At 45.8% G+C, this 72,089-nt stretch overlaps 1 long non-coding RNA gene across 1 annotated transcript; it reads left to right on the forward strand.

The window, feature by feature from the left end:
* The first annotated feature begins 13,175 nt into the window (after window positions 1-13,175).
* On the forward strand, window positions 13,176-52,707 carry LOC134943493 (uncharacterized). The gene is made up of 4 exons (XR_010181569.1): window positions 13,176-13,773; window positions 17,203-17,259; window positions 49,907-50,002; window positions 50,762-52,707. It is a non-coding gene; the product is annotated as an uncharacterized LOC134943493 (long non-coding RNA).
* The last annotated feature ends 19,382 nt before the right edge of the window (window positions 52,708-72,089 follow it).

The raw sequence follows: 72,089 nt of genomic DNA on the forward strand, positions 1-72,089 counted from the left end.
GGGCCTAATTCAGCAAGGATCGCAAAGCAGCAAAAATCGCAGAAAATGCAAAAATACGTAAAATCTGAGACAAAAAATACAACTTCTGAGACATAGAAAAAACTGCGTATGCACTACGAAAAGTTGGTGTGTAGGGGGCGTACTAAATGGCTGGTCTCGCAAAAACTACGAGCAGGGGCGTATTGTGGGCGTATGCTGATGATCGGTAGGCGGTGCATACGCAATTTTTGCAACTGAGCGCACATTTATGGTGTGCAGTTTCTGAGTGACTACAGGTCTACCTTAAAATCTGCACAAGCTGACCTCAGTTTTAGAATGTTGTATGTATACTGCAATCATTGCTTCATTACCCCCAGCTGATATACCGCACACTGCTGACCACAATTCAGTTTATTCAGCTGCATTGAAACTTAACAACATGTAAGGGAGGTTTAAACTATTTAACACATGTATTACTCTAAAATATATGTTAGTAGTAACCTAATAATTCTTTAAATTAATAACAATGCAGGTTTGTCAAGAACACACTTGTTTTCCTATAAATATGTACAATAACATTTACAAGCAAGTTTTTTTGTTTTTGTTTTATTTGTCTGGTTAATGGCTTTTTGTTTAAAAGCTGAGTTTTTTTCTGATTTAAAGCAACAAACAATTATTATCTTCAAAAATCATACCCACATACATGTGTAAGGATTTTTTATTTTATTTTTCCCCTTGACAAAGAAACATATGTTTAATAACATCACCACAATAATTGTGATTTTGTGGACATTTTAATTATGCACCACTATTTTTTAAATAAATACTTTCACATTAAACAATAACATAAGTAATGTTAATAATAACAAAGAAACATTGATATGTCATGTATGTAAACTTTCAACATAAAAAAACTACTACTTTTTTTTCCTTTTTCCGCCTGCGTTTGTGGATTCACCAGCGGAAGTAGCTCGTCTTGTTGTTCGACGCATCCTGTCAGTAGGCATGGTTGGCTCAATGTTATGTGTGGCTGATGTTAAATTGTGACATCAGAAACCTTTATGCAAAAAATGCGACTAAGTGTAAGTTTTTTTAGCAAAAAATGAGACTAAGTGTAAGTTTTTTAGCAAAAAATTTGGTATTTTAAATCTCATTGAAAAATTTGCAAATCTGACAAGTCCACCTTTTTTTGTAACATTAAATTAGTGTTGCAGATTTTCCGTTTGGGCGTGCTTTCTCAATTTTGCGATTGGTCGCAGTTTTTGCTAATTTGTACTTTTTACGATCCTTACTGAATTAGCCCCATACTGTACACCATGACGGACATTTTATATGTTCACAATAGAACAACCCAAGTGACTCGGCTGATATTTGTTTTGCTGGCTGTTTTGTTAAATACACTTTGATAACAGATGTTAACGACGTCATATGTTTTCATACCAAAACATGATTAATTAATTAATTAATTTAGTTTATAAGAGACACCAATGTTTTCAACCACAAACATCAAAGCTTCAGAGCTAAAACATCAGTGTTCTGTAGCCAATGTTTACCATCAATGACCATGTGTCGGTGACAACATTGACGGTAACATCAACGTTTTGGGCTTCAATGTGCCATCCTTATCTAAGCTTTTTGACAAATTAGAAATAATAAAAGCGATGAGAACATCAGTTAGAACAAGAGTTGCTCAAGTCCTGTTCTTACCCATAACACTTTCACTGAGAGGTTCTCAGTAGTGTCCTCCAGTGTCCGGTGTCCATCTCTTACTGGTTCTAGGCACGTGGGCCCCTGAGGGTGTGTTTCCTGGTAGCGTGGAACACAAGTGAACCTCAGTTATTCAATACTTGTCACAACAAGCCATGACCCCACAAGCTTGGGTTATTACTCTGATATTATGTACTGCCTCCAAATGGCCAGTGAAATACACTTCTGAAATCATGAATAAGGAGTTTCCACTTACGGGCTGTATTCATTTGTAGCCGTTTTCTTCGGCTAGCCTAAAAAACTGCACTGAGTTGACGTAAGTGTATTCAATTGCGGTCGTTTTCACCCATTATTGAGTAACTTTTCGCCCATGCCTTTTCGTTTTAGTTTTTTTTGTGGACGAATCGACATGGGTGAAAATGGTCCAAAAAATGGGCGAAAACAACTACGGATTCAACAAAACACGTGGATTGATGGTGAATTCGCCAATCCACGTCGTTTTCGCCCGTGCCGTTTTTTTCAACCAGTCGAAAAAACGTCATGGCCATTGAATAAGTAAATTCGAGCCTATAAACAGCCAAAAAGTGCTGTTTTTGGCCTGGACGGAAAAAACGGCACTAAATTAATACTGCCTAGGGGCGGCACTTGCTGGGGGGCGGCACACCAGGCTGATAAAGGCCAGGTGAATCTTTTTTTCCATCTTTATAATTTATTGAGCAAATGATGGGGGTGGGACAATGGGCAGCAAATTGTGGTCCAGGAGTTGGTAGTAGTGAGGCTGGGGCTGCTTTTATGGTCTTGAGGCATCCGGTCTGGCACCTGAAATGAAGGGGGCAATGACGTTATTTGGGGGGGGGGGGGGCAATAATGTGCCTAGGGGCAGCCTGACCCCTAAATCCGCCCCTGCCTATGGCTGTTAGATGTTGACTCTAATTTCCTCTGGTTTGTTTGAGATATAGGTCCTGGCTTGTAACTCTCCTGAACTTATTCCACCTATTCTCTTACAGCGGTTCCTCACCAGTAAATAGAGAGAGACTGTGAAGATTCTGGCTGACATGTATCAAGTTAGTTTGAAAAAACGATCTGAGGTCTCACATCCCCCTACGATCACTATTCACTATAACTGATTGTGACAGGCAGTCAAGACCGCTCTTACATTTTTTGCTTTGTTGAATCAATATTGCTGCACTCTGTACAATGGCCCTCATTCCGAGTTGTTCGCTCGGTAAAAATCTTCGCATCGCAGCGATTTTCCGCTTAATGCGCATGCGCAATGTTCGCACTGCGACTGCGCCAAGTAAATTTGCTATGCACTTAGTAATTTTACTCACGGCTTTTTCATCGGTCTGGCGATCGTAATGTGATTGACAGGAAATGAGTGTTACTGGGCGGAAACAGGCCGTTTTATGGGCGTGTGGGAAAAAACGCTACCGTTTCCGGAAAAAACGCAGGAGTGGCCGGAGAAACGGAGGAGTGTCTGGGCGAACGCTGGGTGTGTTTGTGACGTCAAACCAGGAACGACAAGCACTGAACTGATCGCAGATGCCGAGTAAGTGTGGAGCTACTCAGAAACTGCTACGAGGTGTGTAATCGCAATATTGCGAATACATCGTTCGCAATTTTAAGATGCTAAGATTCACTCCCAGTAGGCGGCGGCTTAGCGTGTGCAAAGCTGCTAAAATTCACTTGCGAGCGAACAACTCGGAATGAGGGCCAATGTTTGATGCCAGTTTGACTCAGTAGGTCTTGCACTTACTTGTATGAATGGCACATTCACGCAAAAAATAAAAAAAACGTTATTATGTCACAGCAGAAGGCTTTGGGGTAGTAATTTGCTGCAGGCCTGCATTTGTGTACCTTTGTATATTACCTTTTCTCTATGTAGAGAACTACTGTTTCATGGATTATAAATATATTTCTCATACGTCCTAGAGGATGCTGGGGATGCTTCAAGAACCATGGGGTATAGACGGGATCCGCAGGAGACATGGGCACACTAAAAGACTTTGAATGGGTGTGAACTGGCTCCTCCCTCTATGCCCCTCCTCCAGACTCCAGTTAGATTCTGTGCCCAGTGAGACTGGATGCACAATGAGGAGCTCTCCAGAGTTTCTCAAAAAAATACTTTATTTAGGTTTGTTATTTTCAGGGAGACCTGCTGGCTACAGGCTCCCTGCATCGTGGGAGTGAGGGGAGAGAAGAAGACCTACTTCTTAAGAGTTCAAGGGCTCTGCTTCTTAGGCTGCTGGACACCATTAGCTCCAGAGGGTTCGATCACTACGGTACGCCTAGCTGCTTGTTCCCGGAGCCGCGCCGTCGCCCCCTCACAAAGCCGGAAGATAGAAGACGGGTGAGTTTGTGAAGAACAGAAGACTTCAGTGACGGCAGAAGAGGTACCGTGCTAGCCCACACATATCACAGCACTGCAGGGCGCAGGGGGGGGCGCCCCGGGCAACATGAGACCTCAAATCAAACTGGCATGAGTGGTAACAGTGCTTCGGGCGCGCTAGTTAAGGGACCTCCGCCAGTATAAAACATAAATTTGAGCGGGACTGAAGCGCGCCATGTAGTGGGCGGGGCTTAGCCGCACAGCTCTGACCAGCGCCATTTTTCTCTCCTCAGAAGCTGCAGAGACGCTGACCCTGTCCTCCACACTGCTGTCCTGTTACGGGTGAAAAACGGGGGGGGGGGGGGGGGCACAAGTAATTTGGTGCTGGTTGATTTATATAAAAAGCGCTAACAGGTCTGGGCAGTCACTTTACTGGCCTCAGTACCGGGATAGGCGCTGGGTGTGAGCTGGCAGAACTCTCTCTGTGTCCCTCTTGCAGGCTTTATTGTGGGTCTGTCTCCTATAGCCCCAGTGTGGTTGTGGGTGTCGGTACGTGTGTCTCGACATGTCTGAGGCTGAATGCTCTTCCCAGGAGGAGGCTGGAGTGGGGACAGAAAAGGCTGTGAGAGTGTCCGTGTCGGCATCGTCGACGGATGATTGGGTGAATATGTTGAGTGTTTTAAATGCAAACGTGACTAAGTTGACTAAGAGATTTGATAAATCTGAGTTTAAGAACCAAACATGGAGGAAATCCATGGAAGATGCTTTGTCACAGACTCGGACCCCTTCGGGGTCACAGAAACGTGCATTTGCCCAGATAGTAGATACAGATACCGACACGGACTCTGATTACAGTGTCGACTATAGTGATGCCAGATTACATCCAAAGCTGGCTAAGAGTATTCAGTACATGATTGTGGCGATAAAAGACGTATTACATATCACTGAGGACCCTGCTGTTCCTGATACTAGGGTCTGTATGTTTAAAGGAAAGAAACCTGAGGTAACGTTTCCTCCCTCTCATGAACTGAACGCGCTTTTTGAAAAGGCTTGGGAAAATTCTGACAAAAAGATACAGGTTCCCAAAAGAATTCCAGTGGCATATCCGTTCCCCTCTGGGGACAGGGAAAGGTGGGAGTCAATCCCCACGGTAGACAAAGCTTTATCGCGTCTATCCAAAAAGGTGGCGCTTCTGTCTCCTGACACGGAAGCCCTAAAGGATCCTGCGGATCGTAAGCAGGAAAATACACTAAAATCCATTTATGTCACTACAGGGTCACTACTCAGGCCTGCCGTTGCTGCGGCATGGGTGAGTAGCGCTATTGAAAGGTGGGCAGATAACTTGTGATCTGAGGTAGATACCCTAAACAGGGATAGTGTGCTTTTGACTCTGGGTCACATCAGGGATGCTGCAGCATATTTAAAAGAAGCTGTAAGGGATATTGGCCTTTTGGGTTCAAGGGCCAATGCCATGGCGGTCTCAGCAAGGAGAGCGTTGTGGATACATCAATGGAATGCTGATGCTGACTCTAAGAAGGCGATGGAATCTCTTCCGTTTAACGGTAGGGTCTTGTTGGCTACGGCCTCACTGACCTGGTGTCTACGGCTACCGCGGGTAAGTCTTCATTTTTACCTTATGTCCCTGCACAGCAGAAGAAATCGCCACACTATCAGATGCAGTCCTTTCGGCCCAATAAATTCAAAAAAGGATGTGGGTCCTCCTTTCTTGCTGCGAGGGGGAGAGGACGGGGAAAAAGGTCACAGGCTGTGGCAAGTTCCCAGGAGCAGAAGTCCTCTCTGGCTTCTACCAAATCCACCGCATGACGCTGGGGCTCCATTGCGGGAGTCTGCACCAGTGGGGGCACGTCTCAAACTCTTCAGTCAGGTCTGGGTGCACTCGGACCTTTGTTTCTTAGATAGTAGACATAGTAACCCAGGGGTACAAGTTAAAGTTTCAAGACGTGCCCCCTCACCGATTTTTCAAATCGGCCTTGCCAGCTTCTCTTCCAGAAAGGGAGATTGTAAGCGCTGCGATACTAAAGTTGTGTCAAAATCAAGTGATTGTCACGGTACCCCCATCTCAACAGGGGAAAGAGTTTTATTCGAACCTGTTCGTGGTCCCGAAGCCGCATGGCTCAGTCAGACCGATTCTAAACCTAAAATCCCCCAATTTCTTTCTGAAAAAATTCAAGTTCAAGATGGAGTCTCTACGAGTAGTGATCTCCAGTCTGGAGGAGGGAGATTTTATGGTGTCGGTCCACATAAAAGATGCCTACTTGCATGTCCCCATATACCCTCCACATCAGGCTTACCTGAGATTTGCTGTGCAGGATTGTCATTACCAATTTCAGACGTTGCCGTTTGGTCTGTCCGCGGCTCCGGGGATTTTCACCAAAGTAATAGCGGAAATGATGGTTCTCCTGCGCAAACAGGTAATCACAATTATCCCATACTTGGACGATCTCCTCAGAAAGGCGAGGTCCAAGGAGCAATTGTTGAAAAATGTTGCCCTTTCACTGACGATTCTGCAACAACATGGTTGGCTCCTAAATTTGCCAAAACCACAGTTGGATCCAACGACACGGCTGTCGTTCCTGGGTATGATTCTGGATACAGAATTGCAAAGAGTTTTTCTTCCAGTGGAAAAAGCTCTGGAAATACAGAACATGGTAAGACAGATTCTGAAACCGGCAAGGTGTCAGTTCTTCACTGCACTCGGTTGCTGGGGAAGATGGTGGCGGCCTACGAGGTCATTCCGTATGGCAGGTTCCATGCCAGGGTGTTTCAGTGGAACCTGCTGGACCAGTGGTCCGGGTTTCACCTGGACATGCACCGGAAAATAATTCTATCTCCCAGGACCAGAATTTCCCTTCTGTGGTGCTGCACAGTTCTCACCTTCTGGAGGGACGCAGGTTCGGGATTCAGGATTGGATCCTGGTGACCACAGATGCAAGCCTTCGAGGCTGGGGAGCAGTCACACAGGGAAGAAACTTTCAGGGAAAGTGGTCAAGCCAGGAAGCTTGTCTACACATAAACATTCTGGAATTAAGAGCCATCTACAACGGCATACGGCAAGCAGAACATCTTCTTCGAGGTCTGCCGATCTTGATTCAGTCTGCTGCATCATCAGAGGCGCGTCCTTGCAGTGCCGTCATCCGGGAGCGACCACCGCCCACAGCCTATCAGATAGACACAGCGTCACGTCCCGGTAACCGGACGGCAACAATAACAAAGCAAAATAACATGTGCTAATAAAAACATGATAAAAAGAAATCCTGCTGGAGTTATTGGCAGATCTACCAGCCATTACTGCTAATAGCTATTGCTAGCAATATACTATAAATGCCTGATGCTTAGTAAACTAAGCATCAGGCATTTATAGTATATTGCTAGCAATAGCTATTAGCAGTAATGGCTGGTAGATCTGCCAATAACTCCAGCGGTGGTCGCTCTTGGATGACGGCACTGCAAGGACGCGCCTCTGATGATGCGGCAGGACTCGCAGACGCCGGAGCCCGGGGGCGAACACACAGCCGCGGCAGATCAGGTAATTATGTATTTATCCGTGAGTGTATAAATGTCTGTTATTTTGTCACACACTGTTTGTCACTCCTGATGACGGGCTGATGCCCGAAACGTCGAATTAAAGCACCATTTGCTACTTTCTTCAAGTCTCTGAGTGCCACCATCTTTGCACGCATTTTGAGACTCTGTGATAGTGTAGGACCTGCATGAAGGTGGGGTACCTTGGAGATCGGTATGCAGGCTTCCGTGCATTGGCCAATCCACTAACTAAACCCCCATCATTTATTTATTGAATTGTTGAGGATAAGTGAGCTTACTTTGGTGAGTGCTGGGTTTTTTGTTTGTATGTATATATATATATATATATATATATATATATATATATAGAGAGATTATAATATGTATATATATATATATATATATATATACACACACACACACATATACATACATACATTCATTATGTACGCCTGAAGACAGGGGTCCAGTATTCATATTTTTGGAAGTCCTGAATTACCGTGCCGTATCCATGCTACATGCTAGGACTTCACACGTCAACATTACATATCTGGCAAAGGCACTCAGACACTTGATTTTATTCAGAGAGTGACAATTTGTGGTATAATTATATATTTACAGTATATTATATAATATATATAGTATGCCAGTGCCTCAGTTACTGTTATTATATGAGCTCTCACGCAGCCAGCAGGGCTGACCCCTCACCTCACCTCAGGAGGATCAGTCAGCCTGCCAGGCCCGGGCCACCTTCATGGAGAATCCTGATGTCAATGCTGCCAGTGCTTCCTGGTGTAGTGGTGGCAAGGCGGCACATTCAGAGCCGGCCCTAACCAGTTTGATGCCCAAAGCAAGATTCTAGCTGGTGGCCCCTAGCATCACCCGCTAGTTCCGCCTCTGACCAGCACCCTTCTCCCAGCATCGCACCCATCACCCAACAGTACAGATCACAGCAGCAGCCAGCAACACCCATCACCTCTCATAAAGGGGAAGAGAGGGATAGAGAGACAGCGGGGTGAGAGAGAGAGAGAGAGAGAGAGAGAGAGGGAGTAGAGAGAAAGAGAGAGAAAGGGACACAGACAGCAGGGTAGAGAAAACAGGGTGAGAGAGAAGAGAGAGGTGAGAAGGGGAGAAAGAGAGAGGGGGAGTGAGAGAGGAGGGGCAGGGTGTAAGAGGGGAGGGAGAAGAGAACAAAAGAAAGAGAGATAGGTAGAAAGAAGGTTAGAGCGAGAGAGAGAGAGAGAGAGAGAGAGAGAGAGAGAGAAAGAAAGATAGGGAGAGAGAGACAAAGAGAGAGAGGTAAGATAGAGGGAGGGGTGAAGGGAGAGAGCAGGGGGAGAGAGAGAGAGAGAGAGAGAGAGAGAGGTGAGACAAAGGAGGGGTTGAGAGAACAGGGGAGGGAGAGATGGGAGAGGAAAGAGGTGACAGAGTGTGGGTGAGAGAGAGAGAGAGAAAGAGGAGAGAAAGGGGAGAGAAAGAGGTGAGACAGACAGCAGGGTAGAGAAAGCAGCGAGAGAGAGGCAAGAGGAGGAGAAAGAAAAAAGACAGAAAAAGACAGACAGAGGGTTGTTAGAGTGGGGGAGCAGGGTGTAAGAGAGAGTGGGGAGGGAGGGAGATGAGGGAGGGAGATGAGAGAGGGAAAAAGAGCAAAAGAAAGTAAGGGAGAGAGGGTTAGAGAGAGAGAGAAAGTATGAGGCAGAGAAAGGTGAGACAGAGAGGTAGTGTAAGAGAGAGGGTTGAGAGAGAGTGGGATGGGGTGGAGAGCAGGGGGGAGAGAGAGAGAGAAAGAGAGAGACAGGGAGGATGAGAGATACAGTTGAGTGAAACAGGGGTGGATGAATGAGGGAGAGGGTCGGAGAAGAGGGAGCAGGGTATAGAGAGAGAGAGGGGGGACAGAGAAAGTGAGAGAGAGAGAAAGAAAGAGCAAGACAGAGAAATGAGAGAAAGAAAAGAGAACGAGAGAGAGAGAGTTAAAAAGAGAGAGAGAGAGAGAGAGAGAGAAGGGGGTGACAAAAGGGGGGGTATAGAATGAAAGAAAAAGAAAGAGGGAAACAGTGGGGGTGAGAGAGACCAGGGTTGAGAGAGAGGGGAGATAGAGAAAGAGAGAAAAAGAGAGAAGTGAGACAGATGGAGGGTTGAGAGAGAGGGGGTACAGGTGGCCCTGTGTACTTCTCTCCTGTTACCCCCAGTCACCCCATCTCACACACACAGCCTGGTTCCCCCCCAGTCACACACCCCTCCCACACACACAGCATGTTACCCCCAGTCACCCCCTCTCACACACACAACCAGTTACCCCCAGTCGCCCCCTCTCACACACACACACAGCATGTTACCCCCAGTCACCCCCTCCCACACACAAACACAGCCTGTTACCCCCAGTCACCACACATACACACAGCCTGTCCCCTCCCCCCCCCCCCCCCCACACACAAACACACATGTATACTATAGCTGTCATCTCCAAGTCCCCACAGAGGAAGCAGTGAGGGGCAGGCCACACACAGACTACCGACAGGAGCCAAGCAAATTCGGGGGCGTGGCCTAACAACGGACCCCCCGTGGCCACGCCCATTTTTAATGAAGAAAACCCTAGCATGCAGCATTACAGCACCTGGCTGGAGGCGGAGCTATCCTGGACTCCGGAAAAGAGGAGGAAACACTGACTGCAGTTACGTCACTGCCTGTGCGGCGCAGAGAGGGTTAGTGACCCCTTCCACTCCGCCGCCCTGTGTATGAAGTTTGTGCGCAGCTGCCACAGGAGGAAGGGAAGTTACAGCCCACTGTCGGAGGGCAGGAGGTCGGAGGGAGGCAATTGCAGGCTGCTGTAGCAGGAAAAATGTTTCCTGTCTACAGCCGCAGCACAGTAGATGCAGTGGGCCTATTTTGATGGGGGGGGGGCCTGGAGCTGCAGCTCCATCCGCCCCATTGTTAATCCGGCCCTGCTCCCCAGCCACTGACCTCACCGCACCTCACTGAATGTCATCACTTCGTTTTGGAGAGTAGTGTCATTCCTGTAATAACATCTTAGCACATTTAACTTTGCTGCCTCACAAGGCTGGGTCCATGAATTGATTCGGACTAGGGCTCTATCTGTGTGAAGTTTTTATGTTCATCCTGTGTTTATGTGAGTTTCCTCCAGGAGCTCTAGTTTCCTCCCACAGTCTGAAAACATAGTGGTTGGTTAATTAATTGCTTGCTGACAAAACAAACCAATGGGAGAAGTTAAAATAAACAGAATTTCTCTAACGTCCTAGAGGATGCTGGGACTCCGTAAGGACCATGGGGATAGACGGGCTCCGCAGGAGACAAGGGCACTTTAAGAAAGACTTTGGATCTGGGTGTGCACTGGCTCCTCCCTCTATGCCCCTCCTACTGACCTCAGTTTGATACTGTGCCCAGAGGAGATGGGTGCATTTCAGGGAGCTCTCCTGAGTTTCCTGACAGAAAGTATATTTGTTAGGTTTTTTATTTTCAGGGAGCCTGCTGGCAACAGACTCCCTGCATCGTGGGACTGAGGAGAGAGAAGCAGCCCTACTCTCTGAGTTTCAGGGCTCTGCTTCTTAGGCTACTGGACACCATTAGCTCCAGAGGGAGTCAGAACACAGGTCTCACCCTGGAGTTTGTCCCGGAGCCGCGCCGCCGTCCTCCTCACAGAGCCGGAAGATAGAAGCCGGGTGAGAATGAGAAGAAAAAGAAGACTTCAGAGGCGGCAGAAGACTTTATGATCTTCACTGAGGTAACGCACAGCAGTGCAGCTGTGCGCCATTGCTCCCACACACCTCACACACGGCAGTCACTGTAAGGGTGCAGGGCGCAGGGGGGGGGCGCCCTGGGCAGCAATATAAACCTAATTTCTGGCAAAAGAGATATATATACTATTTAAGTCATATTTCTGCTCGTACCACAAGAGGGTGCAAGTAGAAATCCTCTAGCTGCGGCTTTAGAGCGTGGCCCGTTGAATAGCTCAGGGCACTTATTCATGGAGCTAAATAACATGGGCACTCATTCCGAGTTGATCGCTAGCTGCCGTTGTTCGCTGCGTAGTGATCATTTAAAAAAAACGGCAAAAGTACGCATGCGTATGGGCCGCAATGCGCACGCGCGGCGTACAGGTACATAGAGCATTGTTGTTTTGCATTGCTTCTAGCGACTATTCCCTCCGCACAGCCGAACGCAAGGAGATTGACAGGAAGTGGGAATTTATGGGTGTCAACTGACCGTTTTCTGGGTGTGTTTGGAAAAACACAGGCGTGTCCAGGCGTTTGCAGGGCGGGTGTCTGACGTCAATTCCGGGACCTTCGTCGCAGCCATCGTAGCACAGAATAAGTAACTACAGGGCTGGTCTTGTTTTGCACAAAATGTTTTTGTACCGCTCTGTTGCACAGGCGTTCGCACTCCTGCAAAGCGAAAATACACTCCCCCGTGGGCGGCAACTATGTGTTTGCACGGAATGAGGGCCATTGTGTTCAAATGAATTTTCCCCATTTTTTGTTAAGGAATTTAAACTGTAATCTCCACTGCAGCAGGGACTGATGATTACATATTTTCTGTAACACACTTCTCAATAAGGTGGCATTATATAAATAAATAATATAACTGTATGCATATTATGGAAAATAGTGGTATCACATGATAATCCTATAGGGGATGTGGTTATGTTGCTGGCGCCCGGGATCCCGGCGGTCAGCATACCGGCGCCGGGATCCCGAACACTCACAATGCCACCAGCCGTAATCCCGGCTAACAGGCTATACCCACTCGTGGGTGTCCACGACACCCATAGAGTGGGAATAGAACCTGTGGCGAGTGCAGTGAGCCACCGAGCCAACAGCGTGGCGAGCGCAGCTCGCTTCTCTGCCAGCATTCTGGTGGCTGGGATCCCGGTGTCGGTATGCTGATCACCGGGATCCCGGCAGCCGGTAACGTATCCCCAATGCTAATCCTAAAGCTGTGTATCAAGCTTTAGGCTTCACTCTACCTCCTCCTTCTGTCTTCTTCTAGCTGTCTCACCCAATTAGATGCTGGCTGTGGCAGGCACATTGTGCATGTTAGGTGACGTTATGTATATCAGCACTGAGAATTATTATATAGTTATGCAGACAGGATGCGGTCAAGATCAGAATGCTGATGTCAGAATCCCATCAGGGTCAGGAGTCCGACGCTGGGATACTGACAGCTGGCATCCCGACCGCAAATGTAGTGGGCGGGTTAGGGGGTGTTAGGTTTAGACACTACCCGGGGGTGTTGGTGTTATCTTGCAAGGGGGGAGGGCAGGGCCGGCGCTACCACTAGGCAGCTTTAGGCAGCTGCCTATGGGCGCCGGCACTTGAACGGCGGCGCTGAGTGGAACGCCATAAGGGATGTGACATGTGAGGAGTCCTGCTCACCCGATGTCGGATCTGCCGGCCGGGGCTGAAGCTGCATGTCATCCTGAGCCAGGCACTTCCTCTCACCCTTGGTAGTTGTTCATTTGAGTTTCCTGCTGCGGCAGTGTTGCCAATCACAGCGGCATCACAGCGGGGAGGAGATTACTGCGGGGCGATCATGCCTACAGCTCAGCTGGGAGGAGTTGAGGGCGGCCTGATTAATACATCAGCCATCGATCCACTAATGTAGTCCAGTTCACAAAGTACTAGAGGGAGGGTGGCAACATGTTTTGGGGGCGGGCTATTTCAGTGTGGGTGAGTCATATGGAATGTGCCCAGCTTAGACTCACTCGCAGCCGGACCAGTTTGTTCAGCAGCAGCTGGTGACTCCCGTCCAGCAGCGGAAGTATGGGCACTCTTATGTTCAGGCTGACGCTGGGAGGAAGGCAAGGCCATTTACAGGGAACTCCTGTCCCCGCCTCCGCCTAGCTCCTCAACTAGTGCTGCACGATATTCTTGATCTCTGCAGAGACAAACCCAGTCTCTGCCCTGCTAAGCTCTAGAGGCTGGTCCCTCCCCCAAGATCAGCCACCAGTGAGCAGCATTCTATTTTCACAGACCACCCCTACTTCTCAACCTTCTTCCTCCTTTGGGGCGCCAACCCCAAAATACCACCATTCCCAAGATGGAAAATCAGTTTATGCTGATGCTGGTCCTAACAGTGCCGCAGATCCCCTGTTCACTGGCCTCACTCAAGTTAGTGATGTGGCTGCGCTACCCGTCTCTCATTCTGTCAGCAGGACAAGGTTGAAGCCCACTCGCTGCAGGCTGACCCCAGAAGTGCAGGTGGGTGAGCAGGCTTCTCTCTTCCCTCACACTGTCCTGCATTGGCATTGTCACTGCATATCTCCCCCCTCCAAGTGCATTCCAGCACATTCATTGCTGAGGGGAAAGTTGATGCAGAATTGTAACTCCCTCTCCAGCACTGGAGCTGGAGGGAGGAGAAGAAAGGTGGGGAGGAGTGGTGCTGTTATTATGGGAGATTAATGGGGCAGTATGTCAAACTGTGAGGTGGGCAGTGAAGGGGGCATTATTTGTGTATCTATCTGCCATGTCTCTCTTTCTTTCCCCCATGTCTCTCTCCCCGTGTCTCGCTTTCCCCATGTCTCGTTCTCTCTCTTTCCCCCATGTCCCTCTCTTTCCCCCATGTCTCGCTTTCTCTCTCTTTCCCCATGTCCCTCTCTTTCCCTCATGTCTCGTTTTCTCTCTTTCCCCATGTCCCTCTCTTTCCCTCATGCCTATCTCTCTCCCTCCCCATGTCACTCTTGGCTCTGACACCTACAGTACTTACACCCTGCCATTAGTGCAGAGGGCACCTCACCTGGACCCTGCAGCTGCTCGTGGCACCTGCCTTTTGATTATCTCTATATGGTGTGTGTGTGTGTGTGGGGGGGGGGGGGGGGGGTGGCAGGAGGGCTTGGCGGTTAACTGATAGAGTAAGTGCCATCAACCCTAGTTACGCCTCTGCCGGCAGCCACTACCCCGTGCATGAGTGCATCTCCAAGGAAAACATCCACCGGCTGCCCTCCGGCTATGTTTCTATATTTATAGCCAGATCTCTCCCTAACCCTAACCCCTTTAAACCAAACTGATAGACCAACGCTAATATCCTATCCTTTATACCCTAACCCCATCCCCAAACTAACCCTAATACCCTAACCCAAATCGCTAAAACAACCCTAATACCCTATCCCTAATATCCTTGACCAAACCAGTAAACTAACCCTAATACTCTCTAGTCTAAAACCCTAAAGGACAGACTGGATGGGCCATATGGTCCCTGTGTGCCGTCAAATTGTATGTTAAGAAAATATTCTTTCGTGCAGCACTAACATTATCAGGAAGTGGCTGTGGAATTTATAGCGGTATTCAAATGATATGTCACGCCCAATATCCTTTCTAAAGTGATCCCCGTTATTGCACATATCATGCCCTTAGTAATCAGGTTTAGATGTGTACAGGGTTAGGGCGCCTCGCTACCCCAGGGGTAGCGAGCTGAAATGATGATGCCACACCCGTCAGCAGAAACAGAACGTGTGTAGAATGGGGCAGAAAAAATTGAATACCGCCCATAAGATGCAGCCTTCGCACTTTTTCACCTGATGGGCTGGGTATTGGGGGTGATTCCGAGTTGATCGCAGCAGGATTTTTGTTAGCAAATGGGCAAAACCATTTGCACTGCAGGGGAGGCAGATATAACATGTCCAGAAAGAGTTACGGTAGATTTGGGAGGGTTATTTTGTTTCTGTGCAGGGTAAATACTGGCTGCTTTATTTTTACACTGCAAATTAGATTGCAGATTGAACACACCACACCCAAATCTAACTCTCTCTGCACATGTTATATCTGCCTCCCCTGCAGTGCACATGGTTTTGCCCAATTGCTAACAAAATTGCCCAATTGCTATCAAAAATCCTGCTGCGATCAACTTGGAATTACCCCCATGTGCACTGCAGGGGAGGCAGATATAAAATGTGCAGAAAGAGTTAGATTTGGGAGGGTTATTTTGTTTCTGTGCAGGGTAAATACTGGCTGCTTTATTTTTACACTGCAAATTAGATTGCAGATTGAACACACCTCACCCAAATCTAACTCTCTCTGCACATGTTATATTTGCCTCCCCTGCAGTGCACATGGTTTTGCCCATTTGCTAACAAAATTCCTGCTGCGGTCAACTTGGAATTACCCCCATTGTGGGGAGGGGTGCACTGAAGATTTGCCTAGGGTGCTGAGAAACCTTGCACCGGCCCTGTGGGAGGGGGTTTAAGGTTAGGCACCACAGAGGGAGGGCTAGCTTCCAAACCCCATGAAAAGAAACCTTTGTTTCTGCCACATGTTGCTGTAATTTGCCATTTACTTTTAGGGCTAGTTACTATTAGTGAAAGGTTGCGGCACAGGCTCCGTAAAGAGCTCATCCTAGCCAAGGATGAAAAGTAGAGTGACTGCTTCTGTGTGCAGTATCTGCTGCCGTACCCACTTAGAGAATGACCCCCACAGGAAAAAAGCTGCAGTTCTCAAAAAATAGCCGTTTTTGAAGGATTGACAGAATTCTTTACTCTGATAAATAGGTTATGTAATGTAAAAATATACCTTAAGCAATAAAATTCTAACTCCAGGAACAAGGCAGAAACCATCTACTGTTTTGGCAGCCTCAGCGGACAGCACATGTATCTTCTCTGTTCTCCTTTTTCAGGTCCCTGCATTATACATCTAATCTTATGTTCGTCAAGTGGATGTTGTAACATAATTACATTATTTTGCATTCATGGTCCCTTAGTTTTAGCTTTCACACTTATGTGCATTCTGGTATTTACCTAAATCATTGGTAATTGTATTTACGTTCCCGTCCCGGAATGTTAACCCTGTTACAGGCACTGGTGCCTCCTGCGAGTCACTTTCCATTGACTTGGTTCATTTTTATATTGTGGTTGTAATTGCATATCTTATGGGGTTTCCAGTGTGACAGGACTCATAGCTGTTGGCATAGATTGCCTCAGCGTCTATATTCTGCAGCTGACTAATAGGTGGCCTTTGCATCTGCACCTACTGTAACTATGCCTAGTAGTCCCATTGTGCTCAGTACAGACACTGCGAGGGAGAATAAAACCAGTTCAACTCCTCTGAAACAGAAATAATGAAATGAATATGCATCAGTCATTACAGTGACTTGCCGAGGTCATCCGTTCTCTGTATAGTTCTCCTAATGCCCCACCAGCCTTTTCTCATTGGAACCCCTACAGCATCTTATACATTGTCACTCCGAACCCTCAAGCTTGTTCCACAGTCCCCTACCCCCCTCTTATTCTTAGTTACACTGCCTAGCTTTATACTGGAGTGAAGGCAGAGTTTAACCAAATCAGTGGTGGGTAACCTAATTTAATCAGAAAGCTACAGGCATATCCCTAAAGTACCCTCAAGGAGCCCATGTGTCACACCACAAAAGACAGGGTCTAATAATGTGAAAAAAGCAATATGATATTATCATCTTAGATGGAACTTGTTTACAGAAAATAATTTCATTTAAAACTACTGTATAAACTGGGGTGCAAGTGTATTATTAACACACAATCAGGGTACAAGGGTCTTCCTAGCATACAGCAATTGCTTCTTAATCCCTTTCACTGCACAGTAAGTAATTATAGTGGAAGAATGAGTTTAAATTAGCACAAAGCTTTATTGTGACATTTTAAACAAACCATATACAAATCTCCACAGGAAGAGTGTTCTCTTGGCCTGAGCTGCAGCGGAGCTTTAACAAATGCCTGGATTAAGGTATTTTAAAAGTATTATTTATTATTATTATTATTATTATTATTACTATTATTATTATTGTTATTACTATTATTATCATATATTTTTTAAATTGTCGCCATTTGTTCCTCTCCTCGGAAACCAGCTACATTTACCACATTTACCAACATGCTGACCCCATTATTTCATACTCACAGTGTAATGATCTCTCTGTTCACAAAGCCAACAAGCAATCCTGCTCTGGGAATTTATCCATTAACCCGTTATTTTTACCTGAGGATACTGTTCGGCAGCACAGCGCTCTGAGGGTAATAGCAAGGCATCTAGTCAGCCCTACCATCAACTCAGCAGTCTGACTCCGTACAGAGGGTAAATTATATATGGATGTATTAATAAAACAGAACCTGCCTGTTTTATTGCATGTAGTTATATATAATGGCTGGGACGTGAGACGACGACACATTTGCAGAGTAAGAATAAAAGCGACACATCATCTTAAATTGTCGTAAAAAGCTAGGAAGGGGTAGAAGATTGGCCAGTGTCTGTGTCTCCAGTGAAGGGCTCCTCTACTGATATACTCTGATTTCATATGTCTGTCTACTCCTTTCAAATCAATTCAACTTCTGTGGAAACATATATAATATTTAATTGTATATAAAGAAATAATCCATTGACTCACGAATACCTAAACTACATTAGTCGCACATTGAATCAGTATTCATGAGAATGCGTCCTTTCCATTTGGAAACCATGACTTCATTATCACATAAGTGAATGAATTATGGGCCTAATTCAGTAAGGATTGCAAATTCAGCTAATTAGCAGAATTTGCAATCCTTATCCTAGCATGCTGGGGTCCACCCATCGCAAGGCAAGGCTAACCAGCATGCTGACCGACGCCTCCCCTCCCCTTGATGAAGCAGTAATTGGGATCGCCTCACAATTTTTGCTTAATTGTAGAAATTAGTGAAGCTTCCTGCCACCTCAATGTTCCATCTCCTCCATGGAAATGGAGTGTTGCCCCCGCCCCGCGACCGCCTCTGATTGACAGGCAGAGGCGATCACATTTTCTGCGCCCCCCCCCCCCATCTTTTTCCCAATAATTCCGGTTGGATCGCACACTGCGGATGAATGCAGAATTTATCTTGGTCATATTAAGTCTGCGTCTTCTTACATTTAGCAGCAAAGGCGTCTGCTACATCTGCGCTGGCACAACGTATCCTTCTGGCTACGTTTTGTAAGGTAGATTTGGATTCCAAGAAAACTTTGGAAATTCTTCCCTTTACAGCTGACATCCTCTTTGGTGAAGAACCAAATAAAATTGTGACATCTTTGGTGGCGGCCAAAACTGCCTTTTTACCCCTGACTAATCCTGCTTAGCGGGTCAAAAGTACCTTTTTCGTTCCTTTCGTCCACAGGGAAAAGCGAAAGGTCAGACATTCCTTAGGCAAACACGCCCTGCAAAATCCTCTAAACCAAGGCCAAGCAATCCTGGGTAGCTTGTCAACCTACAACAAAGCCTGACAAGCCTGCTGCCTGACAGGGCGGGCCTCCCCCTGGGAGACCTCAGGGTGGGAGGCCAACTTCTGCACTTCGCGCAAGTTTGGACCATGACCATTTCAGACGCTTGGGTGCAAGAGGTAGTCTCTCACGGGTACGCCATCTCATTCAAGGGATGTCTCCCTCAACAATATTTCACCACGGGCCTACCATCAAACCCGAACAAGTCTCAAATTCTACAGACTGTGGTCAGTTCACGTCTGCCCTCAGAAGTGATAGTGACGATTCCTCTGTCCCAAAGGGGCAAAGACTACTACTCGACCCTGTTCCTAGTTCCTAAACCCAATGGGTCACACTGGCCTATTCTCAATCTCCAATCTTTAAACAAGTTTGTGAAAGTTTCCAGGTGGAGACCTTGCAATCCATAGTTCTAGCCATGGAACCTGGGGACTTCATTGTTTCCCTGGATATACAGGATGCATATCTGCATATTCCAATTGCTCTTTCACATCAGCAGTTCCTGCGTTTTGCTATTTGCAACCAACATTATCAGTTCCAGGCATTACCATTTGGCCTAGCTATGGCACCCAGGATTTTTACCAAGGTCATGGCTGTCATGGCAGCACACCTCTGTCGCCAAGGTATTCAAATTCTCCCGAACTTTGACAATCTGCTGATCCTGGCGAACTCTCATTATTTTCTCCTCAACCATCTCCAGCTGACAGTAGCCTTCCTACAACGTCATGATTGGCTGATAAATTGGCTGATATCCTCCCTTTTCCCATCGCAAAGGATGCTACATCTTGGAGCACTTCTGGAGTTGTCCAGTCAATGATTGTACCTATTACCGGGCAAGGTTTTGAAACTACAGAGCAAAATAAACCACTTTATTCACCGCGCTAGAGTATCGGTGCATTCAGCAATGCAAATTATCGGATTGATGGTGTCAGCATTCGACATGGTCGAGTTTGTTCAGTTTCACTCACGCCCTCTACAAAGTCTAATTCTCTCCAGATGTAACGGTATCTGGACTATAGATCTACATTAAAAGGTCTACGATCAATAGGTCTTCCACTAATGGTAGACATGCATTAGGTCAACAGGGTCGACATGGTCAAAAGTGTGTATCAAAAGTCTAGATCTAATAATCCACACCCGATTGAATGGCCAACCTCATCGCTCAGATCACAAATGATAACTCTGTCTTACGAGGATCGGCTGTCATTGACCTCCTCCTGTTGGACAGATGGGGTCTTTCAGACGTGGATCTCATGGCCTTATACCACAACCACAAGGTTCAGGTATTCGGATCCTGCACCAGGGATCCTCTGGCAGCGTTCGTATATGCCTTGTCAGTGGACCTTTCATCTGCCATGCATCTTCCCTCTGGTAGCCCTTTTACCTCAAGTTCTGCGGAAGTTCGAACAGGAAGGAGGAAACCTCATTCTGATGGCCTCTGCGTGGCCCAGACATCATTGGTTTTCCGATATTCAGGGCCTCTTAGCGGGGCAACCCCCTCAACTTCCTCAACGGCAGGACCTTCTTTCTCAGGGCTCATTTCTATATCCAGACCTGGCCTGTCTGTCTTTGACGGCGTTGCTCTTAAGTTATCAATCCTAAAGACAAAAGGATTTTCAAAGGCCATGATTCAAACATATGCTGCAGGCCCATAAACCTGCCTCGGCACAAATCTATTATAGAGAATGGCATACTTACTTCACATGGTGCGCTGCCAAACGTTATGACGCAACTGTCTTTCGCACCTCAAGAATTTTTGCATTTCTGCAATGTGGTTTGGATTTAAGCTTATGTCTTGCTTCTCTCAAAGTGCACATTTCTGCTTTGTCTGTTTGGTTCCAATGCAAGATTGCCTCTCTACCTGATGTATACATTTTCCTTCAGGGTGTCCTCTGCATACAACCTCCTTATGTCCCTCCAGTGGCTCCATCGGACCTGTCTGTTGTGTTAAACGCTCTTCAAGAGCCTCCCTTTGTACCTTTGGAGTCAACCGATCTCAAATGGCTGACTGCTAAAGTGCTATTTTTACTTGCTATTGTTTTGGCCAGAAGGGTGTCGGACTTGGGAGCCATCTCCTGTCGTCCCTCCTTCCTGATTTTTCATTTACACAGGGCGGTTCTCCGGACTTGGACTGGTTACCTCCCCAAAGTGGTTTCCTCATTCCATCTTAATCAGGAGATTGTGGTTCCAGCCTTTGTCTCACCAGATTTATCTATAAAAGAATGTTCCTTAGATGTAGTTTGAGCTCTATGTATATAGACGTACTAGCTCCACCAGACGTCTGATGTCCTGTTCTTTTTTTTTGGTTTTCACAAGCGTGGTAGGCCTGCTAATAAGCAGACACTGGCCAGATGGATTAGATTGGTCATTGCACATAGTTACGCTTAAGCTGACCTTCCCGTACCAGCTTCCATCTGCCCATTCTACTCGGTCTGAAGGAACCCTCATGGGCAGCGACGCAAGGCGGCTACGTAGTCCTCAGTCCACATGCTTCTTAGGTTTTATGCCCTTGATAATTTTGCCTGCCAGGATGCTTCCTTTGGACGCTGGATTCTTGTATCCTCTCAGGCGCATCCCCTCCCTTGAAGTACTGCTGTGGGACATCCCCGATGTTCCCTGTCGAACCTATGAACCCTGACGCACCTGGCCTCTCTGGGTTTTTGTGGCTTTGGCCTCTGATTCCTTTCTTCTGTCTGTGAGACTGTGTTCTTATATTCCTAACATCTTTCTTCTCTCCGCTTTCTGCTTTAAGCTGGTTAATAAAACTGATTGCCTGAGCACGGAGGCGGGGTTATAGGGGTGAGGAGCCAAGCATTCTGGGACAGCTGAAAGCTTTAACTTTTTAGTCCCCGGACTCTTATCCACCACCTACAACCCCAATGTTCCCAGTGGACCCTATCAACTTCGAAGAAAGAGCGTTAACAATTGTAAGTCTACCATAATTCTCTTATTTTCACTCTCTACTATTGGTAGTGTTACAGATGCTATTTATTTATTACATGATATCGGATGAGTTTGATACTTTGCTGGGTAAACACTATGCGATATATATCGTTCTTATAGCCAATGAACAATATATTGTCTCTCCCGTTGGCTTGTGTGTACACCCCAGTGTTCTCTTCAGGCTTTTTTTTTGTTTTTCAGGTGGTCCACCCGGCTAGAAAGCCCCTGCCGCACGGCATTCCCAACACCAATGCTCACACTCACCACCAATGCGCCCGTCCCCAGTCTCCCGGCACCCTCACCAATGTGTGCTTGTTGGATGCCGGACTGAGTTCCCAACTGGAAAATCATGTGACACGGACGAGCTGCGTCAGCATAACAGTCACATGGTGCCAGAAGACAGGGAATGCGCACATTGGTAGTGAGTGTGGCTGTGAGATCGGTGGCAGGATTGTTCCTCCCCCTGAATAAAAGCAAGGGTGCTGTCCGGACAGGAACAGTCGCCTGAGCACGTTAAAGAAAGTGGTCCTCCTGCGTCCACTCAGGGCTGGATTAAGGGCCTCAAGGGCCTGGGGCTGAAAATGTTCAAGGGTCTGTTATAACAAGCAGAGGGGGTGTGACCAGTGTTGTGTGGGCGTGGCCAGTGCCATGTAGACCCTGTACACTATCACCCCAATATCTCTCTAAATATGTAAAAGTATAAAAATTGCATAATTTTGTGTGAAAAATAAAAATGAAATTTAATGCTTATGATTTATGGCCGACCATGTGGCCAGCTGGTGGCTGGTCAGCATCATGCTGTCATGGTGATGGGCCTGTTTTCATGTGGAGGCCTGGAGCTGTAGCTCCATCTGCCCCATTGTTAATCTGACCCTGCGTCCACTCTCTGTTCTGTGTATCCTCTGGGAGTTGTAAAAATATGATTTGCATCCAAAAAGCAATTGGGCAAAATCTGGGAACTGTATAAAAACATATTATTGTGAATTCCCCCACCCGGCTACTTCTTGATGCCACCCAGTTGGAAAATATTGCTGGGGAGAACACTGCACCATACTTGCCTACTCTCCCGGAATGTGCGGGAGGCTCCTGAAAGTTGTGTCATGCTCCCGGCCCCCCGGAAAAGTTGGCAAGTCTCTGGGCCACACCCCCAATCCAGCCCCCTCTGCTGCATCAGGTTTCCCCCCTGCTCCGACCTGGTTGCTCCTCCGGGAAGGAGCAACCAGAATGTCGGTAAGTATGCACTGCGCCGATATGTCTGTGATCGACGTTCAAGACATATCACATCCAATGTGCAGCACACCAGATGCACATTTCAGATATATTCAGTGTCGGACTGGGGCTTGAAGGGCCTACCGGGGAAATGTAGTGGTAGGGGGCCATGCTATAAGGTGTGGCCAGCTACCACAGAGGTTTGGCTAATCATTAGAGAGTGCATGTAGTAAATACTGCTAGTGCATACATGAAAATGTACCACATTAATAATAGCAATGCACTATAGAAAATACACCATTGTCCTGTGCAGTATAATGTAAAATTCGGGTGTGGATAATAGGGTCTACCACACTTAGGTCGACAGTGTCTAGGTCGACCATTATTGGTCGACAGTAAGTAGGTCGACATGGTCTAGGTCAACATGTACAAGATCGACATGACAAAGTCGACATGAGTTTTTTTTTTCCTTAAATTGGACGCCGTTTTCTCCATAGAGTGAACGGGAACCCCAATTAGTGCACCGTGTCCCCTCGCATGGCTCGCGGCTTCGGGCAAGGTGCCTCACTCCGCTACTGCTGTGCTCAGCACAGGTTACCGTTCCCAATTGTAGTCCACGTGGATTGTAAAGCATGAAAAGGTTCAAGAAAAAAAGTAAAAAAACTCATGTCGACCTTCTGTCATGTCGACCTAGAAACCATATCGACCTACTTACTGTCGACCAATAGTGGTCGACTTAGACACTGTTGACCTAAGTGTGATCGACCTAGAGACCGGATACCGTAAAATTCAAGTGCAGAAGATAGAAGAGTCTGAAACCTGATCCATAGAGGAGGAGGTGGGCCCACAGGCAGTGGGGCCCACCGGGGTTTCCCCTGTTCCCGTATGGGCCAGTCTGACCCTGGATATATTGTTGCATTTGCCTGTGTATGTGGGCTACCAATCAGCCAATATGCCAGCCGCAGGAACTGGCAACAATGACGTCACTACGAGTTCCTGTGGCGGCGGATTGGTGTGTATACATGTATTGTTTGTGCAGAACACTTAACACATCGTTGGATTGGTCAGCCAATTCATTGTTCAGGTGTGTATCCATTTTCAGTATTTATTCACTTTTAAATACATAAACAAACAAACAAACAAACAAACAAACAAACAAACAAACAAACCAATAACAGATTCAATAACCTAGTCACAATCACTCTGTCATAAGACACAAAACTTTGCCAGACAAAGGGCCTAATTCTGCGGATCGTAATGCGCAGGCACAAAGCCAAACTGTGGGAGTGTCAGTAAAAACACAGGCGTTTCAGGGCGGTTGTGTGACCTCAGCTCCGGCCCAATCAGCCTGTTTCTTTCACACTGTAGGAGTAAGTCCTGGGATATGCACAGACTGCACAAACTGGAAAAAAAAAACATTCGATGGTGAGTGAGTTGCGAACGGTTTTGCAGCTGGCCGGTGTTTGCAAAACTTTTCGCACGGCGTATGCAGACTTGCATGGGGCTTTTTTTCACTCTGTCTGGGCTGCGACTATCCGATCGCAAATCTCTGCAAATTCGCAGAGGTGCGATCAGGTCTGAATTAGGCCAAAAATTTTACACACGTCTCGGTATCCAGTGTTTCTATATCTGAGGTTCTCAGACATCCGGTTCAAACATACATTACAGAGCATATACTGTAGCAGAGAGGAGAAGCCAGAGCTGTACAGTGTTAGGAAAAAGCTGCCAAGAAGGGTAATAGCTGTTTCCGTCCCGGCAGTACCAACTAGTAAACACTTGGTGGCAGTAGTGTATTCAAAGTACTGTACATCTTTCACTTAACAGAGCTATCTGATTTCTCTGCACCTGAGCCCTATGGTAACAGTAACACTGAAAAGCTGCTGGACAGTATGGGGGTATGACTAAAATGTTGCCACACGGAACTGCAGCTGGCACTCCCTGAGCGCAGCTATTAGGATTATGTTGTTCTGCAGACAGCATAGCTCTTGAGACCTGAGAGGGGCAAATGCATTACAGCTGGATTCACACACCAGTGGCTGCCACCTGTAGCTCTAATATGTCACAGCTCTGATGATTACAGCAGTCAAACACTGATCACACTGTAGACACACAAGTTCATGTGTACTTTTTATTGCAGCAAAAGTATTTGTTCTCCAAGTAGCATAAGAAAAAGGCTTTCAATTTCTTCCTTCTCACTGACTCCGCTAGACCCCGGCCTGGCACTTTCCCGTTATTATCTCATGGTGCAGCACTGAGGGGCAGATGTATTAACCTGGAGAAGGCATAAGGAAGTGATAAACCAGTGATATGTGCAAGGTGATAAAGGCAGCAGCGAATCAGATCCTAACTGTTAATTTACATATTGGAGCTGATTGGCTGCTGTCTTTATCACTTTGCACATATCACTGGTTTATCACTTCCTTATGCTTTCTCCAGGTTAATACATCTGCCCCTGAGTCTCCTACTGGGATATACACTTGAACTTATACACAGCTTGCTCAATAAATAACTCAAAACTGACGTGAGACAAGTTTTGGAAAAGCTAATCCAGACAGATAGCATACTTGAACAGGATTGCCATGTGTTTTGGAAGAACTCTCATATCTGATATAAAACCAATGATTAGTATAGTCCCATATCTGAGATGTGAGTTATATGTTTATGACAGAATAGTAATATAAAATATATATATATATATATATATATAAATATATATACATATCTCTGAGATGTATTTTGCTGAAAGTTATTCCTCTGTATTTGTAGACAAAAAATCTACAGTTTCTAAAGCTTTACCCACTAGGGGCGCTGTTTTTGTAGCCTACAGCTCATAATGAATTTTTCCCATGTAGAGCAATCTTTCAGTGATCACATACCCTTGTTAATGGATGTAACTGCAGAGAACTAAGGTTTCCTGCACTAAAGTTAAAACAAATTGTCATCGAGTAGGGATTTTCCCTTTAAATATAATTGGTCATCATTAAACCTCTGAATACAACATGGATAGAAGGAAGCATGAATCTACAAACTACTGTATAATTTGCCATTTTCTTTAGCATAGCCCAGCCAGAACACAAAAAATCTGTGTCCATGTGTCCTTGGAACTTAAAAGTTGTTGTCTTTTTTTTTTATCATTCCTTCTCTGTTCAGTACAGATGTGTCCTCTTACATCCTTGCTGCAGTCACGCTAAACAGCCCTTGAAGTCGCGCCATGCCATGGCGAGACTCTGTAGCGCCAGACGTCGTTTTTTCCGTGAATATGCGTCTTAGACACAAAGCATAGCATTTTGTATGTAAATACAGTTGCAGTCACACACAGAATATAGGCATGCTGCATATCATTTTAATCAGCAGAACCTGTCCGTGAGTCCTTTTACATTATTTTGTGTCTTATACGCATTTCCGTGGAAAAAAAAAAAAAAAGTTGGTCAGCGCTACCGAGTCACACGGCACGAACGCATTATGGGGGTAATTCCAAGTTGATCGCAGCAGGAAATCTTTTAGCAGTTGGGCAAAACCATGTGCACTGCAGGAGGGGCAGAAATAACATTTGCAGTGAGAGTTAGATTTGGGTGGGTTATTTTATTTCTGTGCAGGGTAAGTACTGGCTGCTTTATTTTTACACTGCAATTTAGATTGCAGATTGAACACACCACACCCAAATCTAACTCTCTCTGCACATGTTATATCTGCCTCACCTGCACTGCACATGGGGGGTCATTCCGAGTTGTTCGCTCGCAAGCTGCTTTTAGCAGCTTTGCACACGCTAAGCCGCCGCCTACTGGGAGTGAATCTTAGCATATCAAAATTGCGAACGAAAGATTAGCAGAATTGCGAATAGACACTTCTTAGCAGTTTCTGAGTAGCTTCAAACTTACTCGGCATCTGCGATCAGTTCAGTGCTTGTCGTTCCTGGTTTGACGTCACAAACACACCCAACGCTCGCCCAGACACTCCCCCGTTTCTCCAGCCACTCCCGTGTTTTTCCCGGAAACGGTAGCGTTTTTTCGCACACTCCCATAAAACGGCCTGTTTCCGCCCAGAAACACCCACTTCCTGTCAATCACACTCCGATCACCAGAACGAAGAAAAAACCTTGTAATGCCGTGAGTAAAATTCCTAACTGCATAGCAAATTTACTTGGCGCAGTCGCACTGCGGACATTGCGCATGCGCATTAGCGACTAATCGCTCCATTGCGAGAAAAAAATACTGAGCGAACAACTCGGAATGACCCCCATGGTTTTGCCCAACTGCTAAAAAATTTCTTGCTGCGATCAACTTGGAATTACCCCCTATGTGTAACGTGACTTGTAGCGCACGTAGCAAAGATGTAAGAGGACACATCTGTATGTACAGTTATTGAACAGGTCAATGTAGGCTGCACTTCTATCAACTGTTCTTTTGGCTGAAGGCTTCTAAACAGACTGAGGTGTGAAGACTGGCTAGAAACAATGCTCTTCCCTAACTATACAAATGTACTTGGCAAATAATACTGGGACTTATGGTTCAGCAACATTTGGAGAACCACGAATAAGCCTATAACTTTTAAAGAAAATAGCTTTTATTGTAAGAACAATTATAATAATAAATATTTTATGAGTTGATAATCTGTTTGCACTTGTCAATCTCCAGATATCACTTTGTTTAGCTCTGTACAGAAAACATACCTTTTTTTTCGAGGGAAAGAATTTACCAGTTCTTGACAGCATTGATCACTCAACACTAGTCTTCCCCCAAAAGGCACAAGCTATTAGATTTAATGCAACTCTCCGTGAAGATTGTCAGCTGTCCCACAAGTACCTGAATTTACATTTATCACGTATCACTTCACAAGTGCTCATTAGCCGTAAACGATGTTTAACATGTTTTTTTTTTTCTTACCCTGTAGCACTTTCCTTTCTTTTCTTTTAATGTTCTTGATAAAACATTTATTCCTCCTCGGGCTTTACCCTTTCACTGCTGTTGTTTCAGTACTATACATGAGGTTAGAAGGTAAGTAGTTGCATATGAACAAGCGATACAGAAATTTGGGAAGTGCACAGTCTCATATTAAATTAAAGACTTGCTAACGAGCCAGCATAGTGACTGAAGGGAAATGTGTATGCTAAAAACAATGCAAATATATCATCTGCTAAAAAGCTGTGTTTGATATGGGCTTCTATAATAGCTTTGAAGAGGCGTTAATGTGTAATGTGAGCACATCACAATTCCAGTTGCATATGGTTATAGTTATTTAACTCTGTGTTGTGTATGATTCCCATATTTTCCATATTTTCTCTACCATACGCAGGAAGACAGAGGAACCACAGCACTAGACTGTAGCTGCCTCATTCTGGACACTGATAGATAGATAGATAGATAGATAGATAGATAGATAGATAGATATTAGTGTTTCTATCATGGGTGCAATGTGTGCGGTGCCCACAGAGGGGCCCACACCCAGTAGCGGATCTTGCCACGGTCAAGCAGGACTTTTTCCCAGGCCGCCGCCTTTTGGAGGGCGCCGCACCATGGCAAGATCCGCTACTGTGCCACCCGCTGGTCCCCCGCAGTGAAGGGAACTAGACGCTACGCGTCTAGTTTCCCTTCCTGGAGAGGACCTTTGCTGTGCGGTGCGCAATGACGTCATTGCGCACCGCACAGCATTGTGGGACTGACAGACGCTAGGGGTCATATTTGACCTCTAGTTTCTGTGTATGCTGTACTATGGGAGAGACGTCATGACGTCTCTCCCATAGATCCGAGGAGAGGAGCGGCGCCGGCGGAGGTCAGCAGCGGTCAGGAGCGGGGATTATAAATATTTTGTGTGTGTGTGTGCAAGCGGTGCTACGCTACAGGGGTCACAAATGGGGGCACAACTCTACAGGGGGCGTAACTGACCACGCCCCCTGTATGAAGCAACACCCCTATTCTCCGCCCAGGGCGCCAAAATACCTAGAACCGGCCCTGCCCACACTGCACACATTGCATTCATGCTGTTTTAATACTCACCTTTCCAGAGTCCCGCGACGGGCGCAGCACCCACTGCAGTCGCGGCATAAATCTCTTAAAAAATGTCTGCTGCGCATGTGCATTTATGGCAGGCGCCATGTTTCCGGAGACCTGCACATGCGCAGTAGACTCTAGCACAATGCTGGAGCCTACTGCGCAGTGGAGAGGAGGGGGCCCATTCGGAGTCTGCACACGGGCCCCCTCCTCTCTTAAAAAGCCCCCGTAGGAAGATTTTACACTCGACTTTATTGCAGGAAGTTCATTTGAAAACAGTCCACCGCAGAGGCGGAACTACCGCCAGTGCAACCAGTGCGTTGCACTGGGGCCCGCCTCTGTCCAGGGGCCCAAAGCATGTAATGAGTCAAACTGACTCATTACATGCCGCTGTGTGCTGCGGGCAACCGCTGCCCGCAGCGCACAGCCGCCCGGAGAGGAGCAGCGGTATGGGGGAAGGAGAAGGAGGGAGGTGAAGAAGGCAGCCGCAGCAGCGCTTTGTTACTGGTTGAGGCACTGCTGCTGCTGCCCCTCTGCTTCACTATAGGCTGTCTTCCGAGAACAGCCTATAGTGAAGCAGAGGGGCAGCAGCAGCAGGAGCCAATAACACAGCGCTGCTGCGGCTCCTTCCTCCACCTCCCTCCTCCTCCTTCTCTACTGCCCGGGAATCGTCAAGCTGCACCGAGGAGGCTGAGCCAGCGGAGAGGGTAAGTATAATTCTTCTTTCTTTCTTTCTTTCTTTCTTTCTTTCTTTCTTTCTTTCTTTCTTTCTTTCTTTCTTTCTTTCTTTCTTGTCTTTGTTGGGACTGCCTGCCGCAATGTGTAAAAAGGGGGAATCTGCCTGCCGCTATGTGTAAAAATGGGGAATCTGCTTGCCGCGGCTCCCGTTCACACTACACAGCTTACTGGGTTGAACACATGTTCAACCCGGCAAGCTACCGGGTAGGATTCCCGGATCACCTGATCCGGGAATTTGCAGGGGGACCCTTTTCCACTAGGGAAAAACACAATTCCAGTTGCATATGGTTATAGTTATTTAACTCTGTGTTGTGTATGATTCCCATATTTTCCATATTTTCTCTACCATACGCAGGAAGACAGAGGAACCACAGCACTAGACTGTAGCTGCCTCATTCTGGACACTGATAGATAGATAGATAGATAGATAGATAGATAGATAGATAGATAGATAGATAGATAGATAGATATTAGTGTTTCTATCATGGGTGCAATGTGTGCGGTGCCCACAGAGGGGCCCACACCCAGTAGCGGATCTTGCCACGGTCAAGCAGGACTTTTTCCCAGGCCGCCGCCTTTTGGAGGGCGCCGCACCATGGCAAGATCCGCTACTGTGCCACCCGCTGGTCCCCCGCAGTGAAGGGAACTAGACGCTACGCGTCTAGTTTCCCTTCCTGGAGAGGACCTTTGCTGTGCGGTGCGCAATGACGTCATTGCGCACCGCACAGCATTGTGGGACTGACAGACGCTAGGGGTCATATTTGACCTCTAGTTTCTGTGTATGCTGTACTATGGGAGAGACGTCATGACGTCTCTCCCATAGATCCGAGGAGAGGAGCGGCGCCGGCGGAGGTCAGCAGCGGTCAGGAGCGGGGATTATAAATATTTTTTGTGTGTGTGTGCAAGCGGTGCTACGCTACAGGGGTCACAAATGGGGGCACAACTCTACAGGGGGCGTAACTGACCACGCCCCCTGTATGAAGCAACACCCCTATTCTCCGCCCAGGGCGCCAAAATACCTAGAACCGGCCCTGCCCACACTGCACACATTGCATTCATGCTGTTTTAATACTCACCTTTCCAGAGTCCCGCGACGGGCGCAGCACCCACTGCAGTCGCGGCATAAATCTCTTAAAAAATGTCTGCTGCGCATGTGCATTTATGGCAGGCGCCATGTTTCCGGAGACCTGCACATGCGCAGTAGACTCTAGCACAATGCTGGAGCCTACTGCGCAGTGGAGAGGAGGGGGCCCATTCGGAGTCTGCACACGGGCCCCCTCCTCTCTTAAAAAGCCCCCGTAGGAAGATTTTACACTCGACTTTATTGCAGGAAGTTCATTTGAAAACAGTCCACCGCAGAGGCGGAACTACCGCCAGTGCAACCAGTGCGTTGCACTGGGGCCCGCCTCTGTCCAGGGGCCCAAAGCATGTAATGAGTCAAACTGACTCATTACATGCCGCTGTGTGCTGCGGGCAACCGCTGCCCGCAGCGCACAGCCGCCCGGAGAGGAGCAGCGGTATGGGGGAAGGAGAAGGAGGGAGGTGAAGAAGGCAGCCGCAGCAGCGCTTTGTTACTGGTTGAGGCACTGCTGCTGCTGCCCCTCTGCTTCACTATAGGCTGTCTTCCGAGAACAGCCTATAGTGAAGCAGAGGGGCAGCAGCAGCAGGAGCCAATAACACAGCGCTGCTGCGGCTCCTTCCTCCACCTCCCTCCTCCTCCTTCTCTACTGCCCGGGAATCGTCAAGCTGCACCGAGGAGGCTGAGCCAGCGGAGAGGGTAAGTATAATTCTTCTTTCTTTCTTTCTTTCTTTCTTTCTTTCTTTCTTTCTTTCTTTCTTTCTTTCTTGTCTTTGTTGGGACTGCCTGCCGCAATGTGTAAAAAGGGGGAATCTGCCTGCCGCTATGTGTAAAAATGGGGAATCTGCTTGCCGCGGCTCCCGTTCACACTACACAGCTTACTGGGTTGAACACATGTTCAACCCGGCAAGCTACCGGGTAGGATTCCCGGATCACCTGATCCGGGAATTTGCAGGGGGACCCTTTTCCACTAGGGAAAAACACAGGTAAATGCGCGCCCCCACGCATTTACCCATGTTTTAAAAGCTAGTGGAAAAGGGGTATAAGGGGCAGATGTATTAACCTGGAGAAGGCATAAGGAAGTGATAAACCAGTGATAAGTGCAAGGTGATAAACACACCAGCCAGTCAGCTCCTAACTGTCAATTTGCATATTTGCTTGCCGGAAGGAGCTAACCGAGTTTGAAAAGGTGATCAATGTAGGCTGCACGATGTCATGTTTCCAGGATGAGGCTGGACTGATAAACAGAAAATTAGTTAACCCGGATGGACTGACCAGCTCAGAGTCCAGATCTTAACCCCATTGAGAACGACGGGTGACGGGTCTAGACTTGACCTTCAGTGTCACAGTTGCTCACTGTACTTAGGGAGGAATGGCAAAACATACCACCTGCTGTTGTCCAGGAACTTGTGGGGAGTTTGCAAGGGAGGGGCTGCAATAATCACTGCACCTGGTGGACCTAAAAAGTGCTGACATCAATACAATCTCGTTGATCTATTTGCTGTCAGTGTTCAATCACTTTTGTTTACATAGTATAGTTTTATTGTGGCCACTAATAGACTTCTATAATGTTTCCCTATATTAGTTTGCCTTTATTTGAGGTACAGGCAGATTTCCCCTATTTTCTGCTATACTTACCTCTGGCTAGAATTATCTTGCAAATCCTGTTTTTGCAATTTTGGAATAGGATAGGTTTGAAAAACGTGAGCGTACTTACTCCGATAAGCCGTTTTCACAGCACGTTTCATGCAATAGGTGTGAAAAGTTGACCTACAACAAATAGCTGCGTATTCATGCTAATAGGATACCCTCAATAGAAAGAAACCATTTATTCCAGGGAGTATATATAGGTATCGGACATATTAGGGGCCTGTGGCTGCAAAGTGCATGAATCACTCTAATCTTCCCTCATTTCTCTGATTCCCACACTGAATGCAGGCACTCTGTATCTGTTTGTGTTCCACTGTTAGCATAGAAGGCAATAAAGGGGAATTCTGTGAGATATTTTGTAAGTAGCCAATGGCAGGAGGTAATTTTAGAGAGATTGTGTAATAGCTGCTCATTTTATTTTACATAGATATCTCTATTTTTTCATTGTTTTGGCTAAAATTAATACATTTATTAAAGTTCAAGTTTTGAAATCCACAGATTACCATACCTCCGAACTGTCCCAATTCTGGCAGAACAGTCCCGTTTTTCAGGGACTATCCCTGATTAAAGCAGGGCGTGGCTCACGATTGTGGCACTTCCTGCAAAGCCACGCCCCTTAGCTGTGAGGCCACCCCTCCTAATTTTATATGTCCCTCTTCAGGAGCCTTCAAAGTTTTGGAGGCTTGGATTAGTAAAGGAAAAAAGTAGAGATGAGCGGGTTTGGTTTTACTCGGATTTACTCAGATTTACCCAGAAAAAAAGAACTTTTACAATAATTCTGGCGTTAAGAACCGAGTAAATCCGAACCCGCTCATCTCTAGAAAAAAGTAGGGGAATCTGCAGAATTTAGAACACTGTAGAATTTTCTCTCACTATCAATGTTTTTTTGTTACAGAAGTTAAGAATAGGAACTCTGAATTTACTATGCAACAGGTTTAGAACCCGATGCAAAGCCGACCGCAAGCCCGCCCAAATAATAGACCTTGCTCAAGAGCCCCTCTGAAATCATTAGCCAGCAACGGGCTTCTGAGCCAAGGTTGGTATTGAAAAATCGGTAATACCTTTACACAGCTTACTTAAAAAAGTTATATATTATCCTGATATACCCAGAATTGTAGGTTAACAGCTGGAGAGACTAAAGTGGCTGAAGCCTGTTATAAAGGCAACTTGTATCTAATTAGAGTATTGCTGTTTTTTTGTCATCAGTGCTAGGATTCCCTGTTTAATCAGTGACCCATGTTTCCCATCAGTATACCAGTAAATGACACATCTTCCTGGAGAAGGATATCTTTTCAGAAGATTTGCTTTAACAGCTTCGGATGTGCTCAATTAGTTCCTTCCATTTAATCTTTTTACCTCTGATAATATTTATTGTGGTATAATGTACTGCTAGCACAGGTTTTTCCATAACAATATATTGTACTGAAGGTAATCCCCTCTCTGCTCGGTGTCCAGACTGTAACTAATAACCATCTAAGTCATCACCTAAATATGTGCTTGTACTGGGGACGGCTGAGCTTAATTCTGCTATTACAATGGTAACAATTTAAAATATTGGGTCATAGACAGAAGCTAAGAGGGTCATTAATCACAGCCTCTCTTGGCTGTCAAACCAAGCTAGAAAACCCAGCACAAAACTTATCAATAAGTTTATAATTGTATTTTTTTGTTTTTAGCAATCTTACACTGTCTGTATTCCAGACTTTAATAAATATTCCTATACAGGTGGATCCCTGCAAAGCTTAATGATTACATGCGGTTGGACATAAGGGACATTGACTAATGCAGCAGCAACATAAAACCTTAAAAAATATATAGATAATTAAATGACACTGTGAAGCTCTGCAAAAGTAAATAACATTGGCCCTCATTCCGAGTTGTTCGCTCGCTAGCCGCTTTTCGCAGCAGTGCACACGCTAAGCCGCCGCCCTCTGGGAGTGTATCTTAGCTTAGCAGAATTGCGAACGAAGTATTCGCAATATTGCGAAAATATTTTTCTGTGCAGTTTCTGAGTAGCTCGAGACTTACTCTTCCACTGCGATCAGTTCAGTGCTTGTCGTTCCTGGTTTGACGTCACAAACACATCCAGGGTTCGCCCAGACACTCCCCCGTTTCTTCAGGCACTCCCGCGTTTTTCCCAGAAACGGCAGCGTTTTTTCACACACTCCCATAAAACGGCCAGTTTCCGGCCAGAAACACCCACTTCCTGTCAATCACACTCCGATCACCAGAACGAAGAAAAAACCTCGTAATGCCGTGAGTAAAATACCAAACTTCTTAGCAAATTTACTTGGCACAGTCGCAGTGCGAACATTGCACATGCGCAATTAGCGGAAAATCGCTGCGATGCGAAGAAAATTACCGAGCGAACAACTCAGAATGAGGGCCATTGTTTCTCATTTTTCTTCAACAGATTTTACCAATATAAAAAGATTGTATTTTTGTAGAATAAACATAAACATATTTTGTAAATGATGGTAGTGCAGTGATGAGTGATATATGACAAATTTGAAACAAGATGCTGGTAGAGAGCGATATAATTAGTTTGTGGTACCTGCAGCTGGCTGGTGCTGTGATATTGAAGTAATTATCAGCTTGGTGGTAAAGGCAAAAATACCCTTGGTAACGGGTGGTATTCAGTATGCCGGCTGTTGGGATCCCAGCACTCAGTATACTGGCGCCGGAATCCTACACCCCTTGGTAACATGATTCTAGAACCTTAATATGGTCTGATTCACCAGACGTTTTATATGCAAAAAAGTGTGATACACCATTATCTGTTTGTTCCACCATTTCCCTGAAAATCTACAGATGTGTCCTCCTACCTCCTTGCTGTAGTCATGTTGAACAGCCCTTCTAGTCACGCCATGCCAGGCGTCTTTATGTGCAACTTTTTCCATTTAAATTAATCTAAGTTGCATCACTATGCGAATAGACGCCATGCCTATATTCTGTGTGTGACAGCAACTGCATCTGTATACGAAATGCTATGTTACAGTGTCTTCTAGGAAAACACTGAAATGTAGCATATCATAAGCAGATACAGCCGCAGTCACACGCAAAATATAGGCATGGTGCATATAATTTTAATCAACATAAGCTGCTTTTGCGTCCTAGTCCCAAAGCTATGCGAATAAGATGCATTTTCAGCAAAAAAAGATGCCCAACGTTAGCAGACGTGCCAAGGGGCTTCCAGCTCACTCACGCCAGGGATCTCCTGCTGCATGGCGCATTGAGGCAAGATGTATGAGGACTGCTTTATATAAACGGAAGGAGGTGCTCACTTAGGATTCTTTGCACTGTGTAGGCGGCTGTGTAGGTGCAGAAGTCCGCCGGCAGACGCCCGTCTAACTTGCATCGAAAAAGCGCCTGTGCACTGGGACACTGCTATAAACACCACCTCTAACATCCTACATTGCCTGGAGATTTAGCTGACAGAGAGCAATGAGCGGTCCACACTCCATTCGATTGGCTACAGCTAGCCACTGCTACTGAGAATGCTCCGTCTATCCGGCACACAGGAGGAGGACCCACTGCAAGACAAGCAAGGTCCCTCGGCGCTAATAAAGCTTCAGCTTCAAATACCCTAACCATGACTACCATTGGATAACCGCAAATTTGCAAGGCATCACAGTTACAAATATTACCCTTTCCATTACGTTTGCTTTTATTCATTTTTATTCATTTTTAAGAAGGGGGGCGGGGGGGGGGATAAAATCCATTCCTAACCAAGTTTTCAGGATATCCCAGTTTTGTACAATTTAACAAGGCTTTCAGGTATTTTTTCCTACATGTTTGTATTTTAATGTTTGCCATTGTATTAGAATACTCTGGCCCTGACACATTGCTTCACAATTATAACAGTTTTACAACATATTGTATCAATTTTTATCATCACCGCAAACAGTATCCTATTCTTCAAGAAAATATTGCAACAACTGGGGAGCACTGGTTTATATTCCCTGTTTGCAAAATGTATGAGGACACATCTGTAGAGCAGATGCATTTACTGCAACCAGAATCTACTGCATTTACTGCAAACACACCTCTTACCTTGAAATTGCCTAGCTCACCTTGGCTAGCCTGTAATTAATTCTTCCCACATCTGGTTGTCTCAACTTCTCCGTTTCTTTCAGTCTTGTTTGGACCATGGGGACTTTGCATGTCTGCAACATTTTTCAGTAGCCCAAATGTTATAACTATGGGCCTGAATCTGATTCAGAAGGATCTCTGTGCATGAACACAAACGGGTCAATCCATACGAAGTGGTCAAATTATGAATTTTTGGGTTGCTTGAGCATTTACAAAAAACAACAACTTTTTGTCATCTTCCCTATATGCCAATAGTTAAATGTCAGATTTGAGACTGAAGTGGAACTAGAGTTATATATTAAATTACTTTCTAGAATATTACATTTTTCAATAAAAAAATTGAATGAAAAATAATTGTAAAATAAATATGTATTTTATTTTATGTTGTTCCTGAAATACGATTGTTTAGTTTGCTTGGAGGTTTTATGGCTAAGTAGAGGACAGCTTTTGCTTGTAGGGCATGGCAACATCCCTAGAGTGGGCACTGTGCGGCGGAGAGAGTGTGTGCTGCAGTCGGATGGGAGGATTGCATGACCGTGTGACACGTCCAGTTTACTTCACTAAAGGGGGCATGCCCAGTTTTCACTGTGCTGCTCCCAAGCTCTCCCGCCACTTAAATGAATGCCAGGTGTTTGTGCAAGGTATTCATTCTCCCGGCAGGAGAGTTTTTAACCCCTCAACCACCAGGCTGTTTCAGCAGGATGCTGGAAATCGGGCATGGCGCATTACAGCATAGGGGGCAGGGTACGGCGTCCTACCAAAAAAACCTAATGGGAACACTAAGTTCATGTCTCAACATACACAGACATGTCTAATCTCTCAGCCTGCTCTACACTCTGCTTGTCCTCTATTGAGCCATGTAACCTCCAAGCAAACAAATTAATCATATTTTGGGAACATCATAACATTTTACAATTATTTTTCATACATTTTTTTTTACTGAAAAATGAAATCTTCTAGAAAGTAATTTAATATATAACTCTAGTTCCACTTCAGTCTCAAACTTGACATTTTCACAGTAGCTTAGAATCATTTGGACCTTGACTTGAGCCAAAAATTAAACTTTTCCTATTTTGCCAACCCAAAACTTTTAGGCCTAAAGTTCATAAAGTTTAGAAAAAAGGTCAGTTTCGAAATCTAATAAATGCAGTAGGACGCAAATCTCAGACGTCAGCATTTTTGGTAACACTACTAGTACACATGTACCGCTCACAAAAAAAATTAAACCTGATATTTCTTTCCAAGCTGACATAATGGCACCCTCAAAAGTCATATTTTTGCTAATATTTTGTTCTCGTTAGGCTATCTTTTTCACCATTAAAGTGAAATAAGTTAATCTATGCATGAAACCAGAAATGTAGCGCAAACTTTGCTGAGGACAAAGGGCCTAATCCAGACCTGATCGCAACAGCAAACTTTTCTCTAAACCATGGGGGTCATTCCGAGTCCATAGACATGTGGGGAGACACCCAGCACAGGACTATCCCACCCTGCATGTCAGTGCCACCCCCCCCCCCCACAGAAGTGCAAAAGCATCGCACAGCGGCGATGCTTTTGTACTTTAGGAGTAGCTACCGGCCAGCGCAGCGCAGCTTTAGTGTGCTGGCCGGGAGCTACTCGTCGCTACCCGGCCCGCAGCGGCTGCGTGTGACGTCATGCAGCCGCTGCGGCCCGCCCCCCGCACGGTCCGGCCATGCCTGCGTTGGCTGGACCACGCCCACGAAACGGCGGCCAAATGCCACCGTTTCGTCCCCCCCTGCCCTTCGGCCATCTGGCATGCGCCAGCGCACTGCAGCGCAGGCGCAATTCTGACCCGATTGCACCGCTGCGATAAACTGCAGCGTGCGATCGGGTCAGAATGGCCCCCAATGTGCACTGCAGGTGGGGCAGATATAACATGTGCAGAAAGAGTTAGATTTGGGTGGGGTGTGTTCAAACTGAGATCTAAATTGCAGTGTAAAAATAAAGCAGCCAGTATTTACCCTGCACAGAAACAAAATAACCCACCCAAATCTAAAGGTGCATTCACACTTGCCGAGAAAATCAACGACGTCTCTCATTTTCACCCTTCCTGAGCGATGTTGTTCACTTTCTCGGCAAGTATGTATGCTGGCAACGACGAGCGATGCACAGCCCCGCGGGTTAATGAACCTCGCTGTCAGCTGTGCATGCAGCTCAATTTGGACTGTCATCTAAGAGCTGCCTGCCCGGCCGCGGCGTGACGTCACTGAGTGATATGGTCGTTATATCATTCAGTGTGTATGCACTGCTGTCGACTGCCCAGCCTGGGAGGGGGAAACACTAGGCGACGTCTCTCACAGAGCACATTTCTAATGGATCTCTGCCACCTAGCATAGAGCTGGTGCAAGGGCCAATACTAATGGTAATGGTTGAGGCACCTGCTGTTATGCAGATACATGAACCTTCGCATTAGCCATATGGATACTCTCATTAGCATAAAGTAAATCTGGGTTCCGCAGCTGCAGATACTTTGCTTGAAAATTCCTTGCTGGCAAATGTCGTGCCTTGAGCTATAAACTCTGGGTCACTCTCTGCTTTTTCCCCATTCTTATCAGTTAGGTGTTCTTCATTTATCATGTGCATACTGTAATTAACTGCTGGCCAGTCTTAAGGGGGGTACACACGGACAGATCCGTGTTTAAAATCTAAGCAATCTGACTAGATTGCTTAGATTCTAAGCACAGATCTGCCGTGTGTATACCCCCCAGTGATAGCAATACGCGGAGCTATCGCCGGTGCTAGATTGAGCCTGTTGTGTGAAGTGAGCGCCCCCCCATCCGTTTGTCCCCTCACTCAGCACATCGCGCTGTGCTGAGTGGGGGGAGAGATGTGTGCTGAGCGGTCTGTGTTAAGATCGCTCAGCACACATCTCCCCCGTCAGTACCTCCCTTTACAATTTTTACCTTAGGAGTTTTTATCAGTGGAGATGGTGATGCTGTCTTCCTTGAGCCTTTGATATAAGGGGTCCGATTCAGACCTGATCGCTGTTGTGCGAATTTGCACAGCGGGCGATTATCGAATGACTGTGCATGCACAAGCGCGTCGCCAAACAGCAACATGGTGGTGCAAAAATTTCCATCACAAGACGTTTGCAAGCTGATTGACAGGACGAGGACGTTTGTGGGTGGTAACAGCCTATTTTCAGGGAGTGTCATGAAAAACGCAGGAGTTTCCAAGCATTTTCATTGCGGGTTTGTGACGTCAGCTCCGTCCACGATCAGCTTGTTTGTATCGCACTGTAGGAGTAAGTTTTGGGCTAGGGCTAGGCACAGACTGCACAGTCTGTAAAAATAATTTGATGGTGAGTGAGTAGCGAACGGATTTACAGCTGTCCGCTGTCTAGCAGAATTTTCACACTTGCACAGGGAGGGTTTTCACTCTATGGGCTGCGGCTATCTGATCGCAGACATCTGCAAAAACGCAGAGGAGCGATCAGGTCTGAATTAGGCCCCAAACTCCATGTCGCAAACAAGTAAACTTGCACCATCTAGGCTGCAATCACTACAATAACAACTCCCGCAACTTGTGGGAGGTTCCCGTTCCACGGTTCAGCCGCCTACTGTCCCGTAAAACCCACCGAACCCCCCGGATTCCCCTAGCCCGCCTGGAATTTGTACTGAGCATGCGTGCGTCCCGCGCCGGATGGGGGCGGAGCTTGATGCAACCCTACTGAATAATAGGCCGCCTAGCTGGCAAACCGCTGGTACAGCAATGGATACTATCACAGTACACATTTCCCAATGCAGATCCCTCTCTCACCCCCACCCACAAACATGCAAGTTATGTAGTGCATTGGGAGCCTTGGGCAGTGATACCTCCGGGAGAGGGAGTGATGGGAAAGTTGGCTCTAAACGGAGAGCCGACAGAGATTGAGGATTGACAGCTTGGAGGTGAAGCTGGAGGAGTAGTGCCTGGTTCCAGGGTAGGGGAATTTAGTAATATTTGCTGGTCCGTCGGCCAATCAGAGCTCGCAGACCGGCTGTGGCAGCTCTTGATTAGCTGCCGAACCGCAAGCTTTGACTGGCTGACGAACCGACGGCTGATTTCAGGCAGGGGGCTGCTGGAGATGGGACTGTTGGGCAGGAGAGGCGCGTGCTGTGCACTCCTCCCCTCACACAGAAGCAGTGGCGGCAGCAGCGGGAGCAGCAGGAGAGGCCGACAGCGGTGAGCACCACTACAGGGGGCACAGGTATCTGACACTATGGGAGCACATGTGTATCTCACAATGTCAGGGCATATTATATCTATCTGGCACTGTGGGGGCACTTATGTATCTCACAATGTGGGGGCATATTATGTGTATATGGCACTGTGGGGGGCACATGTGTATCTGATGTGTATTTGACAATGTGGGGGCATATTATGTATATCTGACAATGGGGCATATGTGTATCTGGCACTGTGGGGGCATATAATGTGTATCTGGAACTGTGGGGGCATATAATGTGTATCTGGCACTGCACTGCTGGGGGCATATGTGTATCTGGCACTGCACTACTGGGGGCATATGTGTATCTGGCACTGTGTGGGTATATAATGTGTATCTGGCACTGTGTGGGCATATAATGTGTATCTGACAATGTGGGGGAATATTATGTGTATATGGCACTGTGGGGGTATGTAATGTGTATCTGACATTGTGGTGGTATATAATGTGTATCTTGCACTGTGAGGGAATATGGGGTGTCATTCAAACCCTTTTGCATGCAGCGGGACTGTGGTTGCGCAGCGCCCGTAATGCGCAGCGATGCCGCCAGCGCTGAAAGTGATTGCAGCGGTGATCGTAAGAAGATTGATGACCGGGAGGCATTCCGGGGGGTTTACTCACCGTTTTCTGGGCGTGGAGATCCGAACACAGGCGCGTCCAGGCGTTTGGAGGGCGGATGTCTGACGTCAATCCCGGGACCTTTGTCGCTGGATCCGTCGCACAGGGTAAGTAGGTCTGACCCCGGTCTTGTTTTGCAGGAAACTTTTTTAGCATAGCAGGGCTGCACAAGCGATCGCAGCCCTGCTATGCTAAAATACACTCCCCCATAGATGGCGTCTAGTTGATCGCACGAGCAGCAAAAAGTTGCTACGTGCGATCAACTCAGAATGACCACCATTATGTGTATCTGGCACTGTGGAGGCATATAATGTGTATCTGTCACTGCGAGGGCATATTATGTGTATCTGGCACAGTGAGGGCATATTATGTGTATCTGGCACTTTGGGGGCATATAATGTGTATCTGTTACTGTGGGATCATATAATATATATCTGGCATTGTGGGGGCATATAATGTATATCTGGCACTACTTGGGTCATTAGGTGTATCTGACACTACTTAAGACATTTTGTGTAAGAAACACTACTGTATAACTGGTAATAAATAAATACTGTGGGTGTTATGTGTAAAGCTGCTAATTGTGTGTGTAGAGGTGTTGTGAAAATATATTTATTTATAGTTTGATAATATAAAGTTGTGTGGCCACGCCTACTTTCCCAGGAGCGAGCGTGGGGGGGCACTTCAAAATTTTCTCGCTCAGTGTGCTAGTAGGCCTGGAACCGGCCCTGATTTGCAGGCTTATCTATGTCCAGAGGGTATCCGGTCTCTAGGTCGACAAGACTTAGGTCGACAGTGTCTAGGTCGACCACTATTGGTCGACAGTAAGTAGGTCGACATGGTTTCTAGGTCGACATGTTCTAGGTCGACATGACAAAAGGTCGGCTTGTTGACCCTCCATACCACACCCGTCCAGAGATATACTTAAAAATAGCAGTGACTAAACTTCAACCTGTTTAGTGCTGACGGCTGAATGGTGGATGTCTGCTAAGATTGTATCGATTGACTTGAGAGCCTGATCAGAGAGTCAGTGTCACATTACCGGTGGGGATGCTGGGTCCGGGATGCAAGTTGCAACGGGGCACAGGCTCCTGCTGTTGGTGCTGTGTACCGTGCACTTTTTATCCTGTAGTGTAGTGTCCAAGGTGGTCTGCGGTGTCTTTTCCCAGCCTATGCTGCAGTGTGTGTGTGTGTGTGTGTGTGTGTGTGTGTGTGTGTGTGTGTGTGTGTGTAAAATACTCAGTCAGAGGACTCATGTTGGTTGAGTCAACCAGTGTCAGTTTGCACGTAAATTAGCGATATTTTGCTGTTGCACACACCACCCATACACAAACCCCCTCTGGCAGCAAGCGGCACTCAGTAAGTTACTTTCCACCTGCCACTGCAGGACATCTCCCTGAGTGGCAATAGACCTGCCCATCGGTGGAGTTAGACACTCCCTTTAGGCGGAGCATGATATGTCCCCTCAGCTGCGCGTTGAGCAAACTCTCATACCGCTAGACGCTCCCTGTACCTAGGGCAGGGCCGAAACTAGGATTTTCGTCACCTGGGGCAAGGCAGTAATTTGGCGCCCGCCCCAACCAAAAAATAAATAAAATAATAATATTAATAAAAATAAAAACCAAAAAAATAAGGGGATAATACTGGACAATATTCCCTTATGTGCCTCAAATGCCCTAAGCATTACATGCCCCCACACCATGTTCAACTACATGCTCCTCTGTGTGTCCCCATACATTGCACTATGGGGGTCACTCTGACCCGTTTGCTCGCTGCTTTTTATCGCAGCCGAGCTAACGCATGCCAAACGGCCGAAGGCCGAAGCAGGGCTGCGATCGCCTATGCCTGATTGACAGGCAGAGGCGGTCGCTGGGTGGGAGGGGGCGTAACGACGGCGTTTGGCCGCCGTTTCGAGGGCGCGGTCCGGCCAACGCAGGCGTGGCCGGACCATGCAGGGAGCGGCCCGCAGCGACTGTATGAGTAGCTCCAGGCCTGCATGCTAAAGCTGCGCTGGTCGGGAGCTACTCTTGAAGTGCAAAGGCATCGCCGCTGTGCGATGCCTGTGCACTTCTGCGGGGGGGGGGGATGCCGGCACTGACATGCGGGGCGGACTAGCCCTGTGCTGGGTGTCCCCCCGCATGTTAGTGTGAATGATTGTAGCTGTACTAAATTTAGCACAGCTACGATCATCTCGGATTGAAGGCCTATATCATAACACTTCATCACTGCACTACATTCCCCTATCCACTGCACTATGGGGGTAATTCAGATCTGATCGCTCGCTAGCATTTTTGCAGCGCTGTGATCAGGTCAGAACTGCGCATGCGTATGCACCACAATGCGCAGGCACATCGCACGTGTACAAAGCGGATCGCCGCTCAGCAATGGGTTTGTGCGAAGGATCCATTCGCATGGGCGTTCGCAAGGACATTGACAGGAAGAGGGAGTTTGTGGGTGACAACTGACCATTTTCAGGGAGTGTTTGGAAAAACGCAGGCGTGTCCAAGCGTTTGCAGGGCGGGTTCCTGACGTCAATTCCGGTCCTGGACAGACTGAAGTGATCGCAGCAGCTGAGTAAGTCCTGGGCTGCTCAGAAACTGCACAAAATCAGTTTGTACAGCTCTACTACACATGCAATCGCACACTTGCACAGCTAAAATACACTCCCCCTGTGGGCGGTGACTACCTGCTCACAGCAGTGCACAAAAACCCTAGCGAGCGATCAGGTCTGAATTAGGCCCTATATCACTATACTACATCCCCTACACACTGAACCACATCACTGCACTACATGCCCCTATGCACTGCACTACATACCCTATATGATGCACTACATCACTACACTACATCCCTTTATATGCTACACCACATCCGTGCACTACATGCCCCTATATACTGCAATACATTACTACACTGCATACCCTATATGGTACACTACATCACTGCACTACACCCCCCTATAGGCTACAGTAAATCCCCCCATCTGGGAGGCAAAGCGGAAGTTGATACTGCTAAAAGGGAGCACAGTGCACTTTTATAGCTTGTACGATGCACCGCACGCTAGTTGCAGCACTGCATGGCAAAAAATACAGTTTAAGACAGTAGCTGACATAGGAGAGATCCCAGTTACTGGAGCTCACCCACACAACGTCAGAGCCAGCTGCGGGCAGACAGGTGGGTCAGATACATTGCCCTGGGAGCTGTCTCCTGTCTCACTGGAGAAGCACAGCACTGCCGGTAAAAAACAAAACAAAATAACTATCTATAGATTGTAAGTTTGCGAGCAGGGCCTTCCTACCTCTATAACTGTTTGTTATTACCCAGTTTTGTTATATCATTTTATTTCCAAATGTAAAGCGCAACGGAATTTGCTGCGCTATATAAAAAACTGTTAAAAATAATAATAAATAACCCTGCTCCTCTGTAACTCTTTGGCGCCCCCTCAAATTCTGCAACCGGGGCGCATGCCCCCTTTAGCCCCCCCAGTTACGGCCCTGCCTAGGGGGTAATTCAGAGTTGATCGCAGCAGCAAATTTGTTATTAGTGGGGGGCAGATATAACATTTGCAGAGAGAGTTAAATGTGGATGGGTTATTTTGTTTCTGTGCAGGGTAAATACTGGCTGCTTTATTTTTACACTGCAATTTAGATTTCAGTTTGAACACACCCCGCCCAAATCTAACTCTCTCTGCACATGTTATATCTCCCCCCCCCCCCTGCAGTGCACATGGGGGGTCATTCCGAGTTGTTCGCTCGTTGCTGATTTTCGCTATGCTGCGATTTGTTGCTAAATGCGCATGCGCAAGGCACACAGGGCGCATGCGCTTAGTTATTTAACACAAAACTTAGCAGTTTTGCTGTGGCTTCAGCGGCGCTTTTCAGTTGCACTGCTGATCGGTGTGTGATTGACAGGAAAGGGGCGTTTCTGGGTGGCAACTCACCGTTTTCCCGGCGTTTGCAAAAAAAGCAGGCGTGTCAGGAAAAAACGAGGGAGTGTCTGGGGAAATGGGGGAGTGGCTGGCCGAACGCAGGGCGTGTTTGTGACGTCAAACCAGGAACTAAACGGACTGAGCTGATCGCTATCTGTGAGTAGGTCTGGAGCTACTCAGAAACTGCAAAGAAATATTTAGTAGCAACTCTACTAATCTTTCGTTCGCAATTCTGCTAAGCTAAGATACACTCCCAGAGGGCGGCGGCCTAGCGTGTGCAATGCTGCTAGAAGCAGCTAGCGAGCGAACAACTCGGAATGACCCCCATGGTTTTGCCCAACTGCTAAAAAATGTTCTGCTGCAATCAACTCTGAATTAGGCCCCTAGTTTCCAAAAGTAAGCAAGTATGACTTCATAAGTTCATCTGTAAGATATGGTCATATTTTACTGTACACAAAACCTTATTCTGTAACATTAATTACTATTGTCATCAACTCTCTACATTATCTGTAAAAACAAAGAATGCAACCTTTTGTTTGAGAGTTAAAAAAAATAAAAATGAGATCATTTTTTTTAACTGTGTTTTGAATGTCATATTTCCCATACTTGAGACTCTTTGTACCCTTGATTGTGATCTTTAAATTGTTCTCTTTTTCTTTTCTTATTTTTTTATTTATTTATTTATTTATTTTTTATTTCTATACACTTGCATTTTACATAACTAAAGGCCCATACACATTAGACGATGTCGCTCTGTGAGCGACATCGTCTAATGTTTCCCCCTCCCGGGCCAGCCGGTCGGCGGCCGCCTGTACGCACTGAGCGATATGACCGCTCATATCGCTCAGTGACGTCACGCCCCCGCCAGCCCTGCATGAAGGTCGTGGACGACAGTCCACATCCTTCATGCATGCCCTACCGACAGCGACGATCGTTGCCGACCCGCGGGGCCGCGCATCGGTCGTCGCTGGTGGCATACACACTTGACGATAAAATGAGCGACGTCTCTCAAGGAGGGGGAAAATGAGCGACGTCGCTCATTTTATCGTTAAGTGTGTATGGACCTTAATATGATGGTAAATGTATGATTCTGAGTACATTTTCATAAAGTGTAAGTAAAAGAGAATTTCCAGGGCTTGAAACCGTAATGAGCTATATTACTTGTTTATATAGAAGATAGTGAACTATGGTAATCTCAAATAGATCTGAGTCTTTTCTCATGGAGTATGGTAGGGTACTGTTTTAATCTAAAACCTTATACACATGAGCATTATAGTAGGTTCAAGTGTTTAGCACACATACGTAAAGCCTATTAAGAACACTCAAATTATTGTAAGCGAATAGCATGGAACACACAAACTTTCCAAAACTTAATGTTACTTATTTTGCTTTTGTCTGCAGCCTTAACAATTGTTAGTGCACATTTCACTATAATGGGGTTCTATAGGAGCACTCCATAGTACCTTATTCACACTCGGACCACTGGTTTTATTCCGTTGCAGTGGTCCGATTGTTTTCTTTCTTGTGCCAGACCATCAGTGTGCATGTGCCGCAATGATGCTGTAGTTCCAGAAGCAGTGTGGGGGACCGCTGGCCGAAATCCCCACTCGGGTGGTGGTCCACACCACCACCCAAGGGGGAATATAACCCTGTGACAACCAAAGGTCGCCACTGGGCCCAAAGTGTTGAGAGCGCAACGAGCCCGCGCGGGGGGGGGGGGGGGGGGGGACATGCTGCGCTCACCGCTGGTATTCCGGGTTTTGGGATCCCAACGTCGGTCTCCTGACCACCGGGATTCCTGACAGCAGGGATATCATACTGAATCCAGCTAAAAGGCCTCACTAAAGCTGGGCATACATTATACAATTATCTGGGTGATCCACCTGATATTGGCTTATTACCCAGATAAATTAACTGTGTCATTGCACGACCAATCCCAAAATATCGATCGGTCAGACATGCCGAGTGGTCCAGTGGGTCCATCCGATGGTATATTGGGTCATCCATAAACAGATACTGCCTAGTCTTGTACTATGTTGTTTTTAAAACATAAATGGAGTTAGTCCGATGCAACATCTTAAAGTTACAAGTCAGCTGCATCAGGCAGATGTATTTCCCCTGTTCCGTCACAGCAGAGAAACGGAAATATGTCCTCTCCAGGAAGGAACCCAGATATTGTGTGGCCATATACTATGAGATGTATTACAGTGTATGCCCATGATATCTGATGGGGTGATGCAGTCAATTTGCCGGCGGTCGGGATCTTGGCGTTCAGGATACCGATGCCAAAATCCCAACAGCTGACAACGCTGCCAGCCGAAATCCCGGCGCACCAGGGCTATTACCACTTGTGGGCAGGGTCGGACTGGGACTAAAAATAGGCCCTGGCATTTAAAGAACACACAGACCCACCTCGGCGCCAAAATCTGCTAATGGTATAGACTCCTCCTCTTACTATTCCTGACTCCTCCTATTTCTTAGATACTCTTACAAATATAATTAATATTAGAACATATAAGTGTGCAGCCATACTCCCAAATGTTTAGATATGCTGTTCGTGACAAATGTGTGTTCTGCAAGCGCGCGTAGAAAATTAGGGGGCGTGGTTTAGCAACAATGGGGCGTGGCCTGAAGTGCAATGCTGAGCCGAAAGATCCATTCCCCCGTCTAGCCTCACACCTGTGTGTAACACCCCAGCTCTGATCTATGATTTAAGCTAGTTTTGTACAGAGGTGGAACTGGCCACTAGTGTTCCCCACTTCTAGTATGCAGCACAATATAAGGGAAATACCCAACATATTAGCACAATGGAATAAAATAAATAAATACAATTTCTATTAACCATTTACTAGTAAGTTTTATTATTTGTAGGGATTAGTGTAGTGGGAGCTGCCAAGTGTCAGTCACATTTACTGACATTACCAGTGTGTATGTGGAGACAGGACAGTAACATGCGTATAAGTGATACATTACTGTTATTCAGGAGCACAGGTCAGTATTTGAAATCCCATCTGCCTGCCTCTGGATTCTATAGATGAATCCTATAACCATCTTCACCACAAATGCCAACCAGCAGCCTATACCGTGAGAATGCCAACTACAACACGCAGACAGGACTTTTCACCGTTACCTTTTCCGTTAATTTTCAGCAAATAGGAGCCACGTTCCAGGAGTCTCTGTTGTATATGATGGAGGAGTTGAGGCAGTCTTTGCATGAGACGAGAAGCTGTGCACCCAGGTGAGCAGAGGAGGCAGGAGCCGGTGCACGTGGTTTGGTGAGCAGACGGAGCACAGGCATATGTGCATCTAAAGATGGTGCCCACTCAGTTTCCTCCTGCCCACGCCTTTCAAACCTGGCTTGGCCGCATCACGAAGCTATGCCTATGCCGCACATGAAACTCCGTCCGCTATACACAGCACTGCCCAGGAAGCGGTGCTGACGGACGCGTATATGAAAGGACAAATCTGGCCAAAAAGGGCCAGGTGGCCAGTGTGGCCCTGCTCGTGGGTGTCCACGACACCCATACAGTGGGAATAGATCCTGTGGCAAGCGCACCGAGCCACTGACCCTGCAGCGTGGCGAGCACAGTGAGCCCGCAAGGAGACTGTTAGCACTCACCCCACTGCCGGCATTTGTCGGGATATGGACAGCCGGCATCCCGTCCGCCGGTAATACATACCGAACCCCTGATGGGTGTCATGCTGTCAGATAAAATGTCTGTCTGTCTGACAAGCATGAAATCTAACCATGTATCCCCAGCATAAGGAAAATGCAACATACTGATGGGGACCATACCAGTGTCACTTTTTTTGTGGATAAGTCCTGTTTCCTAGGCATTAATCACTTTAAGGTATGCTCACTTGGGTGTTGAACCTTCCTAATATAATGAGTATACAGCATAAAGTTATATGTTCTACATGTTAAACAGCAAATAAGATAGAAGCAGAAATTAGAGTGTTGTGAAGGATTGATAGCATGATTCTGGTATTAATATGTATAAGACTGTAGCCGTATATAGCTTGTATTTATTTACTGTGTGTTTGTATATGCTCAGTATTGTCACATGAGGCATGCCATTATTCATGGTCATATAGACAACTGTGTCTCTGAGGGATGCGACAATTATAGGTGCATTGTAGTGGAGCTTGTCCATCCTACTCTAGAACAAGATGATACAGCTGGTGTGAAGATGCATTGGTTGACAGCAGATCCAGGATTAGATATAGTAAGCCATCATTGTACATGGCACATAAGCATTGCTTGCTCCTCTACATGTGATTCGGCCATGCAGTCACAAAATGTAAATATATGTATATTCCATGCATGTATTTCCATAAAATGGGCTATGTACAGATCCATCACTACTGTAATCCTGTAAACTCTGTGATACGGGTATGGACATAAGTACATGAATAAAAGATATAGGTGTAAGCAATCATCTAGCAAGAAAGATCCTGGTTCAGCCCTATGCTCTTTCTAATCTGTACAGTTAATAGAATGAGTTGGGTGAGGAATCAAATACACAGTTACATGGCAGGAGTTTCCAAACCATCATAGAGCTAGAAAAAGAAAACCAGAGATAAAGCGGGAGGCAGAAAAAGCAGTAGACACCATTACAGAAGTAAAATTCCGATAGTAGAATGTATGTAATTTCTGTTTTCCCTTTCATTTATTGCAGATTGAAAGGTTGGATTTGGGCAGTTTGATCTGTTCATGAAAGAGATGTTAAACAGCGCAGCTGATGTTTGCCCAGCAAATTACAGCCTGCTGAAGGGTATGAAATACTCGTTCAATGTCTTGTCGCAATCAGACGCTTCAGAGGTTGATATGTGAGAGATGCAGGAGGAGATATTGCTCAGAAATAAAAACATATCTAATGTCTGTCCTATTAATCTTCCTGAAATGTAATTAAAAAGCTGCAAGGAAAGGTTGTGATGATATCTGTTGCTAATTAATCAGAAGTGTTTATTAGGAGAAGTTCTGGATGTGGAAGGATGATTAGCTGGAAAAGAAGGGGGTGTAATTGGTTCTGATCCAAAATCCATGTCAACCACTCAAATGTCTCTTTTGTCATTATACATCTCTCTACGTCTCCCTAGTGTGATGCTTTGTCTGTGTGATTTTACCCTTCAAGAGACTAAGGGGTCTATTTACTAAGCCTTAGATGGAGATAAAGTCAACCGAGATAAAGTACCGGCCAATCAGCTCCTAACTGCCATGCCACAGGCTGTGTTTGAAAAATGACAGTTGGGAGCTGATTGGCTGGTACTTTATCTCCGGCGACTTTATCTCCATTCAAGGCTTAGTAAATAGACCCCTGAGTCCAGCATGCATCACAGGTGAGGTAGGCAACTCGTAGCTTTTTCATGCTGGGCCTATTAGTTCTACAATATCTGGGGAGCCATAGGTTTTTTTGCCTTTGCATTATTTGCTCTTCCTGCAGTTTGTAGTTAAAAACGTAAACATTGTACATTTTTTCTTTACTGATGCCTTTAATCTCTTCTTTGTTTTTTCCTTCACTTCTCATCACAAGGAAATGTCAACAGACATTGGCCCTCCAGTAAATCCATCCAATTTCTATCATGTGTTTGCACACTTAGTTGAGATGTGAACATCGGGCATCAGACAAGCTGAGTGTACAAGTAAATAAAACGAAATAAAAAAAATAATGCAGAGCCTGAGACAAAATCCTACAGTTGTCTCCCCTGCAGTCAGGAAGATTGGGTTGGAATCTGCTTTACTTCTCAGAGAGCAAATCAGCTCCAAACTCCTGCACACAATGCATACTCTCCCGAGCTCCCCTTTCTAGCACTGCCTAAAGGCTGGATTGCCATGCTTAAACCACTGACTACTGTACAGCTGAAATATAGATGAGATTTAAATGCATAGTATAAGCCATAGGAAAATTGGTTGCAAATATTCCAAAAAGAAAATGTATAGTAATCTGTCCTTGTAACTGCATGAAAAAACAGGACAGCTTCATCACCACTGCTGGAGGTCCGATAATGATCTTCTGTATACAGAGCAGCCCTTGCTAATAACCCCGAACAACAGACTTCTGCATAAAATCACACATCTATGTGTTGCCTCAGTAGAGATAATGCCCCTGAGTACGACCAAACCTCAAATGAAAGGATTTTCTGTAAAAATGGAGTTATTAGGTTTGTATGGAGGATTCACAAATAGCCATATTTACTTTTTTTTGTTGGATTAATGAAGTCATTTTGAAACAATTCTACATCTTTGATTTGTTCTCTTGGCTTTGCCGGCAGATAATCTTTCCATCTCTCAGTGTTCCTGCCTCAATACGGAACAATGAAGGGTATGTATGCAGAAGTAATATCTGCTATGAAACCTTCCGATTTTTGTAGCTCTCATTTGAGAGAACTATTCATGATTTTTTGATCATTTCAGCCACCCTGCTGTGCACGGTCAGAGAATATCTCCATCTTTTTGATATTGTATCACATTTTATTTTTATTATCATGCTCCTTTGGGTGCAGAAAAGGTGTCTTTATGACTTTTGTGACCATGATGCTGGGGAAGAAAGGAAACTACCATGTTCATTTTCAGAACAAGCCTTCCCCAGTAAAATCACTGTGACATATTCAATCAGAACCACTGAGAAACTGCTTGCAACCTGAACTGGCTGAAGAAATTGCAACCATTGCAAAACACACTTCAATTGTTGTTTAGATGCCCAGGACTGGTTCAGTTGTTTTTTTTAACTCATCAATGAATTCGTTTTCACCAGTCAAATGCAAATTGCACCAATTACAAATACTAAAAAGTCACTCACTAGCTGTAGGTTATGAAGATGGACAGTGCATTTCATCTGGCAAAATATGTTTATGGGTTTTTTTCTCCACTCATCACATAGACATACTATATACCTCCTAACTGTCCTAATTCCAGGGAAACAGTCCTGATTGCAAGTTCTGTCCTTCTACCAGATTAGCCAAGCAGTTAAAGGGCTGGTTCAGGGCAGCGGAACTACAGGGCATGCTCCCATGATACATGGCCATATCTCCTGATGCATGGCTACCCACCTCTTCTCAGGTGTGCACTGTGCAATGATGCCCTGCTTCAACCAGTACAAATGTTGGAAGATATGAATACACAAATGCTGGCCTCCATTCAACTTTTGGAACATGTCCTTGTATAAATGTCCCATGCATCTTTTTGAGGATTGTCATCCCAGTTTGAAAGAGTAAAAATGTAATTTCATTGTCCAGCCTCGTATCACTTTGTCATATTAAACTTTTCCTTTTTAATCCTAAAAACTGCTGTGCCATGCCTCATTAACTCATTTACAGTATGCGCTAACTAGATTTAGCGGATATGGAGACTGTCTTTATTACATGCCTTTCTTACTGTTTTTATCACAGGTGCCACATCTGTCCAGTTAGGTACCGTGTTCTCTGTGTTCCTATTGGCAATATTGGAAATAAATAAAAAAAAAACATTCTAGAAGTGTGTTTTCAACACTATGAAGGGTTTATTATCAAACTGGGGACCACAAAATATGACATGTGATGTTTGTGTTGCACTTCAGCTAACAAGCAAATAACTAGGAAGAATATCTAGTACCAGTGAAATCAACATGATACATCTCCACATGTGTGGATCTCTCTCTTCAAATGGGCCACACATTAGCCTTAATCTTAGTAATATGTTAAAACTGTAATCGTAGAAAAGACGCCAATTTGTGATGACATTTCACCAGGCAGTACAATTAACCTTGTTACAAAATATGACAATTCAATGAGAATTTTCTGGGACCAGATTTTCCATCAGCTTTTGGAAATTAGGTGCAAAGCTGACAGACACAATGACATTCTGAGGAGAGGTTTCGTATGTGCTGTCCCTAATAATTCTATTATTGAAGTAAGCAGGACTTTTACGGCTCTTTCCATGGAGGAAGGAAGACCATGGGGGAGTGATATGGTACAGAGGTGATAAATTGCAAATTTACGATGTTTGCAGAACCAGAATTGCGCACAGGAAGTGGAACACATCATGTTTGGCACCTACATTACCTTATGTCTAAATGAATCTTTACCCACATCAGTTCTTCTCTCAGATGTGCTGTGTCAGTTAAGCTTGGCAGGGCATAAAGCAGAGGATAAGAAAGATCTGAACCAATGAATGAAACAGGAAAAAGGCCTGACACAGGAAGGAGCTGGATGCTGCAGGGGAAGTCTTAGAAGGTTGCAGGTAGACCTAGTGTTGCCTGCTGTACATCACTGATCTCAGAGGCACCCTTCTGTTTGCGTGCTTATGCAGTGTGTCCCAATGGTGCTGCAAACAGAATGGTCAACTTACAAAGTTATAGAGACCTTCATGTTAAAGTGAGTATTTGTTTTCATATATTGTGCCCAGAAACTGGTATGTCAGACAGTCCATTTATGTTCTCACTGTCAGTCTCTGCAAGCGGGTCTATTTCACTACTTTTTGGAGCTGTTCCTTCCTTCTGGCTGCAAGTTAGGAAATTAGCCTTAAAAAATCTAGTAAATTACCTTTTACTAACAATTGAATGAGCCATCTTTGGCATTCTACTCAGTGGTGAAAGGGTAACAAGAGGTTGTTGGAAATTACTGTTGATCATAAGTGCTGAATCAGACAAAAATAAAATACAGACTTGGCTTAACACAATACCTCCTTCCCTAACTTTATTTAAAGAGAAACTGTTATGTAGTTCATACACTTATACAATATGGCATACAGTCCTTCGATTTCAATCGCATGATTGTATGTACATATTGAGCACCATGCGACGCGATGCACAGACACGCTGCTCGAATATTGCGTTGCAAAATATTAAGTGCTGCACTTAATTTTAATCGCATCGTAGTGCGATTGCATGTGTTTTAAAAACACATGCGATATATCGCACTGCGATGCGCGATGGGCACCCGCGGGAGCTCCCACCCGGCCGTGATGTGCCCATCACATGATTGCAATGCGATCCAGGGGCAGAACTCTGGGAGGCAGTGGAGAGGCATGTTTATGTGTTTAAGTGAAGGAAGCGTGTGTGTATGTGAGTTTAAATGAAGGAGGCGTGTGTGTGTGAGTTTAAGTGAAGGAACCATGTGTGAGAGGCGTGTGTGTAAGTGAGAGGCGTGTGTGTAAGTGAGAGGTGTGTGTGTAAATGAGAGGCGTGTGTGTAAGTGAGGAGTGTGTGTGTTTAAGCGAAGGAGGTGTGTGTGTTTAAGCTAAGGAGGCGTGTGTAAGTAAGAGGCATGTGTGTGTTTAAGTGAAAGTGGCGTTTGTGTGTGTGTTTAAGTGAAAGAGGCGTTTGTGTTTTTTTATATATATACTGTACATCGGCACACCACTGCGCCAAAGCATCTACATTGTGACACGCTGGTGGGTGAGGGAGTACTGTAGGTGTGCTATAAAGGTATGCTGGTGTCTATTTTATTATGATGACTGACTTGGAGTGCCATCCACTTTGCTTGTGTATCTATATTACTATTGGGAAAGGCACCTGAGCACGCTACTACTGTTCAACATGAGTGACGTATAGCTACATACTATATGAAGGGTGTGTGTGTATACAGTATGTAGGGGGGGCACCAACATTTATCATGCCTCCGGGCAACTGGGGTGAACTTACGCCACTGATGCGATCTATCGCATGATCGCATGGTAATCAATTTGGCAGTTTAGATGCGATTTCATTGCACCTGAACTGCCGGTGCGATTCCCGCGATGTCGCGTCGTGGGGCATCGCACAAGTGTATGGGCAGCATTACATGTATTCATTATCGATTGGCTTGAGACAGAGACAGATTAAAAGGACCCCGAACATGGCTCTCTGGCAGCAACCCGGCGAGGCCCCGCATCGAACTCTGTGTCCTGCACCTCTGCTCCTCCGGCTGTTAACTACCCGGCACGCTACCACAGCGGCAGCCCCGGCATCATGGTGAGCTTGTACAGTAGGACCTGCACTGGTGCTGACACGTAGGGGGGCCTCCCTGTGTTAGGTGCCCTGGCCCCCCAAAGGCTTAATCCTGCCCTGGCTTGAGACCACATTGGATAAGGAGAGCTGAGCTGAGCCTCTTAATTCTTTGATACGTTGGCAGGAGGGGAACTCCCAGAGGCAAAAGAGATGTTTGCCTCTGGGCACCAAGCCCTTAAGAGGCACCTGCATACAGTGACGTGCGGTGAGGTGAGGCAGAACCTGTCCTGTCATACTCCAGTATACTCCAGAGTTTTTACTATAAAAAGTATACGAAAAATAAAAAGAATATATTATAAATATCTTCTTTATATTATTCTAATCATTTTTATAGTCAAAACCCTGGGGTAAAAATTCTATGACAGGTGTGGCAGTGCCTCCCCTGCCTATTTTTTCCCACACATCTCTGGTCAAAACTCACTAAATTTCAGGCAGTATACAGTATACTGCTGCACATGTGTATAATGCTCACATAAAGGCTCATATATTGTGTGTAAATCTGGCTCTGGTGATAGACATTGCCACTTCAGCCATTTACCTCACCGCACATCACTGTCTGCATGTACAGCAGCACTTGTGTGATGCACAGTGAGAACCAAGTGTGACCGCCAATCTTCCATTGGAGCCCTATTAACACCAGCAGTAGGGGACAGGATGGCTCCTGCCTGGTACCGCTCAATGGGGGTAATTCTGAGTTGATCGCAGCAGGAACTTTGTTAGCAGTTGGGCAAAACCATGTGCACTGCAGGGGGGGCAGATATAACATGTGCAGAGAGAGTTAGATTTGGGTGTGGTGTGTTCAATCTGCAATCTAAATTGCAGTGTAAAAATAAAGCAGCCAGTATTTACCCTGCACAGAAACAAAATAACACACCCAAATCTAACTCTCTCTGCACATGTTATATATGCCTCCTCTGCAGTGCACATGGTTTTGCCCAACTGCTAACAAAGTTCCTGCTGCGATCAACTCAGAATTACCCCCAATGTGCACTGCAGCAAGCAATGGTGAACCCGCCATTGCTGTTGAACTGTGGGATGGGACCTACCGGTAATTGCTGATTATGCATACTGCAGAGATGGCTGAATCTTGTAAGTCTAAGCCCTGACCCACCGGCCGTTGTCACAAGCGTAGCTGGTCCCCTGACAATAGAGCCCTGAGAGGTCTATCTGTATATTTATGTAAGGTGTGTGTGTGTGTGTGTGTGTGTGTGTATCTCTCCCCCCTTTCCCTCTATAAATAAATATATATATATACAGTGTGTATGTATATATATATATATATATATGTTTATTATTTATTTTTTAGCAGTTTCTTATATAGAGCAGCAAATTCCGTTGCGCTTTACAATTGGACACAATGATAAAACAAAACTGGGTAGTAAACAAACAGTCATAGAGGTAGGAAGGCCCTGTTCGCAAGCTTACAATCTATAGGGAAATAGGCATTGATTCACAAGGAAAGGCACCAACTATTGCATATTTGTCCACCAGATTGCAAAGGTTCTAGGTGGGTTGCATGATATCACATCACAGCAATGATGAACCATGGTCAGAATGAAGGGAAAGTGAAAAAAGAGAAAATATGTGGAGGATATGTGCGGACTGTAGAGATGAGCGCCGGAAATTTTTCGGGTTTTGTGTTTTGGTTTTGGGTTCGGTTCCGCGGCCGTGTTTTGGGTTCGACCGCGTTTTGGCAAAACCTCACCGAATTTTTTTTGTCGGATTCGGGTGTGTTTTGGATTCGGGTGTTTTTTTCAAAAAACCCTAAAAAACAGCTTAAATCATAGAATTTGGGGGTCATTTTGATCCCAAAGTATTATTAACCTCAAAAACCATAATTTCCACTCATTTTCAGTCTATTCTGAATACCTCACACCTCACAATATTATTTTTAGTCCTAAAATTTGCACCGAGGTCGCTGTGTGAGTAAGATAAGCGACCCTAGTGGCCGACACAAACACCGGGCCCATCTAGGAGTGGCACTGCAGTGTCACGCAGGATGTCCCTTCCAAAAAACCCTCCCCAAACAGCACATGACGCAAAGAAAAAAAGAGGCGCAATGAGGTAGCTGTGTGAGTAAGATAAGCGACCCTAGTGGCCGACACAAACACCGGGCCCATCTAGGAGTGGCACTGCAGTGTCACGCAGGATGTCCCTTCCAAAAAACCCTCCCCAAACAGCACATGACGCAAAGAAAAAAAGAGACGCAATGAGGTAGCTGACTGTGTGAGTAAGATAAGCGACCCTAGTGGCCGACACAAACACCGGGCCCATCTAGGAGTGGCACTGCAGTGTCACGCAGGATGTCCCTTCCAAAAAACCCTCCCCAAACAGCACATGACGCAAAGAAAAAAAGAGGCGCAATGAGGTAGCTGACTGTGTGAGTAAGATAAGCGACCCTAGTGGCCGACACAAACACCGGGCCCATCTAGGAGTGGCACTGCAGTGTCACGCAGGATGGCCCTTCCAAAAAACCCTCCCCAAACAGCACATGACGCAAAGAAAAAGAAAAGAAAAAAGAGGTGCAAGATGGAATTGTCCTTGGGCCCTCCCACCCACCCTTATGTTGTATAAACAAAACAGGACATGCACACTTTAACCAACCCATCATTTCAGTGACAGGGTCTGCCACACGACTGTGACTGATATGACGGGTTGGTTTGGACCCCCCCCAAAAAAGAAGCAATTAATCTCTCCTTGCACAAACTGGCTCTACAGAGGCAAGATGTCCACCTCATCATCATCCTCCGATATATCACCGTGTACATCCCCCTCCTCACAGATTATCAATTCGTCCCCACTGGAATCCACCATCTCAGCTCCCTGTGTACTTTGTGGAGGCAATTGCTGCTGGTCAATGTCTCCGCGGAGGAATTGATTATAATTCATTTTAATGAACATCATCTTCTCCACATTTTCTGGATGTAACCTCGTACGCCGATTGCTGACAAGGTGAGCGGCGGCACTAAACACTCTTTCGGAGTACACACTTGTGGGAGGGCAACTTAGGTAGAATAAAGCCAGTTTGTGCAAGGGCCTCCAAATTGCCTCTTTTTCCTGCCAGTATAAGTACGGACTGTGTGACGTGCCTACTTGGATGCGGTCACTCATATAATCCTCCACCATTCTATCAATGTTGAGAGAATCATATGCAGTGACAGTAGACGACATGTCCGTAATCGTTGTCAGGTCCTTCAGTCCGGACCAGATGTCAGCATCAGCAGTCGCTCCAGACTGCCCTGCATCACCGCCAGCGGGTGGGCTCGGAATTCTGAGCCTTTTCCTCGCACCCCCAGTTGCGGGAGAATGTGAAGGAGGAGATGTTGACAGGTCGCGTTCCGCTTGACTTGACAATATTCTCACCAGCAGGTCTTTCAACCCCAGCAGACTTGTGTCTGCCGGAAAGAGAGATCCAAGGTAGGCTTTAAATCTAGGATCGAGCATGGTGGCCAAAATGTAGTGCTCTGATTTCAACAGATTGACCACCCGTGAATCCTTGTTAAGCGAATTAAGGGCTCCATCCACAAGTCCCACATGCCTATCGGAATCGCTCCGTGTTAGCTCCTCCTTCAATGTCTCCAGCTTCTTCTGCAAAAGCCTGATGAGGGGAATGACCTGACTCAGGCTGGCAGTGTCTGAACTGACTTCACGTGTGGCAAGTTCAAAGGGCATCAGAACCTTGCACAATGTTGAAATCATTCTCCACTGCGCTTGAGACAGGTGCATTCCACCTCCTATATCGTGCTCAATTGTATAGGCTTGAATGGCCTTTTGCTGCTCCTCCAACCTCTGAAGCATATAGAGGGTTGAATTCCACCTCGTTACCACTTCTTGCTTCAGATGATGGCAGGGCAGGTTCAGTAGTTTTTGGTGGTGCTCCAGTCTTCTGTACGTGGTGCCTGTACGCCGAAAGTGTCCCGCAATTCTTCTGGCCACCGACATCATCTCTTGCACGCCCCTGTCGTTTTTTAAAAAATTCTGCACCACCAAATTCAAGGTATGTGCAAAACATGGGACGTGCTGGAATTTGCCCATATTTAATGCACACACAATATTGCTGGCGTTGTCCGATGCCACAAATCCACAGGAGAGTCCAATTGGGGTAAGCCATTCCGCGATGATCTTCCTCAGTTGCCGTAAGAGGTTTTCAGCTGTGTGCGTATTCTGGAAACCGGTGATACAAAGCGTAGCCTGCCTAGGAAAGAGTTGGCGTTTGCGAGATGCTGCTACTGGTGCCGCCGCTGCTGTTCTTGCGGCGGGAGTCCATACATCTACCCAGTGGGCTGTCACAGTCATATAGTCCTGACCCTGCCCTGCTCCACTTGTCCACATGTCCGTGGTTAAGTGGACATTGGGTACAGCTGCATTTTTTAGGACACTGGTGACTCTTTTTCTGAGGTCTGTGTACATTTTCGGTATCGCCTGCCTAGAGAAATGGAACCTAGATGGTATTTGGTACCGGGGACACAGTACCTCCAACAAGTCTCTAGTTGGCTCTGCAGTAATGATGGATACCGGAACCACGTTTCTCACCACCCAGGAAGCCAAGGCCTCAGTTATCCGCTTTGCAGTAGGATGACTGCTGTGATATTTCATCTTCCTCGCAAAGGACTGTTGGACAGTCAATTGCTTGGTGGAAGTAGTAAAAGTGGTCTTACGACTTCCCCTCTGGGATGACCATCGACTCCCAGCAGCAACAACAGCAGCGCCAGCAGCAGTAGGCGTTACACGCAAGGATGCATCGGAGGAATCCCAGGCAGGAGAGGAATCATCAGAATTGCCAGTGACATGGCCTGCAGGACTATTGGCATTCCTGGGGAAGGAGGAAATTGACACTGAGGGAGTTGGTGGGGTGGTTTGCGTGAGCTTGGTTACAAGAGGAAGGGATTTACTGGTCAGTGGACTGCTTCCGCTGTCGGCCAAAGTTTTTGAACTTGTCACTGACTTATTATGAATGCACTGCAGGTGACGTATAAGGGAGGATGTTCCGAGGTGGTTAACGTCCTTACCCCTACTTATTACAGCTTGACAAAGGGAACACACGGCTTGACAAATGTTGTCCGCATTTCTGGTGAAATACTTCCACACCGAAGAGCTGATTTTTTTGGTATTTTCACCAGGCATGTCAACGGCCATATTCCTCCCACGGACAACAGGTGTCTCCCCGGGTGCCTGACTTAAACAAACCACCTCACCATCAGAATCCTCCTGGTCAATTTCCTCCCCAGCGCCAGCAACACCCATATCCTCCTCATCCTGGTGTACTTCAACACTGACATCTTCAATCTGACTATCAGGAACTGGACTGCGGGTGCTCCTTCCAGCACTTGCAGGGGGCGTGCAAATGGTGGAAGGCGCATGCTCTTCACGTCCAGTGTTGGGAAGGTCAGGCATCGCAACCGACACAATTGGACTCTCCTTGTGGATTTGGGATTTCGAAGAACGCACAGTTCTTTGCTGTGCTTTTTCCAGCTTGAGTCTTTTCATTTTTCTAGCGAGAGGCTGAGTGCTTCCATCCTCATGTGAAGCTGAACCACTAGCCATGAACATAGGCCAGGGCCTCAGCCGTTCCTTGCCACTCCGTGTGGTAAATGGCATATTGGCAAGTTTACGCTTCTCCTCCGACAATTTTATTTTAGGTTTTGGAGTCCTTTTTTTACTGATATTTGGTGTTTTGGATTTGACATGCTCTGTACTATGACATTGGGCATCGGCCTTGGCAGACGACGTTGCTGGCATTTCATCGTCTCGGCCATGACTAGTGGCAGCAGCTTCAGCACGAGGTGGAAGTGGATCTTGATCTTTCCCTAATTTTGGAACCTCAACATTTTTGTTCTCCATATTTTAATAGGCACAACTAAAAGGCACCTCAGGTAAACAATGGAGATGGATGGATACTAGTATACAATTATGGATGGACTGCCGAGTGCCGACACAGAGGTAGCTACAGCCGTGGACTACCGTACTGTACTGTGTCTGCTGCTAATATAGACTGGTTGATAAAGAGATGTAGTATGTATGTATAAAGAAGAAAGAAAAAAAAAACACGGGTAGGTGGTATACAATTATGGACGGACTGCCAAGTGCCGACACAGAGGTAGCTACAGCCGTGGACTACCGTACTGTGTCTGCTGCTAATATAGATTGGTTGATAAAGAGATGTAGTATGTATGTATAAAGAAGAAAGAAAAAAAAACCACGGGTAGGTGGTATACAATTATGGACGGACTGCCGAGTGCCGACACAGAGGTAGCTACAGCCGTGGACTACCGTACTGTACTGTGTCTGCTGCTAATATAGACTGGATGATAATGAGATGTAGTATGTATAAAGAAGGAAAAAAAAACCACGGGTAGGTGGTATACAATTATGGATGGACTGCCGAGTGCCGACACAGAGGTAGCTACAGCCGTGGACTACCGTACTGTACTGTGTCTGCTGCTAATATAGACTGGATGATAATGAGATGTAGTATGTATAAAGAAGGAAAAAAAAACCACGGGTAGGTGGTATACAATTATGGATGGACTGCCGAGTGCCGACACAGAGGTAGCTACAGCCGTGGACTACCGTACTGTACTGTGTCTGCTGCTAATATAGACTGGATGATAATGAGATGTAGTATGTATAAAGAAGAAAGAAAAAAAAACCACGGGTAGGTGGTATACAATTATGGACGGACTGCCGAGTGCCGACACAGAGGTAGCTACAGCCGTGGACTACCGTACTGTACTGTGTCTGCTGCTAATATAGACTGGATGATAATGAGATGTAGTATGTATAAAGAAGAAAGAAAAAAAAACCACGGGTAGGTGGTATACAATTATGGATGGACTGCCGAGTGCCGACACAGAGGTAGCTACAGCCGTTGACTACCGTACTGTACTGTGTCTGCTGCTAATATAGACTGGATGATAATGAGATGTAGTATGTATAAAGAAGAAAAAAAAAACCACGGGTAGGTGGTATACAATTATGGATGGACTGCCGAGTGCCGACACAGAGGTAGCTACAGCCGTGGACTACCGTACTGTACTTTGTCTGCTGCTAATATAGACTGGATGATAATGAGATGTAGTATGTATAAAGAAGAAAGAAAAAAAAAACCACGGGTAGGTGGTATACAATTATGGACGGACTGCTGAGTGCCGACACAGAGGTAGCTACAGCCATGGACTACCGTACTGTACTGTGTCTGCTGCTAATATAGACTGGTTGATAATGAGATGTAGTATGTATAAAGAAGAAAGAAAAAAAAACCACGGGTAGGTGGTATACAATTATGGATGGACTGCCGAGTGCCGACACAGAGGTAGCTACAGCCGTGGACTACCGTACTGTACTGTGTCTGCTGCTAATATAGACTGGATGATAATGAGATGTAGTATGTATAAAGAAGGAAAAAAAAAACACGGGTAGGTGGTATACAATTATGGATGGACTGCCGAGTGCCGACACAGAGGTAGCTACAGCCGTGGACTACCGTACTGTACTGTGTCTGCTGCTAATATAGACTGGATGATAATGAGATGTAGTATGTATAAAGAAGAAAGAAAAAAAAACCACGGGTAGGTGGTATACAATTATGGATGGACTGCCGAGTGCCGACACAGAGGTAGCTACAGCCGTGAACTACCGTACTGTGTCTGCTGCGACTGGATGATAAATAATGATATAAAAAATATATATATATCACTACTGCAGCCGGACAGGTATATATTATATAATGACGGACCTGCTGGACACTGTCTGTCAGCAGAATGAGTTTTTTATAGAATAAAAAAACACCACACAAGTCACACGACGAGTGTTTAACTTTTTCAGGCAATCACAATATAGTATACTATACTGGTGGTCAGTGTGGTCAGGTCACTGGTCAGTCACACTGGCAGTGGCACTCCTGCAGCAAAAGTGTGCACTGTTTAATTTTAATAATATGTACTCCTGGCTCCTGCTATAACCTATAACTGCTCCCCAGTCTCCCCCACAATTAAGCTGTGTGAGCACAGTCAGATATTATACATAGATGATGCAGCACACTGGGCTGAGCACAGATATGGTATGTGACTGAGTCACTGTGTATCGTTTTTTTCAGGCAGAGAACGGATTATATTAAATAAAACTGCACTGGTGGTCACTGGTCAGTGGTCAGTCACTAGTAAACTCTGCACTCTCTAGTACTCCTAAGCTCCAGTAAATCAAGTGTCTCTGTCTCAATCTCACTCTCTCTCTTCTAATCTAAATGGAGAGGACGCCAGCCACGTCCTCTCCCTATCAATCTCAATGCACGTGTGAAAATGGCGGCGACGCGCGGCTCCTTATATAGAATCCGAGTCTCGCGATAGAATCCGAGCCTCGCGAGAATCCGACAGCGTCATGATGACGTTCGGGCGCGCTCGGGTTAACCGAGCAAGGCGGGAAGATCCGAGTCGCTCGGATCCGTGTAAAAAAAGCTGAAGTTCGGGCGGGTTCGGATTCCGAGGAACCGAACCCGCTCATCTCTAGCGGACTGTACAGTGGGGATATAATCGGATAGGAAAGCTTATGAAGGTTGAGTGAGCGGTTCTGGAATGTGATAAGCTAGCCTGAAGAGGTGAGTTTTCAGGAAATATATATATATATATATACATATATGTGTGTGTACTACAGTACTGTATGTGAATACAATGCGGTGCGCTGCCTGTCATGTGGGGTGTGTGGCCACATGACAACACACAAAACAGGCCTCACAGACACATTGGCCTACCAGGAATCTTCCTGGTGAGCTCTATAGCCAATCCGCCCTTCGACGTGACCAAGGATTTTCAGCGGTTATCCAGACACTCAAGGTACCAAATTAATCCTCCATTTTGCTCCAACACCAGATTCCAAATCGCAGTATATAAATATAATAAATGGGACCATTTATTTACAATTACACACAGCAACCAAAAATAGCGATATGGGCAGCACACATAAAGTTCAAAAAGATTAAAAATAAGATATTCCTCAGTACGTAGGTAATGAATATTTCAGTATTCCCAATAAGCCCACTGTGAGAGAACTGTATCTCAAAAAAACAATTAAATTTGTCCAATTTATATTCAAAGAAGTAGATACCCTATGGGTAGTGCCAGGTAAATACCGGTAAGTAGTTCCGTACTCCTTATATTATCTCTCCCTCTCTCTCTCTCTCTCTCTATATATATATATATATATATATATATATATGATAGTGGAATGTAAATATTATAAAGTAACTTTTTCTATTAGGAGGTACACTTATGTTTAGTCACATCAAGGAGTCATCTTGCATTTTGAGCAGCTCACCTGAGCAGAACAGACACTTTTTGTGCCTTCCTTGTTTTTTTTTACCATAGAGCTAATCTCATTGTAAAGAAATTGGAACTGTAACATTAAAATAGCATCTTTGCTTCAACAACCTAAGTGAGTTGGGCGGTTATATTCCCTGCAACACATGCTTTATGACAGCTCTATATATTTTGAGGTTTTAAATTGCATTATTGATAATTTCATACATTCCCTCCTTTATGTGTTGACTTGCTGACATCTTGAAAACACAGACATGTAATGACAGAATCCTATTAGATGTTCCGTGGTTCAGAAAACATTCAATAATAATTTGTTATAGAGGTGTTGTGGTTGACATGGTATGATTGACCCCTGTAGCGTTCTATATCCCTATATTGTTGACCCTTTCCACACTTTAACAGCATGCATTGCCTTCTGCACAATCTTGACAATAAACTGTAGGCTTCTCTCAGCAGGTAAGGGATGGGTGGGAGATTAGGGAATACAGCCAAACAGCATGTCCTCCATTTTCTGGATGTTTGATCTGTCAGGGGAAGTTCTGAGCAGATGCTGCATCTTCCTGAGATGGACTGAGGGAGGTGGCAGAGGGAGGTGCCCACTCAGACCATCTGGATGGGAAATCCAGAGAGGACTGGCTGACAGAAGTGTTGGAGCTGCTGAACAGACAACCTGCATTCCAACTGTCAAGGGGACGTGCATGTGATGGGAACATGTTGGTGAGGGAGGAGAATTGTCTTCCATAAAGTCTATGCGTAATGTACCATGTGTGGTCATGAGGGAGAGTTGTGATGGGAGAACAGAGTTTGGTTTAACCCCTGTAGCGCACTGCAGAAAGAAATGAAAGATTCCACACTGGTGTTTGTTGGAACAGAGATGGGAATGAGCAGAGTAGTGTGGTGTGTGCATATTTTGGTATTAAAATGTGCAGTTTTTACTTATTCATAAAAAGGCATCAGTGCATTAAAGAATGTAATTAGGATGATGGGAAAGGCACTGCATTCTTAGAAAATCCTTCTTGCAGAATGAAGGGGATGTTTTAGGCAGGCATTAAATTGGACGCCTCTGCACATTCAAAAATGTCTTACCTCACAGGGATTGCTATTGTAGGCAGAGACTGGTTCAAGGAGATTACACTTTCCTTCAATCCTGGAGCCTGCTCCAAGATTTTCATGTTGTTCAATGCACATTGGCCTGTAGTGATTGAGACTGAGGTTTAAACCAAAACTGAAATTGGTCCTACTCCTAGTAACTATCTGAACAAAAAAATGTTTTATGTCATCTGAGGTGTGTATATAAAACAACTGTAATAGGGAGAATTTGCAGCAACTGCAGTAACTGTGCATTCAGTGTGTGCTTGTATTGAAATAACCTTGGGAATTCATCACACAAATCTAACACAAATCTGATGACAATTTCTTCAGACTGGTATTGTAAACACACTTACTTAACAAATGATTGGCACCATAAGTTGGACAATGCATTTGACTGTATTATTGCGGGGGGGGGGGGGGGGGGTCATTATCCCACGAGACTCTGACTGTAGAGAAGCTCCTCAGCGGCGGCAGCAGTTAAGAGAACAGCTAAGACACAGAAGAGTAAGAAACCGGAGACAGCAGCTAAATGCTGTACTCCGGTTTTATGTTAATTGCAGCGATGAGTCTGGGGGGCAGAGTGTGCGAGCTCCTAATGTGTGGGGTCCTCGGGACGACTGCCCCTGTCGCCCCTCCTATAATCCGGCCTTGACAGTATGTATCCTGCCTTGACTTCCCTGTGACCTCCTGAGGCGGCAGCAGCAGCACGAGGGTTAAGCAGCTCCTCTATGGGGATCGGGAGGTCGGCTGTACAGCACATAAGATGCGACCTCCCGGTCCCAATCGTTGCAGGAGCATTATAAGCCATTTATCGGTTAACGCTCCTTCATCGGCACTACATGCACACCTATACAATCAATGGCCGTTCACCCGATATATGTATGTACCCCATACTGTAGCTCCTAGCAGATGTTTCTTTGCACTTCCAATCAGTGGCGGATTTAGGGGGGGGGCACCAAGGCACGTGCCCCCCTGTCATTTTTAGTGCAGACTGACATGCGGACGAGCGTCCGCATGTCAGTCTGCGGTCTCGTTTCCTCCCCTGCTGTTAGGGACACGGAGGGCACAGTGCGCGCCTCTCCTGTGTCCCTCCTGGGTCTCCGGCGGCCGCTGGTCTCATAAAGGAAGTGCCGTTCGTGAGAACTTCCTTTATTACAGTGACCCGCGGCCGCCGGAGACACAGGAGGGACACAGGGAGGCGTGCACTGTGCCCTCCGTGTCCCTCCTAACAGCAGGGGAGCGGGGGGAGCAGCGGCGGCGGCGGAGGAAGGGGGGGGGACGCACTGGGGGGGAATATCTGGCACTGGGGGCATATTTGGCAGGGAGGGGGGGGAGAATATCTGGCACTGGGGACATATATGGCACTGGGGAGGGAATATCTGGCACTGGGGGCATATTTGGCAGGGAGGGGGGGGGGAGAATATCTGGCACTGGGGGCATATGTGGCACTGGGGGCATATGTGGCACTGGGGGGGGAATATCTGGCACTGGGGCATATGTGGCACTGGGGGCATATATAGCACTGGGGGGGGGCGATATCTGGCACTAAGGGCATATGTGGCACTGTCGGGGAATATCTGGCACTGGGGGTATATGTGTACCTGGCACATGGGGGGGGGCTATATTTGGCACTGGGGGCATGTGAGTACCTGGCACCGTGGGGGAATATCTGGCACTGGGGACATATGTGACACTGGGAGCACAGCCCTAGCAACAAGGACTACCTCCTAGCAACGAGCATGACACCCAGTGCATGAAACCCCTGGCAACGAGCATGACACCCAGTGCATGAAACCCCTGGCAACGAGCATGCCACCCAGTGCATGAAACCCCTGGCAACGAGCATGACACCCTGAGCATGAAAACCCCTGGCACCGTGCATGGAACCAAGAGCATGAAACCCCTGGCAACGAGCATGACACCCAGTGCATGAAACCCCTGACAACGAGCAGGTATTTGAAAAGTAATTAGAAGCCTTACTGTAGGACTTAATGTGTAATGGGCATTACTGTGTGTGGCATAATGTATCACGGACATTGCGGTGTGTGTCATAATGTGTCACAGGCATTACGGTGTATGGTATACTATATCGCTGGCATTGTGATATGTGGTATAATGTCTCAGGGTCATTGCAGTGTGTGGCATAATGTATCACGGACATTGCGGTGTGTGTCATAATGTGTCAGGCATTACGGTGTGTGGTATACTATATCACGGGCATTGTGGTATGTGGTATAATGTCTCAGGGTCATTGCAGTGTGGCATAGGGTATAACGGGCATTGCGGTATGTGTCACAGGCATTACGGTGTATGGTATACTATATCACGGGCATTGTGGTATAATGTCTCAAGGTCATTGCAGTGTGTGGCATAATGTGTCACAGACATTGTATGTGCTATAATGTATCAGGGGCAGTGCAGTGTGTAGCATAATGTATAACGGGCATTGCGATTCCTGTCATAATGTGTCACAGGCATTACGGTGTGTGGCATAATGTGTCTGGGGCATTACAGTGTGTGCATATTGTGTCATGTGCATTATTGTGTGTGGAATAATGTCTAAGGGCCATTGCAGTATGTGGAATAATGTATACTGGGCATTACTATAAGGAGGAAAAATGACAAATAATGTAAGGGGCATGAATCAGGATTATTTTTCTTTCCTGTGGTGGCCAACGTCTGGGCGTGCAGGTTGCAAAACTGGGGTATAAGGTAGTCTTTTCCTGCAATACCACGCCCATTCCAACGAAGCCACACCCATTCCAATGAAGCCACGCCCCTTATGGTGCCCCCCCCTGTAATTTTTTTCTGGATCCGCCCCTGCTTCCAATCACAAACTGCAATCACCAGCTTACGGCTTGTGATTGGTCCTTCTGCTTGTTTCCCCACCACCCCAGCACTCCACAAGGTTGGTTAGCTTAATTGATTTGCCAGACCTGCAGAACAGGACTGGCAGAGTTTAAGAATAACAGCTACCTATAGCTTGCACTATAGGTTGTAGAAACATGCTTAATATCTAAGGCATTAAAATCCACATTTTCAGAATGAAGGTAGAAGTACATGCACTTTATTCAGTATGGAGTTAAGTTGCGCACACTATTTTATTTTCATGCCCTGGAGAGTAGTTTATTGAATCAGCTAGCAATTCTGAATGCTGATTTGTTTGCATACTTTTTATTCACAATCACTTATTTGTCTTTTAATAAAGATTAAGCAATACAGCTGCTTCCTAAATTATTTTTATTTCATTCTGATCCCACACCTCATATCAAGATGACAGAAATCTAATGCAGGTTGAGTATCCCATATCCAAATATTCCAAAATACGGAATATTCTGAAATACGGACTTTTTTGGGTGAGAGTGAGATAGTGAAACCTTTGTTTTCTGATGGCTCAATGTACACACACTTTGTTTAATACACAAAGTTATTAAAAATATTGTATTAAATGACCTTCAAGCTGTGTGTATAAGGTGTATATGAAACATACATGAATTGTGTGAATGTACACACACTTTGTTTAATGTACAAAGTTATTAAAAATATTGGCTAAAATGACCTTCAGGCCGTGTATATAAGGTGTATATGAAACATAAATGCATTCTGTGCTTAGACTTAGGTCCCATCGCCATGATATCTCATTATGGTATGCAATTATTCCAAAATACGGAAAAATCCAATATCCAAAATACTTCTGGTCCCACGTGTTTTGGATAAGGGATACTCAACCTGTACTGGGACTTCTGCCATTTTGATATACCCTATTTTTCCAGATACTTCATAGCTTCTAGAGCTCTCTCTTAACAGGTATATCAGGGTTTCCAATCCATGTTCTCTCACTACATGACAGAACCAACCATGACAGTACAGCTGGACAAGAGAACCTCCACTCAATCTTCTTGTGACCACTGTTAGCTTTTCTAGATTGTAAACTCTCATGATCAGTGGCCTCTTACTCTGTATTCTCTATGTAATTATGTAATCTGAGCACTGCAGTTAGGCATATGTATGTAAAGCTATGTTCAAGTCTGTACTATTTTGTATCTATGCACATTGTTGCATGTTTTACCCCTACCTTTGTGATGCTGCATAAATGACAGAATAATAATAATATTAATAATAATAATAATAACTCCTGCCATTTTGCTAATGGATATTCAGATACATTAGTTGAGTGGACATCTTTCTATCTTCCACTTTAGTACAATTCCAGTGTATAGACCAATCGATTGGCAGCTTTTCTCTAGCGTGGACTCTGCGCACTAGTGTTGCTTGTATGGTGCCGACGACTGCCCTTTAGAAACACGTTTCCCTTTTTACAATAAAAAGGTCCTACATGCCTTCAGCTACCCATCATCATGGCTCTGTGTAATTTCACTGCTGTCTATAGTAGTGTACAATCAACTTTATAATGGGATGAAAGCATATTCCATAATATGTTTGACTAAGTGCTCGTAGATTTGTGTATTATGTGTTATAGAAAAGAAACTGTCCACTCGTGGTAATAGGCAGTGAATAATATTTTATTGTAAAGATAATAACCGCACCCAATAATGGTGCATATAAGCAACGTGATCTTTGAAGAATTCAAAACTAATTTCTCTAGCTTACATCTCTAGAGCATCATCTTTTATACAGGATTTCACGTGATCAATTACAAGATAATTCATTAATTACAGATTCTTAATTCTTTAACAATAATCCTAAATACAGACATATCATTGGTTGTGGAGTGATCTTAGGGAGGTATCAAGGAAATCCTTTGCAAAAGCCAGTTCACCACCAGATGGCATTCATCGCATAGAATCTTTGGGACAAATATAAAGTCATATGGGGTCTTTCTCAAAAAAACGTGGTCCTTGAAAAGTTGTGTTCTGTTCGGTTCATGTCGGCTGGTTTGATGTATCCATATAGACATAAACATCTCTCAGGGTCAGTTTGTCACGGTGCTCCAGAATATCAAACATCAGGTCGCTGTTTTTTATTAGTACAGCTAGAATGTCCATAGTTCACTTACAGTATATTGCAGGGTTTTTTAAGCAGATTAAGCAAAATGTCTTAAAGGCAAGAACAGTTTCATTTAGAAAGATTACAAAATGGAAACAGATTATACCATAATCACAACAAAACATAGAATTATTGGATTTTATGGTTGTATAGCTGTGTAATGGTTTACTACTGTAGGAGTTGCTGTATTCTATGCACTGTTGTTGTGTAATGACTTGACTGGGCTTTAAGGATGGGACAGCCTCTGGTGACTGTTAATGGAAGACTTTGGCCTTAGTACTACAGTAAATGGCAGAGGACTACAATATCTAGGGGTGTATTGGTATGGAAAACCAGCCCAGGAAATTTATTGAAGCAGCCCTAATGGGGGTGATATCTGATGCAGGGGTAGGGTCTGTTGAAGGAGGTGTTATCTCTCCTTATAGGGCCTGATTGTACACAATTGTGTACTTCCTTGCATCTTTTGCTGCAGACCTGGTGCAGATCAGGAACTGAAAGTGGCCCTGTAAAATTCTGTAGAAGTTTCCAGACATGGACAGCACAACAGGTATAACATACGGTGTAGCCATGGCAGCATCACTGGATGGTAGAGATGCTGTACTGCGGAAATGAAATAACAGAATGAATGGGGACAATGCAGTGTACTGAGTGTGGTGGGCTGCCTGTCATGTGGGGGTGGGGCCACATGACAACACACAAAACTTCCTAGTGAGCCCTATGGCCAATCCACCCCTGACAATATTTACTTGGATGTTGTTGGAACCAGCCTATGAAGCTCTAAAAATGTATTATATGCATCCTGGGTGGCTTTAAAATGCTCCAGTGTGAGTACATTTGTTATTATTTTTTCCTCTTGACAGTAAACGCTGACATTAAGGTAAACTAGAAGAGTTCCTCATTATATTTTTGAGACTTTTACTATTACATTTATAATCACCACTGGTAATAGGAATTAGGAGACTGCTAAAAGTTAACCACTTGCGGATGTCAGCCATCAAAGCCCTCTTATTACTCTGCAGTTCATTGTTTAAGTACAGCCAATTTATGTGAAGCTATGATCAATACTAGTGACGTTTGGCAGCCAGTTGTGTTGTGATCATTTCTTGCTCCTTTCTAGTGTTAAAGCTAAATATTTATCTTACTTAAAACCCTTTAAGAGGCCAAAGAACACAGTACGCTATTGGCGTATGGAATACCGTAAGGGTACGCACGTTGCGTAACAATAGCTTAGCCGTAGTCGAGACGCTCAAGCGTCACGTTCGCTCACGGCCAAGAGATCACAGACGGGCACGCTATTGGCTGCCGACTAACGTAATGATATGTTACTAGCGTAGCGGACGCTTGGGACCACGAGGAGATCACAAGCGGTGCTGATGCTCACAATGTTAAACCTTTATAACTATACCATAAACAATGTATCTATACAATAAACCTTAGTGTAGTGATAGGGTGTAAATGTAACACAGTGTAACCTTATTAACTTAAAA

This window comes from Pseudophryne corroboree, chromosome 7 (genome assembly GCF_028390025.1).
Source record: "Pseudophryne corroboree isolate aPseCor3 chromosome 7, aPseCor3.hap2, whole genome shotgun sequence".
Lineage (NCBI taxonomy): Eukaryota > Metazoa > Chordata > Amphibia > Anura > Myobatrachidae > Pseudophryne > Pseudophryne corroboree.